Source organism: Oncorhynchus tshawytscha, linkage group LG22 (genome assembly GCF_018296145.1).
Source record: "Oncorhynchus tshawytscha isolate Ot180627B linkage group LG22, Otsh_v2.0, whole genome shotgun sequence".
In the NCBI taxonomy this organism is placed as follows: Eukaryota; Metazoa; Chordata; class Actinopteri; order Salmoniformes; family Salmonidae; genus Oncorhynchus; species Oncorhynchus tshawytscha.
In genome coordinates, this window is record NC_056450.1 from 4,244,384 (window position 1) to 4,300,282 (window position 55,899).

The following is a 55,899-nucleotide window of genomic DNA, read 5'->3' on the forward strand; positions in this document are numbered from 1 at the left end:
TTTATTATTCTTTGGTATTGTTGCAGGTAAAGCCTTTGGCTATGTAGGGTACATTGACAGTAGCACTCCTTCGCTGCAGGTTTCTTCTTCAGCACCTCACTGCCTCCAATGGTCCTGGCTGGGGCCCTGGTGTCTGTGAGGGTCCTGAGGAGCTCCGAGGGCCAGTTGCTACGCAGGGGAACAATCAAACCAGAGGAACGAGGCAGCTGCTCCTGGAGAAAGGACTGCCTGTGATCAAAGGTAAGAGATACTATAGCACTGCTACTACATCATTTATTATGTTGAGACAAGACACCATTGGATAGGTTGTGCAGAGCATTATGGGTACTGTGGCACATCATGCTCCAATAACTACTACCAAAGATGATGGATAAAAATGTCCTTACTCAGGCTGTTTACCATTGGAAACAATTGTCACACTTCCGGACTACTTAAGGGGTGGCTCTCCCATAGACACTAATGCAATAGAAGCTGGGTATTGTCTACTTAGTTAATTGACTGCATATGAACCAGAAAAATATTAGCCAGTGAGATGTCTCGCTTTCTCTTCCATCGCTGTTATACTACATCATCCCTATAAGGGTAATGCATTTTCTATTATAACTACAGCCTTAAGCAGTGGATATCCTATCTCTGTCAATGTCACCCCAGTCATGTGTCATTACTAAGGCCCTGCCTATTTCTCAACTTGTTGTTCAGTGGGGTAGTTTTTCCTCCTGCACCAAGAAATGTATTGTTTCTTCTCAAGCCACTTGTAAAAATACATTTTTAAATTGCCACATCTTGTTAGCTGAATCAAGAAAATCTATATCTTCGTACATGTAGATTGTCTGTGCACCTCTCATCTAACTGGGTCATTTATATGAGTTCTGTTGGAAAGCTTTTTTGACAATTAGACCCTAAAGGGGATGTTCATTTTCTAAAGATTGATTATCTGACTTAATTATCTGATGTGTTAATTACCTAATGATTAGGGGTTTGGGAGTGCCTGAAAAAGACTGCAGTGGCACCTTGATGTTGTAGTAGGCCAGGTAGTAGAGAAGAATGCAGGGCCCTAGTCATTACTACTGTGTGCAAGAGGCACTGTATCATGCCAGCTTTGTTATTCCACAAGTAGAAGCAGTGTCTGGGATAAGTGTATTCTGATTTGCTTTTTGTGATACGGAGTAACACAGCGTGTTAGTTTTTCAATTTAAGTAATCCGTTCATTCATTTAAAATAATATATTTTGTAAATAATTCAACAAAGTAATTTATTAACACTACCAGTAAAATAATACAATTTAAAATCTGCTAATTCAGTTCTTTTGAAATACATGTTCTTATTCCCATAATGTTTCTTAACACCTGCATCATGCATCTGTTTTTAGTAACGCAAAAGTAAACACAGTAAATAACGTTGTAACGTAACAAGTTACTTTTAAAACTAACGTTACCAACATGGGTATAAAACTTACTGGTATAACTACCCCAGAAACAACATGGCATATCAAAGGATTTGACCACCCAGTGCCAGCCTGTTGACTATATGCTCTCTTGCCAACCCCTTATGGAATTCCATAATGAGTTGGCAAGAGAGCAGAAACAGACTGGCAGCCAGGCTGATCATTGTCTACATGATAATGTTATGTAAGGACGTATGATAGACTCACTGAATATGTGTGTGTGTTGGTAACGCGGAGCTCAACTCCAAAGGTGTGACATCTTGCTTAGAGACACATCTACGTCCAGGCCATCAACTACCGGACCATTGCCTAGGGTGAGAAGCTACTGCGTCTGGCACCCTCCCCTCTTCATAATCCTGAAATGATGGGGTACTTTGTGTGTGTGAGTGACCAAGCCATCTGCTGCTACTGCTCTAACAGGGTTTACAATAGATCTGTGCCTATGTCCAAAAAATATCTCAAAACGTAGGAGTGCTGATTTCGGATGATTGACAGAGGCTTGTTTAGGTATGGCAAGAGGTGGGGCTGCTTCTTAACGGGCCAACAACTGTCTCCTGCACCTTCTGTGAACGCCCACTGCTCTTTGACCTGATTAAGTGGGAGAATTCCTACTTTGGCAACATGGAGCCTCATGTTACATACATAAATCAAAAGTAACAGCCAGTATCTAGTGTGGCCACCTGCTGCATTAAGTACTGCAGTGCATCTCCTCCTCATGGACTGTACCAGATTTGCCAGTTCTTGCTGTGAGATGTTTACCCCACTCTTCCACCAAGGCACCTGCAAGTTCCAGGACATTTCTCAGGGGGAATGGCCCTAAGCGCTCACCCTCTGATCCAACAGGTCCCAGACGTGCTCAATGGAATTGAGATCCAGGCTCTTCGCTGGCCATGGCAGAACACTGACATTCCTGTCTTGCAGGAAATCACGCATAGAACGAGCAGTAATGGCTGGTTGCAATTATCATGCTGGAGGGTCATGTCAGGATGGTCAGGATGGGTAATGGTGTCTTCCCTGTAACGCACAACATTGAGATTGCCTGCAATGACAAGCTCAGTCCGATGATACTAAGACACACCGCCCCAGACCATAACGGACCCACCTCCTCCAAATCGTGTAACACCTCGGTGTAACACTCATTCCTTCGACGATAAATGCGAATCCGACCATCACCCTTGGTGAGACAAAACCTCGACTCGTCAGTGAAGAGCACTTTTTGCCAGTCTTGTCTGGTCCAGCGACAGTGGGTTTGTGCTCATAGGCGATGTTGTTGCAGGTGATCTCTGGTGTGAACCTGCCTTACAAACAGGTCTACAAAGCCCTCAGTCCAGCATCTCTCTCTCTCTCTCAGCCTATTGCGGACAGTCTCAAATAACATAAAATACAATTTTATTTGTCACATACACATGGTTAGCAGATGTTAATGCGAGTGTAGCGAAATGCTTGTGCTATTGTTCCAACAGCATTAATAACCAACGAGTAATCTAACATAACAATTCCACACAGTACGAACTACCTTATACACACAAGGGTAAAAGGATAAAGAGTATGTACATAAACAGATATGAACCAGCTTTTAGCGACAACGCGGAGTGGACTTTACTACTCGGTTGAACGCAAACTACTTGTACAGAATGGCATAGGCCAGATGCAGCAGATTGTATCGAGTACAGTATATGCATATGAGATGAGTAATTGTAGGGGTATGCAAACATTATTTTAAGTGGCATAGTTTAAAGTGGCTAATGATACATTTTTTACAACAATTTCCATTATTAAAGTGGTTGAAGTCGAGTATGTCGGCAGCAGCCATTCAATGTTAGTGGTGGCTGTTTAACTGTCTGATGGCCTTGAGATAGAAGCTGTTTTTCAGTCTCTCGGTCCTGTACTGACCTGTACTGACCTCGCCTTCTGGATGATAACGGGGTGAACAGGCAGTGGCTCGGGTGGCTGTTGTCCTTGATGATCTTTATGGCCTTTCGGTGACATCAGGTGGTGTAGGTGTCCTCACACAACGTCAACAAAACAAAGGAGATGATCGTGGACTTTAGGAAACAGCAGAGGGAGCACCCCTATCCACATCGATGGGACAGTAGTGGAGAGGGCAGTAAAAGTTTTAAGTTCCTCGGCATACACATCACGGACAAACTGAATTGGTCCACCTACACAGACAGGGTTGTGTGAAGAAGGCGCAGCAACAACACCTCTTCAACCTCAGGAGGCTGAAGAAATTCGGCTTGTCACCAAGAGCACTCACAAACTTTTACAGATGCACAATCGAGAGCCTCCTGTCGGGCTGAGCACTGATGGAGGGATTGTGCATTCCTTGGTGTAACTTGGGCAGTTGTTGTTGCCATCCTGTACCTGTCCCGCAGCTGTGATGTTCGGATGTACCGATCCTGTGCAGGTGTTGTTACACGTGGTCTGCCACTACGAGGACGATCAGCTGTCCGTCCTGTCTCCATGTTGTGCTGTCTTAGAGGCATCTCACAGTACGGACATTGCAATGTGTATTAACCCTGGCCACATCTCCTTGCAGCATGCCTGAGGCACATTCACGCAGATTTAGCAAGGGACCCTGGGCATCCCTCTTTTGGTCTTTTTCAGAGTCAGTAGAAAGGCCTCTTTTAGTGTCCTAAGTTTTGGTGACCTTAATTGCCTGCCGTCTGTAAAGCTGTTAGTGTCGACCTTTCCACAGGTGAATGTTCATTAACTGTTTATTGTTCATCGTACAAGGATAGGAAACAGTGTTTCCATTACGTTGAAGATCTGTGAAGGTATTTTTACGAATTATCTTTGAAAGACAGGGTCCTGAAAAAGGCCAGATTCATGAAGTCTCTTCTGAGCAGTTGATGTTGAGATGTGTCTGTTACTTGAACTCTGTGAAGCATTTATTTGTGCTGCAATTTCTGAGGTTGGTATTAAAATCTCTAATGAACTTGTCCTCTGCAGCAGAGGTAACTCTGGCTCTTCCTTACCTGTAGCGGTCCTCGTGAGAACCAGTTTCATCATAGCGCTTGATGATGTTTTTTTTTCTATTGCACTTGAAGAAACTTTCAATGTTCTTGAAATTTTCATGATTCACTGACCATGTCTTAAAGTAATGATGGACTGTCATTTCTCTTTTGCTTATTTGAGCTGTTCTTGCCATAATATGGACTTGGTCTTTACCAAATAGGGCTATCTTCTGTATACCACCCCTACCTTGTTACAACACAACTGATTTGCTCAAACGCAGTAAGAAGGAAAGAAATTCCACAAATTAACTTTTAACTAGGCACGCCTGTTCGTCCTTCAATTTATTCTAAATCACGCTGTGCTTTGGTCTCCCCTTTACGACGATTGTGACATTAATACATGATTCCATATGTTATCTCATCATTTTGATGTCTTTACTAGTATTCTACCATGTAGAAAATAGTAAAAATAACGAAAAACCTGGAATGATTAGGTGTTTCCAAACTTTTGATGTAGCAACTTGCAGATTTCCCCCTTAACATAGTCTCTATCTGTCTTAGCTTGTCTCCCTCATCACAAACAGGTTTGCTTGAGCCAAGATCATATCATTGGAAGAAGCCAGATAACCAATTATTTTCTGGTCATGTACTTTGTAACTGTATGTAACTGATACATTCATATTGCTGACATTACAGCATTGATTTTGATCATGCCATGATGCTGGTTAATCAAAGGCACAATAGAAGCTAGGCGTTATCACAGGAAGCAGGGGACATAATGGTATCAGCTGTGGAGATGCTCCCACACACCCAGTCTGGCCATACTGATAACAGTCCCTCTTGGACTGTGACTAGCTCAAAGAAGAAGTTGCCTTTATGCCCAGATTTAGGACCAGCTTACCTTCTCTCCAACCTAACATTCACCATTTGATGGTAGAACTTACTATTGTTTCAGATCAGTGCTTATACAAGCTAAGATGACAAAGGGGGTATTAGACAAGTCTAGTCATAGGCCTTACTTGCTTCCGAGTAAAGTGGTTGTCAATCTAGCTAGTCACATTGGGTCACATTCAACCTTGATACACTATTTGAACTTTCTTAAAAATACTCCTTTGCTTCCAAAATCCAGTAATATTGTACACTAACTCACATAAGAGTAATGTCTCATTGGATTATAGTAGCAGGCCTTGTATTTACACAAAGTATTCCATTTGGTAATTATTTATTATTCTTTGGTATTGTTGCAGGTAAAGCCTTTGGCTGTGTAGGGTACATTGACAGTAGCACGGTACGCTCCTTCGCTGCAGGTTTCTTCTTCAGCACCTCACTGCCTCCAATGGTCCTGGCTGGGGCCCTGGTGTCTGTGAGGGTCCTGAGGAGCTCCGAGGGCCAGTTGCTACGCAGGGGAACAATCAAACCAGAGGAACGAGGCAGCTGCTCCTGGAGAAAGGACTGCCTGTGATCAAAGGTAAGAGATACTATAGCACTGCTACTACATCATTTATTATGTTGAGACAAGACACCATTGGATAGGTTGTGCAGAGCATTATGGGTACTGTGGCACATCATGCTCCAATAACTACTACCAAAGATGATGGATAAATGAAAATGTCCTTACTCAGGCTGTTTACCATTGGAAAAAATTGTCACACTTCCGGACTACTTAAGGGGTGGCTCTCCATAGACACTAATGCAATAGAAGCTGGGTATTGTCTACTTAGTTAATTGACTGCATATGAACCAGAAAAATATTAGCCAGTGAGATGTCTCGCTTTCTCTTCCATTGCTGTTATACTACATCATCCCTATAAGGGTAATGCATTTTCTATTATAACTACAGCCTTAAGCAGTGGATATCCTATCTGTGTCAATGTCACCCCAGTCATGTGTCATTACTAAGGCCCTGCCTATTTCTCAACTTGTTGTTCAGTGGGGTAGTTTTTCCTCCTGCACCAAGAAATGTATTGTTTCTTCTCAAGCCACTTGTAAAAATACATTTTTTTAAATTGCCACATCTTGTTAGCTGAATCAAGAAAATCTATATCTTCGTACCACAAATTAAGCTTCTATAAGCATGTAGATTGTCTGTGCACCTCTCATCTAACTGGGTCATTTATATGAGTTCTGTTGGAAAGCTTTTTTTGACAATTAGACCCTAAAGGGGATGTTCATTTTCTAAAGATTGATTATCTGACTTAATTATCTGATGTGTTAATTACCTAATGATTAGGGGGGTTTGGGAGTGCCTGAAAAAGACTGCAGTGACACCTTGATGTTGTAGTAGGCCAGGTAGTAGAGAAGAATGCAGGGCCCTAAGTCATTACTACTGTGTGCAAGAGGCACTGTATCATGCCAGCTTTGTTATTCCACAAGTAGAAGCAGTGTCTGGGATAAGTGTATTCTGATTTGCTTTTTGTGATACGGAGTAACATAGCGTGTTAGTTTTTCAATTTAAGTAATCCGTTCATTCATTTAAAATAATATATTTTGTAAATAATTCAACAAAGTAATTTATTAACACTACCAGTAAAATAATACAATTTAAAATCTGCTAATTCAGTTCTTTTGAAATACATGTTCTTATTCCCATAATGTTTCTTAACACCTGCATCATGCATCTGTTTTTAGTAACGCAAAAGTAAACACAGTAAATAACGTTGTAACGTAACAAGTTACTTTTAAAACTAACGTTACCAACATGGGTATAAAACTTACTGGTATAACTACCCCAGAAACAACATGGCATATCAAAGGATTTGACCACCCAGTGCCAGCCTGTTGACTATATGCTCTCTTGCGGAATTCCATAATGCTATAAGCACTGATCTTGGTGGAATTCCATAATGAGTTGGCAAGAGAGCAGAAACAGACTGGCAGCCAGGCTGATCATTGTCTACATGATAATGTTATGTAAGGACGTATGATAGACTCACTGAATATGTGTGTGTGTTGGTAACGCGGAGCTCAACTCCAAAGGGTGTGTGACATCTTGCTTAGAGACACATCTACGTCCAGGCCATCAACTACCGGACCATTGCCTAGGGTGAGAAGCTACTGCGTCTGGCACCCTCCCCTCTTCATAACCCTGAAATGATGGGGTACTTTGTGTGTGTGAGTGACCAAGCCATCTGCTGCTACTGTTCTAACAGGGTTTACAATAGATCTGTGCCTATGTCCAAAAAATATCTCAAAACGTAGGAGTGCTGATTTCGGATGATTGACAGAGGCTTGTCACATTTAGGCAGCCTTTTTTTCCACTGGGTTTTTGTGGGATCTTGTATGGCAAGAGGTGGGGCTGCTTCTTAACGGGCCAACAACTGTCTCCTGCACCTTCTGTGAACGCCTGATGATTAAGTGGGAGAAATCCTACTTTGGCAACATGGAGCCTCAATACATAACTGTCTCTGCATAGTAAAAACCAGAGAATGATTTACATTAAGATTTACATTCCCATATGTATCTTCATTTATTAATTTTGCATCATTATCATTACATTATCCCTCTTATTCCATACCAGGTTTCTTTCGAACAACATACGTATTAATACAGACTACACATTCTAATCTTGTTATCTCATTCAGTATTTATTTTCTGTATTTGGTGTTTCTAAAGTAACCTGCCTTCCCCAAAATGGATATGAAAACATCTACAGTGGGGAGAACAAGTATTTGATACACTGCCGATTTTGCAGGTTTTCCTACTTACAAAGCATGTAGAGGTCTGTAATTTTTATCATAGGTACACTTCAACTGTGAGAGACGGAATCTAAAACAAGAATCCAGAAAATCACATTGTATGATTTTTAAGTAATTCATTTGCATTTTATTGCCGTGGCTACGATCCACGGTCCGGAGCTTCCGGTGACGTTTAAATGAGGCCAGAGTCCGCTTCTTTGGGGAGGGCTACTGTCACGCCCTGACCATAGAGATCCTTTTATTCTCTATGGTGGTTAGGTCGGGGTGTGACTAGGGTGGGTTATCTAGGTTATTATTTGTCTATGTTGGCCTGGTATGGTTCCCAATCAGCAGCAGCAGTTTATCGTTGTCTCTGATTGGGGATCACATTTAGGCAGCCTTTTTTTCCACTGGGTTTTTGTGGGATCTTGTTTGTTTGTGTGTAGTTGCCAGTGTGCACTGCATTTGACTTCACATTTCGTTTTTGTTCTGTATTGTTTTGGTGAGTTTCTTTAATTAAACATGTGGAACTCTACGCACGCTGCGCCTTGGTCCGTTAATTATACAAACGACCGTGACACCCAAGCTTAAGTTCAATGTCAGAGCACTCATTAGAGAGAAAAGTTTGCATGTCTCAGGTCTGAATTTGCCGCTTAGAAAGTAAAACCTGCACATGGGCACTTTCTAAAATAACAATTTAACCTCACGGTGATATTTTGGTTGTATAGATTTCTGTATCAATTCTCACATGCTGTGCTCTGGTATTCCGCAATTGTAAATGACAAATTATGATTTGTCTCAATGACATTGAAGCTGAATGAACTAAACACAATCAGTCTTTAACTTGAATGTAACAAATTGAATATAAAAAAAAAAGTAATTGCTGTCGAAGACATTTGGTTTATTACACGAATTCAAAAATACACAAAAATAAAACAAAAGTTGTTGTGTGTAGTTGCATCTTTACAGTCTTACTAGTTATGTAGTAGAATAGTCCAACGTAATTACACAGAAATAACCTGTGTTACTTGTTTGTTCCTTTGGGATTCTTTCAACCACCACAAGGCACCATATAGGCCAGGTATCAAGTATATTTAATTGAAGTAAGCACCAGGGAATATCCATTGTTTCCACGCCATTTCCTATTAAATGTCAGGAATGTGATTGCAAAATACTCACATATTACAAATAAATTCTATGACTTTTCCATGTTTACAAAAATACTACCCAAGGGAAATGCTCATTATCCTCATTCTGAATAAGATGCAGCTTTCCCTTTGACATTCTAAATATTTTCACGGTAAGCAATCAACTGAGGTTTAGTGTACATAAAAACAAATTGTCATAGGGTTACTTTAAGTGAGCTTTACTTGGAAGGGTTTCTTCCAAAGTACAGTACAATGGTATCTCAAGGGACAAAGGCACTACAAAGGTACACTAATCTAGTGTACAATGCAGGGGCTGCAGTGCTCCCGCTTGACCCTGGCCCTGAGCCTGCGCAGCTCCATGTGCTCACTGTCCACCAACAGGCCGCTCTCGGTCAACCTCCAGGCCTTACTGAGCTGCTGCTCTCCGTAGTGCTGCAGGGCCATACGCAGGAAGCACTCGGCCAGGCGGGACCTCCCCAGCCCGGCCTCCACACACTGCAAAGCCTGGCCCCGGTGGAGCTCCAGGGCCCGGCTGAAGTCGTCCAGGGCGGGCCCCTCGTGGGAGCACAGCACCAGGCTGCGGCCTCGCTGACACAGGTCATCTGCCCAGACGTGAGGCTCTTCTGGGGCTCCGGAGACTGTAGCGTCGGAGGGGTCACCGTGGCTCTGGATGACCCGGTCCAGGTCGGCCACAGCCCGTTCATGCAGGTCGAGCTGGGCGAGGCAAGCGGCCCGTTGGCGCAGGAACTGCGGTTGAAGCTCTGCCACGGCTTGCACAGCCACAGTCAGAAGGGCCAAGGCTTGCTCCCAATGGCCACTCGCTGAGACACTGCCTGCTTCATGAGCTGCTGCCTATGGTAACATAGACATAATTGTGTGAGTACATATTATGATGAGTTGACTGTTACATCTCGTAAGAGATGGCTAGCAGCATACCACCCTGCATACCACTGCTGGCTTGCTTCTGAAGCTAAGCAGGGTTGGTCCTGGTCAGTCCTTGGATGGGAGACCAGATGCTGCTGGAAGTGGTGTTGGAGGGCCAGTAGGAGGCACTCTTTCCACTGGTCTAAAAAATATCCCAATGCCCCAGGGCAGTGATTGGGGACACTGCCCTGTGTAGGGTGCCGTCTCTCGGATGGGACGTTAACGGGTGTCCTGACTCTCTGAGGTCATTAAAGATCCCATGGCACTTATCGTAAGAGTAGGGGTGTTAACCCTGGTGTCCTGGCTAAATTCCCAATCTGACCCTCAAACCATCATGGTCACCTAATAATCCCCAGTTTACAATTGGCTCATTCATCCCCCTCCTCTCCCCTGTAACTATTCCCCAGGTTGTTGCTTGTAAATGAGAATGTGTTCTCAGTCAACTTACCTGGTAAAATAATGGATAAATAAATAAATAAATAAAAAGAGTTGATTGTTTTGTCTTGTAATAAGAGTTGATTGGTTTTTCTTGTAAGAAGAGTTGCTTTGTCTTGCGTGGGGGGAAAAAGTGATATATAAAACAGTTAGCAATCTGATTTGTCTATAGGTGTTTGTTGTCTTTGTTTTTACTTGTGCCATGCGTTTCCTGTGAATCGGGGGAATGAGGGTCAGCAGGAAGTCCAGAGTAGAGGGTTCCTTTTCGGTCAGCTTGCTCAGCCTGGCGCCGCCTCCGCAGTAATTCTGCTGCCAGGCCTCCACCACGCCCACCCTGGCCTGAGCTGCAGCCTCCCGGGGATCCTGGCCAAACACCTGAGCCAGGTGAGCTCCTGCTGATTTCACCTCACCTGGATCACAGGGGCAGATATTTCAAAACAGCTACATGTACTAATTGTGCACAGCTTAGCACTTCCAGTTTACTTTCAGATGCTACCATTCTTCTGCTGTACTTTTAAGTATGGTCAATCTACAAATGAATCTGATCCGGTATCATATAACAGCATCATCAAGAAAAGCAACTTTACAAAAATATACTTAAACTAAAACCTTCCTAAAAGTAGGCCTGCTTAGACACTGTCCATACTGTGTCATCTCTAGGGAAGAACAGGACAAAGGCTAAATCCCAAGTGGACCCATAAAACCTACGTCCTATGCACTTGTGAAAATCTGAGATTACTTCATAGGTGTAATCATAGGGCATATGGTCTAGGCTGGGATAGGCAAAAGTTATCCAAAAAGAGCACTCACTGATGATAGATAAGTGAGAGTCTGTCAGCCAAGTGCCAATCTCACCTTTGGCCAATAGTATATCTACGTAGAGGAGATGACATCTGGTGTCTCGGCAGTCAGTCCTCATCAGGACTCCTCCAATTAGAAAGGCCTCTCGAAGCTCTTCTTCCTGGCAGGGGACGGACTTAGCCGCCAGGATCTCCGACAGATTGGTCCGGCAGTACTGCTGCAGCCAATCACAGACCAGTTTCCTTGCCTTATCTTTGAGCGATAGGATGTCTTTGGTGACGGCGTCCATGCTTATTTGAAGTGCTGCCAGTATATCCTGAGTGCATTCCTGGAAAACAAAGACATTTTTATAATCGTCTTGAGGTTATCTGTCAATCAGAAGCTGTCAATGTGGATGTAGAGCCCTTAAAACAATTGCTTTAATGCTGATGCAAAAAGCAATATTAGCACTGCATGTACAGCAGGATAAGTATCCCCCATTTTTGTGTCCTAGTACCTTCTGTTGGTTTAGCATGAGATAGGTGAAGCCTCTTCCACAGAGGGCCTGTACATGGTCAGGGTGCTCTTTCAAGATGGAACTGAAATCAAAGATGGCTGTCTTGCGTTGGCCCAACAAGACATAGCACCTGGCCCTTTCCATCAATGAGTTTGCTGCCTCACATCCTGCAAGTAGTAGACCTTACATTAGTTGTATTGCCTGTAATGTCATGAATGTTAGTATATGTAAAATATACACTGAGTGTACAAAGAATTAGGTACACCTGCTCTTTCCGTGACAGAGACTGACCAGGTGAAAGCTATGATCCCTTATTGATGTCACCTGTTGAATCCACTCAATCAGTCTAGATGAAGGGGAGGAGACATGTTAAAGAAGGATTTTTAAGGCTTGAGACATGGATTGTGTATGTGTGCCATTCAGAGGGTGAATTATTTAAGTGCCTTTGAATGGGGTATGGTAGTAGGTGCCAGGCACAACGGTTTGAGTGTGTCAAGAACTGCAACACTGCAGGGTTTTTCTCGCTCAACAGTTTCCCGTGGGTATCAAGTATGGTCCACCATTACCCAAAGGACATTTAGCCAACTTGACACAACTGTGGGAAGCATTGGAGTCAACATGGGCCAGCATCCCTGTGGGACGCTTTTAACACCTTGTAGAGTCCATGCCCCGACGAATTGAGGCTGTTCTGAGGGCAAAAGGGGGTGCAACTCAATATTAGGAAGATGCACCTAATATTTTGTACCCTTAGTGTACATTGTACTATTATGACCTATTCGAAACATAACGACGAAGCTACACTAAAAAAGAGACCCTTTATCAAGTGTTTATGATTCAGAGATGCATCTACCGCAAACAAAATACAGTATAACCCTAATTTTAATCTGGCAGCATTACTTAATTTGAAACTTAATTTGGAAAATCTGAATTTTGTCAAGGGGGAGGTAAGTTTCTATTACAAAAGAGAATGGAGGATAAATGTCACAAAAGCAGGAATTCCTAACTATCATGGAGGAGCTTCCTAAACAACAAAACATGTATCCAGAATTATGACCTATGCTTGACCAAATGACAAGAGCCAATCACCAGAGGCCATGATGGCGATGGACAGATAGGCCACGGCCTGCCTCAGGGTGCACTCGCCTTGCAGGCCCTCCAGGATGCGTTTGGAGGCAGAGTGGCAGTAGCCCTGCAGCAGCAACCGGTCCTTTTTAGACGCCACGGCCAGCAGGGGGCGCAAGCAGCTCGTATCACCACACTGGATCAGCTTCTTCAGCAGCTGAAAGAAGAACAGACAAAGCATGAGCACAGAGTTAGTTGATAGCAGTCATTAGCTCTTTAGTTTATCATGGCAAATTTGGGAACATTTGTCCACAATTTCAAAATGTGCATATAATTCTGGATAGCTGTAACAGCATTTGTAAAGTGTGAATTTATACACATTTAAAAAGTATAATTTGAACACAATGTTACTTAGGGCCAAGTCAAGTGTATTGCTGGTGCATAATAACAAGTGACTTTCAGTATAAAAAGGTATTTTTGTAGTCATATTGGGGTCTCCTGACAAATGTTCTAAAGACATCTTATACTGTAGGTAATATATTTTTTTAAATGTTAGGACGATTAGAATGACTGTTTATGTTGGAAACACCAAACATAATAGTTTGCCCTTTCACATAAAGCAATGTTTACATAATGATGGACCTGGTTGGCATCATTATGGAAGCCCCGGTGCAGTTGTAGCAGGGTGAGGCGCACCAGGATGGGTGCACGTGGGCTATTGGGCCCAATGGCCAACAGCAAGCGATACGCTTCCTCCATCCGGCCCAGCAGGTACAGGGCATCAGCCACCAGGATCTGAGGAGCGTCAGCACTGGGCTGTAACTCCATCAGCAAAACAGCCAGAGAGTGGACTCCAACTGGTGTCCTGCCAAAGAGAGAGATTCAATTACGGTTCAATCAGGGTATCAGCCGATACTGAAATGACATTCATTAATTAAAAAACCCTCACTGAAAGTCATGAAGATCTAATTGAATTCTAATTCAATAAAAATTATTCAAATTGATACAAACTCTCTGACAGACAGGGTTTAAGAATGAAAAACGAATATAAGATCATTCAAGCACTGTCTAAAGAATAGCCAACTTGTGGGTTGTAGCCTAATTCACGATGCAGCCTATTTTATGAGATCTTTCACATTAAAGTACCCCATGTGTGACATGCAGAAACACCAGTGTTAGGGAGTAGGGAACTACATGTAGTTCAACTAGTAATTAAACTACATTTTGCAGTAGCTTGGTGGAATTTGAAATAAATTCCAATTTTGGTAGTGTTTTCAGGAGTTAATTACTTTTTTGCCATGTAACGGTGTAGCTAACTACTGGAACTACACACAATTGTTTTTGCAAAAATAAGAAAATACGGGGGAAATATAGGCAATAAAGGTTTTTGCGTTTAATAGTCTAAATTACACATTCTGTTAATACCTGACCCTAGAGTGAACTTTTTCTTGCAATTTGTAGTCTGAAATTTCATATTAAGATTTGATCATTTTTCCCCAAGTAGCTTGGATGTCGAGAACTACTTTTTCTAAGTAGCTTTAGTTTAGTGAACTATATTTTTATTGTATCTTAACTTCTTCTAGTGTGAAGTAATTGGTAGTTTGGTAAACAATGATAACAGAGTAGCTTCCTCAACACTGAGAAACACATGCGCTAGCTACCCTTCTTTGTAGCCATCTTTTGTCTGTGTAGGCTGTAGCTGTTTGGTCTGCTGGTGCTCTTGCTGTTCCAAGGGACTGAGGCTGGAGCTGTGATCTACGGTCCACTCCTCCAGCATGACCCTGGCCTGCTCCAACAGCACGGTGAGCAGCAGCCCGCGGCAGTTCCAGGGAACCAAGCAGCGTACGGTCAGCGCAGTGTCCTGGGGCTGCAACCTGCTCGCCGTCACATAGTCCAGGGCTGTGAGGTAGTGCAGGCCCCCCATCATGCGCAGGACGCCTCTGCCGCACAGCGCCCGCACACAGCTGGAAGGGTGGGGTGCCTTGTGCTCGATCACCGTTTGAAAGTCCTCAAGGGCCCCCTTGTGGTCATCTGAGAGAAGACGGGAGTAGCCGCGCAGCACCTGCACTGTGTTCTGGTAGCTATGCTGGGTGTGGGAGTTGGTGTGGGTCGCCAGCTGGCTGCAGATGGAGAGGGCCTCTCGGAACTCGCCCCGCAGGAGGAGGCACTCGGCCAGCCGCACCCGCAACTCTCTGCTGCCCCCGTCGGACTCCAGGTGGCACAGCGCCCAGAGCTGGGCGATCACTGGGTCCAGCAGCTCCACGCCCTCAGAGGAACGCAGGTCAAGACGGACCAGGACTGTCTCCCTGTACCCCAACAGTCCTCTCTCTGCCTGCTGACGCAGTTGCATGCGGGCTGCCGCTCCTGTCCCCTGGTCCACGAAGAGCCTTTGGAACTGCAGTCGTGCTGTGGCAGGGTGGACTCCAAAAGCCTCACCAAGGTCCCGGCTTGACTCCGTGGCTCGCCCCCCTGTGGAGAAATGGGCGGCCGCTCTACAGGTCAAGAGACTGGCTCTTCTTTCTGCTGGCATCCCCTTAACCACCTTGCCTGTACCTGACTTTGGTTGTGATTGTGAATGATCCTGCAAGGCAACAGAATAAACATCTGCGCTCTCTTCGAACTTGCCTAATGAAAATAAGAAGGTTGCTTGCAGCTCTTGCACATCTGTGTCACCTGGCGAAACAGCCATTAAGAACTCAAGGAATTCAGAGGCAGCTTCTGCTACAATGTCGATGACCTCACTCGCTCTCTCCCTAGACTTAATTTCAGTATTTTTTGGCAAAATCTGCTCAGAGAAGGCCTTCACTATCTTGGGCAGGTGCTGAGCTTGTCTACCCTTGACCAGTCTTACAGTCTCCGATTTATTGTCTTGGAAAGCCTTGAGATAAAGCCTAGGGCCTTTGGGACTGTAGGGGTCTGAGAGCAAGCAGGTGAGGGCTCTAGTTAACTCCAAAACCACACAAGTGGAACCCTCTCGACATGGGTTTTGCTTTCCTTCGAGCAAAGCTGAGCAGCGTACAACAATCTCGTCACAGCCCTGACCGGCACCCTGAAGTATGGACTCCATTTTGAAAAGAGAGGCAGACACATTGTTTGGGCTCAGTGTTGATAGGAACACAGCTGCCAGGCCTTTGTTGAGGCCCTCCATGGAGGCCTGGATCTCCCCATGACCATTGAGCCAGGTCTCCAGAGTGGAGATCACCCTAGCCAACCTGGAACCCCCCAGGCCTCGCATGTGACCCATGGTGGATCCAGCATGGCTCTTGAAGGCAGATATGTACAGAGCAGTGGCCTTCCCCAACTCTCCAGTCTCTAAGAGTTTGTCTCCTTCTTGGCACAGGTCCGCCACTCCTATCCCAGCAGGTCCCAGGGCTGTCATGATCACGCCCCCCTGCTCTCCAGTGATTAACACTAGTGTTCATATGACTGTCCACAATTGGGGGGAAAAACACATGTTATATAGAATCATAGTTTAAAATTAGAGATTATTTTTTATTAAAATACCACAACAAAATTGACCAGAATAACCAATGTGAACTTGAAATATGAGAAGTCAAACTTAGCATAAGTAGCCTAGCTCTTAGGGCAATAACACAAAGAGCTGTACCGCAACTATAGTAACACTATAGTGGCTCTAGTTCCGCTAATACAGTAACACAATTGATTGAGCCTGTCAAATTATCTCTAAAATATTTCAAAGCTATATGTTAAAGTTGAAATGAATGATAAAGCACACTCTTAAAAGGGCAATCAGCAGTAAAAAATGTTTTACTTATTAATTAATTATATGTACGCATTCATTAATGAAGAATATAACTTGCCTCATGAGCTTAGCTAGTTCAAATGTCATCCCCCATCAGAACCCAGAATATAAGCTTGTTTTATTTCAATGTTTGTAAACAAAGTAAATGTAAACAAACACTATATAGCTTCAAAACATGGTTAAAACTATAGTTTTGATATCATGCATGGATGGTCAGTCCTGCATCCATAGCTCTGTCTATGAATTTGAGAGTGGTTACATTTCTCCAGCCCCATCCCTCATCTTTTTACAGAAAAAAGGTCAGGGATCTGCTGTTGTTTACCACTGCTGATTGCTTCTTTAAAGTTGGATGACTGAGAAATATACATTTGGCTTACCTTTACCTTTAATCATTTTGTGAGCTCAACTGAATAAGGTACATTTTCCCCAGAGAAAAATGTGTGCCAAGGCAAGCTTGCTCAGTCCTCTATGTTTGTTACAACCCCCACTGTCCTCCTAGGTTTTCAGCCAGTTCACTTTGTTTATTTGTTACTTGTTGCTAGAGAACTTATAGCTGCTGTCTCTGCAAGCTACTAAAGTTATATACCAAAAAAGGAACTCTAGCATTAGCTAGCTATTCTTTATAGTAACTGATATATAGTTTGACCTACATTTCTTCAGTGTGTTAGCTAACCAATTTGTTGGCTATTAAAATTCAATAGGCAAGAGACTCTCAAGAACACAATACACATTGCTGTGCACTGGCCCCATTTTTGTAATTCAATACAGCGCAGCCAACTACTGGTATCAAGTAAACTACTGTCACTAGTTTTGAGAAAGTCTTACAAATTTACTTCTAAAGCATAGTGCATGCTAATACAGGCTAATATTAGGATGATTATGTCTGTAATAAACGCGCGAGCCAGTACTACCTTTTGTTCGTGGCAGCGTGTTTCCGTAGTTACTATGGAAACCAAACGCTCTGACTGCTGCACATTTCCAGCATAGATGAGGTTGAGGAGCTGCTGTACAAAGATTTAATCCATTGATTTGAACGCCTCCGTCGTCCGTTCAAATGTGTAAGGTTTCTCATTTACGATTGCCCTGTTTTTGATGTAGATAAGGCGTATTTTGCCATTGAGATCTGGAAAGTAATTGCGTGGGCTGCTTGCTTCTTTCTCACTGCTAGCATCTGAGATGATTTGCATCTGTCTGTTCAGCCATGCTTTGTGTGTTTCTGTTCTTTCTTCTTTCTGCCCATAAAGTCGTGCGATCGCCTTCTGTTATAACCAACAGACACAGCCAGGGTTGCCAGGTCTAGCTAAATGTCTAAGCCAATGAACACACAAAACCCGCCCACAAGGCTTGAAAACGTTTTTATTTTTTTCATTGTAGCAAAAGAGGAGTTGCCACATTTATCCAATAGGTGTCTCCATAATGACAATCTACACTGATTGCAAAAAACATTAAAGGACTACTTTAATATTGAGTTGCACCCCCCCCCCTTGCCCTTTGAACAGCCCCAACTCATCTAGACATGGTGACTGGACTGCACAGAGCTCTGACCTGAAAAACAGCCACAGACCATTATTCCTCCTACACCGAACGTTAGAGTTGGCACTGTGCACTGGGGCAGGTAGTGTTCTCCTAGCATCTGCCAGTCCCAGATTTTACTGTCTGACTGACAGATGGTGAAGTGTAATTCATTACTACAGAGAATGCGTTTCCACTGCTCCAGAGGCCAACACTTTACATGTGGTTTTTATATTTTTGTTCAGTATAGTATGATATGTTACCTTTGATATGGTTACATAAGACAGAAGGTTACCTAAAGGTGTAATATGCAGAAATCGCTTCGCCATTTCCTGGTTGGTTGCTAAAATTCAAAATGGTTTGCCTAATTTCAGTTTATGTGAAAAAACAAGCACTCATTCTGTAGAGAATCATTGTACCATCTAAACCGCTAAGAAAATTATTTTTCAAAACCCCAAATATAGTATTTTCAGCTGTATGAAGCTGAAATAGTGCACATAGAACAGATCTACCGCTTCTTAGATTTGCTTTCAATGTGAATGGCAGATCTATAACTCAACATTTCTATGTGAATTTGGTCAGGTTGCCCAAAAAAGTTACATATTGCAGCGTTAAAGCAAAAACATATTGTTCATTTAGCAAATTTCTAACATATCATACGAATTGTAATTCGTAACATATAAGAAACATTACTCTCATGGACATGTATGTGTCAGTTGTTTTGCTCTAGGACGCCCACAGGCGTCACAGGACTCGTCTGAAGGTTTCCTGGTGCCAGTTGAAAAAATGAATTGAAGTACAGTACCAGTCAAAAGTTTGAACACGCCTACTCATTCTAGGGTTTTTCTTTATTTTTACTATTTTCTATATTGTAGAATAATAGTGAAGATGTCAAACCTATGAAATAACACATGGAATCACGTAGTAACCCAAAAAATGTTAAACAAATCCAAATATATTTTATATTTGAGATTCTTCAAAGTAACCACCCTTTGCCTTGATGACAGTTTTGCATTTTCTCAACCAGTTTCATGAGGTAGTCACCTGGAATGCTTTTCCAACAGTCTTGAAGGAGTTCCCACATATGCTGAGCACTTGTTGACTGCTTTTCCTTCACTCTGCGGTCCAACTCATCCCAAACCATCTCAAGTGGGTTGAGGTTGAGTGATTGTGGAGGCCAGGTCATCTGATGCAGCACCCCATCACTCTCCTTCTTGGTCAAATAGCCCCTACGCAGCCTGGAGGTGTGTTGGGTCATTGTCCTGTTGAAAAACAATTGATAGTCCCACTAAGCGCAAACCAGATGGGATGCAATATTGCTGCAAAATGCTGTGGTAGCCATGCTGGTTAATTGTGCCTTGAATTGTAAATAAATCACAGACAGTGTCACCAGCAAAGTACCCCCACACCATCACACCTCATCCTCCATGCATCCTCCACGGTGGGAACCACACATGCGGAGATAATCCGTTCACCTACTCTGCATCTCACAAAGACATTGCGGTTAGAACCAAAAATTTCAAATTTGAACCGATCAGACCAAAGGACAGATTTCCACCGGTCTAATGTCCATTGCTCATGTTTCTTGGCACAAGCAAGTCTCTTATTATTATTTTTGTCCTTTAGTAGTAGTGGTTTCTTTGCAGCAATTTGACCATGAAGGCCTGATTCACACAGTCTCCTCTGAACAGTTAATGTTGAGATGTGTCTGTTACTTGAACTCTGAGGTGCAATCTGAGGTGCAATTAATTGCCGATTTCTGAGGTTGGTTACTCTAATGAACATATCCTCTGCAGCAGAGGTAACTCTGGGTCTTCCTTTCCTGTGGTGGTCATCATGAGAGACAGTTTCATCATACCGCTTGATCGTTTTTGCGACTGCACTTGAAGAAACTTTTAGTTTCTTGACATTTTTCGCATTGACTGGTCAAATAGCTTGTAAGCTTAAAGTAATAATGGACTGTCATTTCTCTTTGCTTATTTGAGCTGTTCTTACCATAATACCTTTTTGGTTACTACATGATTCCATGTGTTATTTCATAGTTTTGTTGTCTTTACCATTATTCTACAATGTAGAAAATAGTAAAGATAAAGACAAACTCTTGAATGAGTAGGTGTTTCCAAACTTTTGACTGGTACATTCAGTCAATAAGAATTTGAGAATCATTCATTGAAACCATGAGCTGTATTACCTGCTCGGCTCTAGTGGGAGTCACAGTTTCGCTTTGCATTGGCAAAATATGTGTTTCATGATTGCTGCTGCTTGTTCCACTCCGAGAACATTTCTTTGTGCTTGATAAGCATATGATTTGTCACAGAGATTGTTGTAATCTCTGCTCGGCATCAGACTAATTTTGTGCTTCAGTTGCTCTTCTCTATTTCGATAAGAATTCACGAACTGGCATTCATTCTACCAGCAGGCAGCGCTCTGACTTTTCTCCGTAAAATGCAAGATTAACTACAAGCAAACCATTATTAGGAAATGTAGCTGGTTACATTCTTTATATGATAAAGATTGGAAATATGATGGCCATGCATCATTTTTGGAGAAAAAAAAGATTGTTTTTATATTGTAAGCTCATTTACTTGTGTGCAATGTTCCCTTCTATTTTTTCAGCACTGAGCAAATTTCAGGTCTGCTTAGCACAAACTTGAAAGTTGTGAAAATTCTGTGCAACCTCCAGCTTACTGTGAACACCGAGGCTGTACTCGCTTTAAGTTAACATTTTAACATTGGCCAAGTAGGCTACTGTGGCTATTTGATCATAATGTGGGCCTAATGTGGCATACCACCAAAAACAATGAAGAAAATGCATCCCATTACATTTTAACTTGGAAATAGCTGTTCTATCATTCAACCTACAATAGCAGCCAATGTACGGTGTTCAATGTAGGCCTACATTCCATTAGACTTTTTGGAGAAAAAAAACATGCAGGGCTTGACAGTAACCTGTTTATCCACTTGTCCTTTAGATAAGGTGACTGAAAATGTTGTGTTTGATGCAAGAAACTACTATACAAAATAAAATTCATTATTATTTCCATACCATTATTATAAAGAATCAGACAAATAATGCTACCCTCTGCCTATTGGTTATTTAGCTTATTCAAGCCTGTCTCAAAATACAACACTGCCTCTGTAAAACAAAAAAAAGCTCTTTGCCTGACTCGCTTTTCAAAGATGTCTAGAAATGTCTACATGGCTTTTGCTCTTCTAGGAAGCAATCACTCCCCTTTTGCTAACTACAAATGCTATATAACTGGGCTAATAATTCACTAACTAGAAAAGGATAGGAACATAATGTGCACAAGTGGCTACATGCAGCTCTCACTTTTATCTCAAAACAAGTGCATCTACTCACAACTGCTCATGCTGTAAACACAGTCCAGTTCAAAGTAAATGGCACAGATCCATATATGGTCTATTTGCATATAGGTCTACTGCAACTCTGATTGGTTATGCCACACCGGTCTGAGTAGAGTACGGGCTGAGTCGTGTGAGCCAATGCAATGGAATCCTACTCCGATGCGTTCTGCCTAAAACCAAAACTCTTGCATAGTTTGTTTTGTTTCGATATGTTGCATTGAAAGTGACTAATATTGCGTTGATTCGATCACAATCGACAGAGTAAAGGAAATAGTGTTAGTGGGAATAGTGAATAGTGGGAATAGTGTTAACAGAAAACTCTAGAACAGTGGTCACCAACCTTTTCTGAGTCAAGATCAGTTTGAGTCAAAATGCAAGCCGAGATCTACTGCTCATATTTGTTTTTTAACACAACTTAAAAACATAAGCCTATGTAACATTAACCAATTAATAACAGGACTGTAGCAATGAGGTTTGTGCAGTAAACTATAGGCCCAATAAATTATCATCGCAAAAATGGTAGGCTATATCAACATAATCTCACACTCAATTCGTGCAAATATGTACAAAAAGTACTTCAGCATATTTTGTGTGTTTTTCTTCATTTTTGTGTGTCTTAATTTGTTTGAAAAGACACATTTTTGTGCCACTCAATTCGTAGGAAAATACAAAAAAATTGTGCAACTTCACAAAATTTTTGTATTTCGGAATAAACTTCAGATTAATCTTTTGAAAGTTATTAGAGCAATGCATGATGGGCAATGATGTTCTAAACTAACTTTTGTGTTCCACATTTATTTACAGTGCATTCGGAAAGTATTCAGACCCTTTGACGTTTTCCACATTTTGTTACGTTACAGCCTTATTCTGAAATTGATTAAAATGTTGTTGTTTTTCTCATCAATCTACACACAATACCCCATAATGACAAAGCAAAAACAGATTTAAAAAAAAATATTAGCAAATGTATGAAAAAAAAAAAAAAATGGAATACTTTATTGACATAAGATTTCAAACCCTTTGCTATGAGACTCGAAATTGAGCTCAGGTTCATCCTGTTTCTATTGATCATCCTTGAGATGTTTCTACAACTTGATTGGAGTCCACCTGTGGAAAATTCAATTGATTTTGACATGATTTGGAAAGGCATTGTAAAATAAGAATTTGTTCTTAACTGACTTGCCTAGTTAAATAAAGGTTAAATAAAAAATGCAAAATAAGGTCCCACCGTTGACAGTGCATGTCAGAGTAAAAACCAAGCCATGGGGTTGAAGGAATTGTGCGTAGAGTCCCGCGACAGGATTGTGTTGAGGCACAGATCTGGGGAAGGGTACCAAAATATTTCTGCAGCAATTGAAGGTCCCCAAAAACACAGTGGCCTCCATCATTATTAAATGGAAGAAGTTTGGAACCGCCAAGACTCTTCCTAGAGCTGGCCGCTCGGCCAAACTGAGCAATCGGGAGAGAAGGGCCTTGGTCAGGCAGGTGAACAAGAACCTGATGGTCACTCCACAGAGCTCCAGAGTTCCTCTGTGGAGATGGGCGAACCTTCCAGAAGGACAACCATCTCTGCAGCATTCCACCTATCAGGCCTTTAAAAAAAAAAAATTAACCTTTAACTAGGCAAGTCAGTTAAGAACAAATTCTTATTTTCAATGACGGCCTAGGAACAGTGGGTTAACTGCCTGTTCTGGAGGAAACCTGGCACCATCGCTACGGTGAAGAATGGTGGTGGCAGCATCATGCTGTGGGGATGTTTTTGAGTGGCAGGGACAGGGAGACTAGTCAGGGTTGAGGGTGAGATGAACAGAGCAAAGTACAGAGTGATCCTTGATAAAAACCTGCTCCAGAGCGCTCAGGGCCTCAGACTGGGGCGAAGGTTGACCTTCCAACAGGACAACAACCCTAAGCACACAGCAAAGACAACACAGAAATGGCTTGTCCTTGAGTGGCCCAGCCAGAGCCCAGACTTGAACTTGATCGAACATCTCTGAAGAGACCTGAAAATAGCTGTGCAGCGACGCTCCCCATCGATCCTGACAGGGCTTGAGAGGATCTGCAGAGAAGAATTGGAGAAACTCTTAAATTACAGGTGTGCCAAGCTTGTAGCGTCAAGCATCAGATTTTTTTGCAGGTCTCTGTTTCCCCGCATTTATTGATTAATTAATTTCCAATCATGAAATGTATCCCCGTTCCCCTATCAAATACCTTAATCGATACCACAAAAAAAGACAAAAACAGAGTTTTACTCCAATTTGGCAACCATCATAAAATCTGACATAGCACCAGTATCCCAAAGAATTGTGCAAAAGAAGTATTTCGGTGACAACTTGGTTGATTAACAATATTGGGTTAACACGTTTGTTTTTTATATAAATACATATACGACGTAAAAAAAAGTAAGTCCATTGCCCAAAATGCATTGCTCCAATACTTGTGTGTATTTTCACAGGAATTAAGCCACACATAAACACACAAAATCTGTTGAAATACTTTTTGTACATATTTCCACGAATTGAGTATGAGATTGTGTTGGATATATGATCACACTTGTAATAGTTTCTGTTGTTGTATTACTTGTGAGGCACAGCTGAGTGAGCATACATTTAAATAATGTGCTTTTTATTTTACTGGGCTGATGATGCCTGTATCTGATGGAAGGAGAGAGCAGCAAACTGAGTCAGTCTCTCAACATCCCGCCGCTCTCCCTTTCCTCCACTGACACTGACCAAAGACACTTGAGTCGCACTGCATTATTTCTGCCTCATGCACAAATTCATGCTGTTACTCCTATGAACAGAAGACCCAAGTCGCTAACAATAACAACAACGCAAAGATACACTTTCCTACTCATTCATTACTGCCGCAGTGCTTGTTGTAGCGCTGAGTGGAAATAGGAAAAGCGCCGCATTTTATGGCTTATAAGTGAACTCACTCATTAAAACAGCTCTGTGCTGTATTTGTCTTTACACAGAAATCTCACAGTGTCACACCCTGACCATAGTTTACTTTGTATATTTCTATGTTTTGGTTGGTCAGGGTGTGAGCTGAGTGGGCATTCTATGTTTCATGTCTAGTTTGTCTATTTCTATGTCTGGCCTGATATGGTTCTCAATCAGAGGCAGGTGTTAGTCATTGTCTCTGATTGGGAACCATATTTAGGTAGCCTGGGTTTCACTGTGTGTTTGTGGGTGATTGTTCCTGTCTCTGTGTTTTCACCAGATAGGGCTGTTTCGGTTTTCGTTACGTTTCTACGTTTATTGTTTTGTAGTTTTTGTATTGATTCGTGTTTTACGTTTGTTGATTAAACATGGATAGCAATCTACACGCCGCATTTTGGTCCGACTCTCCTTCACCAAAAGAGAACCGTTACACACAGTATCAATTTTGCTGTAGTTCTTTTATGTAGTTCTTTTATTCTTTTATGCCTACGATCTGCAGACATCCCGAGACAAATTTTAAACAATAGGCACACATGGCTTTATCAATGCTTTTTTTTTACAGAAATGTTTGGCGATTGACTCAAGCATGCACTTTCACACAATCGTGACAAGACTGAGAGACCAGACATATGCTCCAAATAAAGGACAATGACACAATTGACATAAAACTGGTAAATATACTGAACAAAAATATAAACGCAACAGATGTTGGTCCCATGTTTCATGAGCTGAATTAAAAGATCCAAGAAATGTTCCATATGCACAAAAAGCTTATTGCTCTCAAATTGTGTGCACAAATTTGTTTACATCCCTGTTAATAAGCATTTCTCCGTTGCCAAGTTAAACACAAGAAGCTGATTGAACAGCATGATCATTACACGAGTGCTCCTTGTGTTGGGGACAATAAAAGGCAACTCTAAAATGTGCAGTTTTGTCACACAACACAATTCCACAGATGTCTCAAGTTTTGAGGGAGCATGCAATTGGCATTCTGACTGTTGCCAGAGAATTTGAATGTTATTTATCTACTATAAACCTCCTCCAACGTCGTTTTAGAGAATTTGGCAGAACCTCCAACCGGCCTAACAACCACAGACCACGTGTAACCACACCAGCCCAGGACCTCCACATCTGGCTTCTTCACCTGCGGGATAGTCTGAGACCAGCCTCCCAGGCAGCTGATGAAACTGTGGGTTTGCGCAACCAAAGAATTTCTGCATAAATGGTCAGAAACCATCTCAGGGAACCTCAGGTGCATGCTCGTCGTCCTCACGAGGGTTGTAACCGACTTCAGTGGGCAAATGCTCACTTTGTGCACAATTTGAATGCACAGAGATACCGTGACGAGATCCTGAGGCCCTTTCTCGTGCCATTCATCCGTCGCCATCACCTCATGTTTCAGCATGGCCCCATGTCACAGGATCTTTACAGAATTCCTGGAAGCTGAAAATGTCTCAGCTCTTCCATGGCCTGCATACTCACCAGACATGTTACTCGTTGAGCATGTTTGGGTTGCTTTGGATCAACGTGTACGACAGCGTGTTCCAGTTCCCGCCAATATCCAGCAACTTCTCACAGCCATTGAAGAGGAGTGGGACAACATTCCACAGGCCACAATCAACAGCCTGATCAACTCTATGCTAAGGAGATGTATAGATGCCCAACAGATGCATATCTGTATTCCCAGTCATGTGAAATCCTTAAATTAGGGCCTAATGAATTTATTTCAATTGACTGATTTCCTTATATGAACTGTAACAGCAAAATCTTTGAAATTGTTGCATGTTGCATTTATATTTTTGTATAATTAAATAAACCACAACTTCATTATCACAGCGCAGTTTGTGAGCTCTCCAAACGAGTACACTACCAGAATGAGAACGGTATGCAGTATTAATATATTGAATAAACAGAAAAGACCATAACCAAACATTCTAGATTAATGGGGAAGTGGCAATGAATAACGGTAGCCTACATTTAGTACTGCTGATACTTTTGATACATTGTGGGGAATTCATTAACATTGACAAACCGAGAGAGTGAGCATGGAAAGCGCTTTGTTGCAACACAGTATTTGAAAACAATGTGATCTCTGGTTAAGACCGATTTTTGACGTCTGTTCGAATACTCATGTCCATCCCTACTCAGTTGTCCTATGAAACTGTGGTGATGTCATTGGATGTGGCTCTCCACTGCAGCTGCTCCAGACAACCCTGCAGCTGGTAGGCACAGCCAGCCAGGTCCATGTAGAGCAGGGCTGAGTATAGGTCCTCCAGACTTGCAGTCGGGCCCTGGCTCCACAGTCGCAGCATCTGGTACTGCCTCTCAATAGAGCCCAGGCCTGGCTCCAGCTCCACACGCTCCAGCTGCCGGTCGGTCAGGGAGAGCACGCGCAGGAATTCCTTCCATCGCCGCAGAGGCACCTCCTTGATGATGGCATATAACACCGTCGCGGGCCAGTGCTCCTCCTGGGTGTCCTGGCGAGGGACTGAGGAAGAGAGGGGGAAGGGAGGAAATCAGGGCCAATATTCACAAAGCGTCTCATAGTAGGAGTGCTGATCTAGGAATAGGGTTCCTGTGTCCATGAAATTGTATTCATTATTATCTAAAAGGTAAAACTGATCCTAGATCTGTGTTCCTACTCTGAGAAGCTTATAATACGGGCCCAAAATGGTAACCGGTCGGAGAGATTCTTGTAAAGTGCTTAAAGGAAAACTATACCTAAAAACAAAATGTTTTTCTTGTCAGCAATCAAGTTTTCAAGATATGTAATGTTCAAAATAAATAACATGATGCTAAATGCATCATACAGGGATTATTTGTGTATTTTGAAAGTTACATATCTTGAAAACTTGATTGCTGAAAAGAAAAACATTTTGGGACAATGGACTAATGTGGACTAATGAAACGGATATCAAAAGATAGTTTTTAGGTGGAATTTTCCTTTAAGTGAGCAAAGAAGTAATAGAGAGTTTGGGCAAGATTCAATCAATGTAATCAGGTCATGTGTGGGGTATGAGGAAACCTCTTTGTGCTGTGAGGGTGCGTTTTAGGAGTGAGAAAGTGCTTTAACTTGTCTTGCTTGTGTAAATTATGAGACCTGATAAGTGTGATGCTCATAGTTTATTTCTAACAAGCATTTTATTATTTCGATTTGCACACTATGCACACTCCTAGTCCAGTAGATTTGTTTTTGAGGGGGAAGTCGCAGTCTGGACCCCAGTCAACTGTAAAGGAACTGACACGCAAGCTGAACTATACCACGCACCATAACCTTACAACAACAACACAGGAGACTCTGAAGTTGACAAGCATGTGGAATTTTCATGTAAACTAGAAGTGGCCATACTATTTAATCTTAAAGATAAAAAAAAACAACTTAAAAACGTGACCTTAAATTTGAGGTTAGAAGATCAAAAACAGGATGTAAAGTCTCAGGACAAACCTTTACATGTATCATATTTTGTCACTGAAACTACTGTAACCAACAAGCTTTGATGCTTGGTGTAGATACTTCTGTGCATATTTTCAGTGGAACGGATGTTGGAATCAGGGTGTAATTTGCAAGAAGGATAAGGCAACAACCTTAAATGTTAAAGGCCGATCAGTTGAAGGCTGCTTTTTGCTATTTGATTTGCCAATTAATCTGAACCTCAGATTCTTTCTGATTCATATCACCAAAGTTTTGCAGTTTCCACCTACACATGCACCCACATTTCCACGTGACTGACAAGTGACTCACTTAATTTATCACCTGATTTACTTAACCCTTTACACTCGTACCCATATACGGGTTGAAAATGGCAGATTTAGGCACTAATAAGCACCTAAATTGGAACAAAGTGACTGTACAGTAGCATACTATACATGATGTCAGAGGTCTGGGCTCTGCACTTCACAGCTCTGTTTTCACTGAAAGCTGTTCTGATCTTGAGCACCGCACTCAACAAGGCGTTGCCCCCATACCTGAATTGCCTTGTAAAAGCCTAACACTGTAAGATCATATTTTCTGACCGCTAGTCATGTTGGTAATAGAATAAGATTTCAAATCATGCCGACCTGATCATTGTGTGATGGTGGGGATGCAGGGTTGTATTTCAAAACAAAACATCTACAAGTGTGCCTGCTCTAGTTCCTCAACAGCACAGCTAGGAGAGCTAAAAAAAAAAAAGTACCTTATACTTCAAGACTTTTCTTTGAGTCATAAAAGTGCATTGAAATTGCTTAGGAACTGTGCACACTTTAGAGAGGTGTGTGGCCACTTGGAGACACCAGTTACTCCTCTCATTCAAACCCTTATTTGCACCTACCCCACATTTTCCAGGAATAGTCTTATTTTGTTACTGAATGTATCTAGAGTATTTTCAGATTCCGCTGTCTACAAATGTGGCAAAGTACACTAAATGTAAAATGCACATAAAATAAACAGCGTGATGTTTGGATTCAGTTGTTAGGTTCTTATTTTTCAGAGTAAATTACTCACGGACACTAGAGAAGTTTTAACCATGCTTGAATTCTTCCCAAAGGTTCTGTACAGCTGTAATTCAGACAACCCAACATTTTTCCCATCCAGATACAGTGGGGCAAAAAAGTATTTAGTCAGCCACCAATTGTCCAAGTTCTCCCACTTAAAAAGATGAGAGAGGCCTGTAATTTTCATCATAAGTACACTTCAACTATGACAGACCAAATGAGGAAAAGAAATCCAGAAAATCACATTGTAGGATTTTTAATGAATTTATTTGCAAATTGTCATGGAAAATACGTTTTTGGTCACCTACAAACAAGCAAGATTTCTGGCTCTCACAGACCTGTAACTTCTTCTTTAAGAGGCTCCTCTGTCCTCCACTCGTATTAATGGCACCTGTTTGAACTTGTTATCAGTATAAAAGACACCATAGTATAAAAAATCATAGTTGAAGTGAACCTATGATGAAAATGACAGGCCTCTCATCTTTTAAGTGGGAGAACTTGCACAATTTGTGGCTGACTAAATACTTTTTTGCCCCGCTGTATATTATTTAGTATATCTAAAGACATGATTAAATCAAGAATAGGTGACAATATTAGCCTATCACTTGTGAATTATATTGAATCATAGTCGCACACCTCATGTAGCCTAGACCATAGGCCTATATGATTTAATAAAGTGGGCAAATAACTTGTCAAAATTAAGCACATTAATCCACTTTACAAGGGGTGTAAGAGCCTAACTGGCATATATAAGCAGTGTGTGAGTTTCAAGTTTGGGGAAGATAATTTTCGCCACATAAATGTCACTTTTGATAATGGTGTTTTTCGCCAATGGAACATCCACGCTTATAGCCTACTACCATGTGCGCATTGCTGCACTTATAATGGGAAGAAAGCCTTTTGTTTATCAACACCTTAAGCTACAGTAAACTTTCTGATCTGTTGCGTCAGCCACATTGCATAAAAACGTTTTTGTTGATGCTAGTGGTTGCATTAATTTGGGATCTATCGCATCCCACAACTGTCCCAGATTATGTTTTGAATATTTTTTTATTGCGCAGAATAGGTCAGATTTTGTACTATGGGGGATAGCAGATTGACATAGGCTAGTGCTCTTGCTGTTCTTTAGGCATACTCATCTTGTTGGCTGACGAAAAGTAAATGTGGACAGTTCTTCCAATATCTTCAATATGCACCTCGGGAATTGGATAAGGACACGCAGTTACATTCCCAAAGTGTCTGTCTTAACTTGTAGCCTGTGAGAAAGATCTGATCACATGACAGAGAGCCAGTGCGTGAGAGATGCTTCAGATTGTGCAGCACTCAGAGAGAAGGGCACAACACAGCACTCTGGGCTGCAAACGGCATGGATTTGTTTAGGGTGCATTATGGCCACAAAGGGGATGCCCTCGTGAAATTTGAGGCATTATCAAGTGCTTGTCAAATTGTGAATTAGAGACTTTTGGAGTGTGTACAGCCTGTGCACAAAAAAAAAACAAAGCAGAGCTCATGCCTTTCAAGCAACTTTTTTCAAATCATCATTAGAGTCTCATCATGCAGCCTTACAATAAATTTAAAAAATCTAAACATATAGCCCAATGTTTGTAGAACAACTAAAGTTACATTAATAACTCAAAATTAAGCACATATAGGAGTATCTATTTCTTTGTTTACCGCTCAAGACAGAATAGCCGAATGTACGCACTCCCTCAAATCGTTTGGAGAAAATATTTGTGCAATTATATTTTTCATACTATAAAATAATTCCATGGAATTACAAGCAAATCTTGTCTGCTAAATGAACTAGTGTAGCCCAACGCCATTTGGCATAGCCACATCAGGACCTAACATAAGGACAACTCAGAGTGTGCTATTCTTCTCTACTTCATATCATGCTTCTTTAGACCTGTCTAAAATAAATAATGGATTTATTGAGAAGGTGTAGGTTATATTACATGGGGTTTACATGTGTGGAAGCCAGGAGATGCTAAATATATTTATGTTAATTAACGGTCAATTACCGTGAGGCAGACAGTTATTTGCTTGACAATCCCCGACGAAATTTTGTGACCGCCACAGCCCTAGTCACATCCCTCCAATAGAGTTCCAGGCACTAGTATAATCTATGCCACGGTGTTTGTTGGTGTTTCCTTGATTTTGTCAGTTACCTCTACATTGAAGATAGACAAACTACATCAAATACTTACCTCTGGGCTCTCTGTCTGGCAGCAGGGGTGTGACAAAGGGGTCAAACTCAGTCTTGGCAGCACTGTGAGCGAGTGTCATCATGGGAATCCCTTCAGTAATGTTCAGCGTCTTGGAAGGGACAGCAGACAGACAAAACTCCTTAGGATCTGTCCGGCTAAGCTGAGCAGCAAAGTGTCCATACACACATACAGTATAGGTATAGTAACATATCAAAAGAGATACTGATCATTTGCGGAACTAGATTATTCCTTACAGGTTTAAAATCAGACAAAGACAAATTATATCTATTGATGCAAACATAGCCATGCTGTACATTCCAACTCTAAATGTAATGTAGGTTTTGCACCTGCTAGTCAGGACTGGCCTACAGGTGAATAACATATTTTTTCTCATGTTCATTATAGTTTGTATCATCTGCTTCCTTTCTAACACTATCGCTGATCATTATCCAAATGTAATGTAAGAAACTGATACTAACCAGTGAAGTTGGGTAGTTTGGCTGATGATGAAGCTGATCTGTTTGAGTTAAAGACAGATATTATCAGTTTCCTGCACCAACTGTTGCAGTGAATAACTTGTGTATTCACACAAGAGCTCTTTAAGATTAAACATCAGTTTTTTTTAAAGAAAAACAACAAAATTGGAGGTTTTAAGTCCATAACAATGCTTAAACAGCATTAGGAGACCGCTTTTGAGGTCTGGGAAAAATCTAAGAAATGTATATTTTTGAGTGTAGTTACCCTTTAATTCATGTGGGCAGGCACCTAGCACTGTTGTTTGGTTAGCAGTGTTTCTGTAGCACGAGATGGAGTTTTCAAAACAAATGACCACTGGATTGATGAAAATAATAAAGATATTATTCGGCAAGGTAGGCTAATTTGAAGCTAGATAACATTTCATTGAAACAGTTTTTGGGAAACCTTTCCATCTACCACAAGATGGTTAGGCCCATCACTAGCATCACTATATTTTTCCTGTTCCTTAATTGTTTGAAACCTGGACGTTTTACCTCATTATGAGGCATGTCTTACCTTGCTTCAAAGTATCCTATAGCCAAAATCCTACCATAGAAACATGGAGGCAATTATTTTCTAAAGACTTCCTCATATGCATAAGAGGGGCAATCTAAAGATGCAACAACTCTCATGGGTTGCTAATATGACTAGGATAAGGACTTTGGCTGCTAGACAATAAAAGAAAGTTTAAAGAAAATATATACTTAATTTATCACCTGATTTACTTAACCCTTTACACTCGTACCCATATACGGGTTGAAAATGGCAGATTTAGGCACTAATAAGCACCTAAATTGGAACAAAGTGACTGTACAGTAGCATACTATACATGATGTCAGAGGTCTGGGCTCTGCACTTCACAGCTCTGTTTTCACTGAAAGCTGTTCTGATCTTGAGCACCGCACTCAACAAGGCGTTGCCCCCATACCTGAATTGCCTTGTAAAAGCCTAACACTGTAAGATCATATTTTCTGACCGCTAGTCATGTTGGTAATAGAATAAGATTTCAAATCATGCCGACCTGATCATTGTGTGATGGTGGGGATGCAGGGTTGTATTTCAAAACAAAACATCTACAAGTGTGCCTGCTCTAGTTCCTCAACAGCACAGCTAGGAGAGCTAAAAAAAAAAGTACCTTAAACTTCAAGACTTTTCTTTGAGTCATAAAAGTGCATTGAAATTGCTTAGGAACTGTGCACACTTTAGAGAGGTGTGTGGCCACTTGGAGACACCAGTTACTCCTCTCATTCAAACCCTTATTTGCACCTACCCCACATTTTCCAGGAATAGTCTTATTTTGTTACTGAATGTATCTAGAGTATTTTCAGATTCCGCTGTCTACAAATGTGGCAAAGTACACTAAATGTAAAATGCACATAAAATAAACAGCGTGATGTTTGGATTCAGTTGTTAGGTTCTTATTTTTCAGAGTAAATTACTCACGGACACTAGAGAAGTTTTAACCATGCTTGAATTCTTCCCAAAGGTTCTGTACAGCTGTAATTCAGACAACCCAACATTTTTCCCATCCAGATACAGTGGGGCAAAAAGTATTTAGTCAGCCACCAATTGTCCAAGTTCTCCCACTTAAAAAGATGAGAGAGGCCTGTAATTTTCATCATAAGTACACTTCAACTATGACAGACCAAATGAGGAAAAAAAAATCCAGAAAATCACATTGTAGGATTTTTAATGAATTTATTTGCAAATTGTCGTGGAAAATAAGTTTTTGGTCACCTACAAACAAGCAAGATTTCTGGCTCTCACAGACCTGTAACTTCTTCTTTAAGAGGCTCCTCTGTCCTCCACTCGTATTAATGGCACCTGTTTGAACTTGTTATCAGTATAAAAGACACCATAGTATAAAAAATCATAGTTGAAGTGAACCTATGATGAAAATGACAGGCCTCTCATCTTTTAAGTGGGAGAACTTGCACAATTTGTGGCTGACTAAATACTTTTTGCCCCGCTGTATATTATTTAGTATATCTAAAGACATGATTAAATCAAGAATAGGTGACAATATTAGCCTATCACTTGTGAATTATATTGAATCATAGTCGCACACCTCATGTAGCCTAGACCATAGGCCTATATGATTTAATAAAGTGGGCAAATAACTTGTCAAAATTAAGCACATTAATCCACTTTACAAGGGGTGTAAGAGCCTAACTGGCATATATAAGCAGTGTGTGAGTTTCAAGTTTGGGGAAGATAATTTTCGCCACATAAATGTCACTTTTGATAATGGTGTTTTTCGCCAATGGAACATCCACGCTTATAGCCTACTACCATGTGCGCATTGCTGCACTTATAATGGGAAGAAAGCCTTTTGTTTATCAACACCTTAAGCTACAGTAAACTTTCTGATCTGTTGCGTCAGCCACATTGCATAAAAACGTTTTTGTTGATGCTAGTGGTTGCATTAATTTGGGATCTATCGCATCCCACAACTGTCCCAGATTATGTTTTGAATATTTTTTTATTGCGCAGAATAGGTCAGATTTTGTACTATGGGGGATAGCAGATTGACATAGGCTAGTGCTCTTGCTGTTCTTTAGGCATACTCATCTTGTTGGCTGACGAAAAGTAAATGTGGACAGTTCTTCCAATATCTTCAATATGCACCTCGGGAATTGGATAAGGACACGCAGTTACATTCCCAAAGTGTCTGTCTTAACTTGTAGCCTGTGAGAAAGATCTGATCACATGACAGAGAGCCAGTGCGTGAGAGATGCTTCAGATTGTGCAGCACTCAGAGAGAAGGGCACAACACAGCACTCTGGGCTGCAAACGGCATGGATTTGTTTAGGGTGCATTATGGCCACAAAGGGGATGCCCTCGTGAAATTTGAGGCATTATCAAGTGCTTGTCAAATTGTGAATTAGAGACTTTTGGAGTGTGTACAGCCTGTGCACAAAAAAAAAAAAACAAAGCAGAGCTCATGCCTTTCAAGCAACTTTTTTTCAAATCATCATTCATCATGCAGCCTTACAATAAATTTAAAAAATCTAAACATATAGCCCAATGTTTGTAGAACAACTAAAGTTACATTAATAACTCAAAATTAAGCACATATAGGAGTATCTATTTCTTTGTTTACCGCTCAAGACAGAATAGCCGAATGTACGCACTCCCTCAAATCGTTTGGAGAAAATATTTGTGCAATTATATTTTTCATACTATAAAATAATTCCATGGAATTACAAGCAAATCTTGTCTGCTAAATGAACTAGTGTAGCCCAAAGTATATTTTTAAGTATATTTTCTTTAAACTTTCTTTTATTGTCTAGCAGCCAAAGTCCTTATCCTAGTCATATTAGCAACCCATGAGAGTTGTTGCATCTTTAGATTGCCCCTCTTTCTAAATGTCTAACAGATATTTCCATCTATGTCCATGAAACCGCTTGCAGGTACAGTACGCATTTAGAATGGTGTTTTCCGCAAATTGCATTTTAGAACATTCGCTGTGTGCACATATTTGCGGCTAAAATGTGAAGAAATAATAGTTGATCAATATTTTAAGCTAAACATTCTGATCTATTCCATCAGCCTTATTAATTGATATGGCGTATACCTCCACTACACTACTACACTACACTACGATACGCATCGTGGGGATTAAGAAGTGAGTATACACAATGGAAACTGAAAAATAAGTGGGTATACAGCATATATATACCCTCCACTACACCACTGCTGCTAATAACATTATTAAAGTTGGAGTGCTAAGAATTACGCAGTCAAACACAAACGCAGTCAAACACAACTAACAACACACAAATAATTATACATTTTCATGTCTTTATTGAACACACCGTGTAAACATTCACAGTGCAGGGTGAGAAAAGCATGTGAACCCTTGGATTTAATAACTGGTTGACCCTCCTTTGGCAGCAATTACCTCATCCAAACGTTTTCTGTAGTTGTGTATCAGACCTGCACAACGGTCAGGAGGAATTCTGGACCATTCCTCTTTACAAAACTGTTTCAGTTCAGCAAAACTCTCGGGATGTCCGGTGTGAACCGCTCTCGAAATCATTCCGCACCATCTCAATCGGGGTTTAGGTCAGGACTCTGACTGGGCCACTCCAGAAGGTGTGTTTTCTTCTGTTGAAGCCATTCTGTGATTTGATTTATTTCTGTATTTTGGGTCGTTGTCCTGTTGCATCACCCAACTTCTGTTGAGCTTCAATTGGCAGACAGATAGCATTACATTCTCCTGCAAAATGTCTTGATAAACATGGGAATTCATTTTTTCCATCAATGATAGCACGCTGTCCAGGCCCTGAGGTAGCAAAGCAATTGGGATGAGGTTTTGATGTTGGTGTGCTGTTAGTGTTGTGTTCCTTCCAAAAAAAATCTACTTTATTTTAATCTGTCCACAGAGTATTGCACTGTGGAACATCCAGGTGCTCTTTTGCGAACTTCAGAAGTGCAACAATGTTTTTTTAGACAGCAGTGGCTTCTTACGTGGTGTCCTCCCATGAACACCATTCTTGTTTAGTGTTTAACGTATCGTAGACTCGTCAACAGAGATGTTAGCATGATCCAGAGATTTCTGTAAGACTTTAGCTGATACTCTAGGATTCTTCTTAACCTCATTGAGCATTCTGCTCTCTGCTCTTGCAGTCATCTTTACAGGACGGCCACTCCTAGGGAGAGTAGCAACAGTGCTGAACTTTCTCCCTTTATAGACAATTTGTCTTACCGTGGACTGATGAACATCAAGGCTTTTAGAGATACTTTTGTAATGCAAGTCAACAATCCTTAATCTCAGGTCTTTTGATGCAAGTCAACAATCCTTAATCTTAGGTCTTCTGAGATCTCTTTTGTTCGAGGCATGGTTCACATCAGGCAATGCTTTATGTGAATAGCAAACTCACATTTTGTGAGTCTTTTTTTATATTGCAGTCCAACATCTCCAATCTTGTCTCATTGATTGGACTCCAGGTTAGCAGAGTCCTGACTTCAATTAGCTTTTGAAAAAGTCATTAGCCTAGGGGTTCACATACTTTATCCAACCTACACTGTGGATGTTTAAAATAAGTAATCAATATAGACAAGAAAAATACAATAATTTGTGTGTTATTAGTTTAAGCATACTCTGTATGTCTATTGTTGTGACTTGTGATCAGATCAGATTTTTTTTCGTGCAACTGTATATGTATTACTGTATATATCATTTGTATCAATGTACCACCCTAAGGAATCCAATCTCATTAGGCCATTGGTTACAGTGTTGAATTCACAAGCAAGTCAACAGGGTTACTGACTGCCTGAATATTTTATCATTACCGTTGGCTGAGGTGTCTCTTGTAGGCAACTGGAGTTCCTTTTCAGGGTTTGCGCAACAGACATGTTCCCTCCATCCTCCCTTAGTCAGTACCAGGAGACTGGCCATTAACAGAGTGGTGACCAGGAAAACCACAAGGACATACGTCATGGTGTAGAGGAGATGAGCTGTTGAGGATACATATAAGCATTAATTGGCATTTATTTCATACCACAAAAATAACTCTACTATCTGACTATGTTTAAGAGGGATCAGAAGAATGTAGGGTAGAGAGCTAAAAGATTAAACTACAGCAAATTGTTGGCATGGAGGAGAAATTATACTTACTGGAGAGAATTTTACATCATAGTAATCGCCAATATGATGCACTAATGCTGTATTATGATTAATGCTATCAAGTAACACCTGCAATAGTTACCATTTGAGTTGACTTACATTGTTATGTCAGTTACCATAAGTGTATTATAATTGTAAAAAGGTAAGTGTTTTAAACTACTTGGTTCTGCTTGTTGTGTCTCAAGGCTGTCTGAGTGTTAACAATAGGTGCTATGTAAGGATTATGAAAGCTTATGAAGGCTTCATGAAGTCACTGAAAGAACTGAAAGATCTGTGGAAGCAAAGGTATTGGTGGAACTCACAAGTGTCTGTATTTTTGATGATGGCGGGGTTGGTTTTTGGATTTGGGAGATTGGGGGTTGAAGTAGCCGTGCACTCTTTCCTGAAATATGACGACAGAAAAACACAAGGTCACTCACATTAAAACCAGAAGGGATTTCCCAGACAACTATTTCACATTGACATTCATAACTATTTGTTTAATATGACACCAATAACATTTTTAAGTGAACATTTAAAGAAGGGACAAAGAAAATGACATATGGATCAAATGTTTACAAACTGTTAATGAAAGGTTTGCATACAGATGTTTTTTATATGTTGAGCTTTTGCGTTGAACAAAATCCTTTCTATAAATATATAGTGCCTTGCGAAAGTATTTCATCCCCCTTGACATTTGACCTATTTTGTTGCCCCAACCTGAATTAAAATAGATTTTTATTTGGATTTCATGTAATGGACATGCACAAAATAGACCAAATTGGTGAAGTGAAAGAAATAACTTGTTTAAAAAAAAATTAAAAACGGAAAAGTGGTGCGTGGATATCTATTCACCCCTTTGCTATGAAGCCCCCAAATAAGATCTGGTGCAACCAATTACCTTCATAAGTCACATAATTAGTGAAATAATGTCCACCTGTGTGCAATCTCAGTGTCACATGATCTGTCACATGATCTCAGAATATACACTGCTCAAAAAAATAAAGGGAACACTAAAATAACACATCCTAGATCTGAATGAATGAAAAATTCTTATTAAATACTTTTTTATTTACATAGTTGAATGTGCTGACACCAAAATCACACAAAAATTAACAATGGAAATCAAATTTATCAACCCATGGAGGTCTGGATTTGGAGTCACACTCAAAATTAAAGTGGAAAACCACACTACAGGCTGATCCAACTTTGATGTAATGTCCTTAAAACAAGTCAAAAGGAGGCTCAGTAGTGTGTGTGGCCTCCACGTGCCTGTATGACCTCCCCACAACGCCTGGGCATCCTCCTGATGAGGTGGCGGATGGTCTCCTGAGGGATCTCCTCCCAGACCTGAACTAAAGCATCCGCCAATCCTGGACAGTCTGTGGTGCAACTTGGCGTTGGTGGATGGAGTGAGACATGATGTCCCAGATGTGCTCAATTGGATTCAGGTCTGGGGAACGGGCGGGCCAGTCCATAGCATCAATGCCTTCCTCTTGCAGGAACTGCTGACAGACTCCAGCCACATGAGGTCTAGCATTGTCTTGCATTAGGAGGAACCCAGGGCCAACCGCACCAGCATATGGTCTCACAAGGGGTCTGAGGATCTCATCTCGGTACCTAATGGCAGTCAGGCTACCTCTGGCGAGCACATGGAGGGCTGTGCATCCCCCAAAAGAAATGCCACCCCACACCATGACTGACCCACCGCCAAACCGGTCATGCTGGAGGATGTTGCAGGCAGCAGAACATTCTCCACGGCGTCTCCAGACTCTGTCACGTCTGTCACATGTGCTAAGTGTGAACCTGCTTTCTTCTGTGAAGAGCACAGGGCGCCAGTGGCGAGTTTGTCAATCTTGGTGTTCTCTGGCAAATGCCAAACGTCCTGCACGGTGTTGGGCTGTAAGCACAACCCCCACCTGTGGACGTCGGGCCCTCATACCACCCTCATGGAGTCTGTTTCTGACCGTTTGAGCAGACACATGCACATTTGTGGCCTGCTGGAGGTCATTTTGCAGGACTCTTGCAGTGCTCCTCCTGCTCCTCCTTGCACAAAGGCAGAGGTAACGGTCCTGCTGCTGGGTTGTTGCCCTCCTACGGCCTCCTCCACGTCTCCTGATGTACTGGCCTGTCTCCTGGTAGCGCCTCCATGCTCTGGACACTACGCTGACAGACACAGCAAACCTTCTTGCCACAGCTCGCATTGATGTGCAAACCTGGATGAGCTGCACTACCTGAGCCACTTGTGTGGGTTGTAGACTCCGTCTCATGCTACCACTAGAGTGAAAGCACCGCCAGCATTCAAAAGTGACCAAAACATCAGCCAGGAAGCATAGGAACTGAGAAGTGGTCTGTGGTCACCACCTGGAGAACCACTCCTTTATTGGGGGGGGTCTTGCTAATTGCCTATAATTTCCACCTGTTGTCTATTCCATTTGCACAACAGCATGTGAAATTTATTGTCAATCAGTGTTGCTTCCTAAGTGGACAGTTTGATTTCACAGAAGTGTGATTGACTTGGAGTTACATTGTGTTGTTTAAGTGTTCCTTTTATTTTTTTGAGCAGTGTATATACAGTTGAAGTCGGAAGATTAAATACACTTAGGTTGGAGTTATTAAAACTCGTTTTTCAACCATTCCACAAATTTCTTGTTAACAAACTAAAGTTTTGGCAAGTCGGTTAGGACATCTACTTTGTGCATGACACAAGTAATTTTTGCAACAATTGTTTACAGACAGATTATTTCACTTACAATTCACTGTATCACAATTCCAGTGGGTCAGAAGTTTACATACACTAAGTTCACTGTGCCTTTAAACAGCTTGGAAAATTAATTCCAGAAAATTATGTCATGGCTTTAGAAGCTTCTGATAGGCTAATTGACATAATTTGAGTCAATTGGAGGTGTACCTGTGGATGTGTTTCAAGGCCTACCTTCAAACTCAGTGCCTCTTTGATTGACATCATGAGAAAATCAAAAGAAATCAGCTAAGACCTCAGAAAAATAATTGTAGACCTCCACAAGTCTGGTTCATCCTTGGGAACAATTTCCAAACGCCTGAAGGTACCATGTTAATCTGTACAAACAATAGCACACATGTATAAACACCATGGGACCATGCAGCCGTCATACCGCTCAGGAAGGAGACGCCTTCTGTCTCCTAGAGATGAACGTACAAAATTGCAAATCAATCCCAGAACAACAGCAAAGGACCTTGTGAAGATGCTGGAGGAAACAGGTACAAAAGTATCTATATCCATAGTAAAACGAGTACTATATCGACACAACCTGAAAGGCCGCTCAGCAAGGAAAAATCCACTGCTCCAAAGCCGCCATAAAAAGCCAGACTACGGTTTGCAACTGCACATGGGGACAAAGATCGTACTTTTTGGAGAAATGTCCTCTTGGCTGATGAAACAAAAATAGAACTGTTTGGCCATAATGACAATCGTTATGTTTGGAGGAAAAGGGGGAGGCTTGCAAGCCGAAGAACACCATCCCAACCATGACGCACGGGGGTGGCAGCATCATGTTGTGGGTTGCTTTGATGCAGGAGGGGCTGGGGCACATCACAAAATAGATGGCATCATGAGGAGGACAATTATGAAGATATATTGAAGCAACATCTCAAGACATCAGTCAGGAAGTTAAAGCTTGGTCGCAAATGGACAATGACCCCAAGCATACTTCCAAAGTTGTGGCAAAATGGCTTAAGGACAACAAAGTCAAGATATTGGAGTGGCCATCACAAAGCCCTGACCTCAATCCTATAGAAAATGTGTGGGCAAAATTGAAAAAGCATGTGCGAGCAAGGAGGCCTTACAAACCTGACTCAGTTACACCTCCTGTCAGGAGGAATGAGCCAAAATTCCCCCAACTGATTGCGCGACGCTTGTGGAAGGCTCCACGAAACGTTTGACCCAAGTTAAACAATTTAAAGGCAATGCTACCAAATACTAATTGAGTGTATGTAAACTTCTGACCCACTGGGAATGTGATGAAAGAAATAAAAGCTGAAATAAATACTATTACTCTGACATTTCACATTCTTAAAATAAAGTGGTGATCCTAACTGACCTAAAACAGGGATTTTTTACTAGGATTAAATGTCAGGAATTGTGAAAAACTGAGTTTAAATGTATTTGGCTAAGGTGTATGTAAGCTTCCAACTTCAACTGTATATAAACACACACCTGTTCTGAAAGGCTGCAACACCACTAAGCAAGGGGCACCACCAAGCAAGCGGCACCATGAAGACCAAGGAGCTCTCCAAACAGGTCAGGGACAAAGTTGTGGAGAAGTACAGATTGGGGTTGGGTTATAAAAAAATATCAGAAACTTTGAACATCCCACGGAGTACCAATAAATTCATTGTTTAAAAAAATGAAAGAATATGGCACCACAAAAAAACTGACAAGAGAGGGCTGTCCACCAAAACTCACAGACCAGGCAAGAAGGCAATTAATCAGAGAACCAACAAAGAGACCAACGATAACCCTAAAGGAGCTGCAAAAAGCTCCACAGTGGAGATGGGAGTATCTGTCCATATGACCACTTTAAGCCGTGCACTCCACAGAGTTGGGCTTTACGGAAGAGTTGGCAGCCATTGCTTAGAGAAAAAAATAAGCAAACACGTTTTGTGTTCGCCAAAAGGCCTGTGGGACACTCCCCAAATATATGGAAGAAGGTACTTGGGTCAGATGAGACTAAAATTGAGCATTTTGGAAAATCAAGGAGAATGCTATGTCTGGCGCAAACCCAACACCTCTCACCACCCTGAGAACACCATCCCCCCATTGAAGCAAGGTGGTGGCAGCATCATGCTGTGGGGATGTTTTTCATCGTCAGGGACTGGGAAACTGGTCAGAATTGAAGGAATGATGGATGGCGCTAAATACAAGGAAATTCTCGAGGGAAACCTGTTTCAGTCTTCCAAAGATTTGAGACTGGGTTGGAGGTTGCCCTTCCAGTGGGACAATAACACTAAGCATACTGCTAAAGCAACACTCGAGTGGTTTAAGGTCAAACATTTAAATGTCTTGGAATGGCCTAGTCAAAGCCCAGACCTCATCCTTGAATAGGCAAAAATCCAGTGGCGAGCTGTGCCAAGCTCATAGGGACTTGCACCTATAATTTCTGCAAAAGGTGGCTCTACAAAGTATTGACTTTGGGGGATGAATAGTTATGCACGCTCAAGGTTTTTGTTTTTTTGTCTTATTTCTTGTTTGTTTCACAATAAAACATATTTTGCATCTTCAAAGTTATGGCATGTTATGTAAATCAAATGACACAAACCCCCCCCCAAAAATCTATTTTAATTCCAGGTTGTAAGGAAACAAAATAGGAAAAATGCAAAGGGGGGTGAATACTTTCGCAAGCCACTGTACACCCACCCCCTCAAATCCACCTCAGTGTCAAATCTATGACTACCGGTAGTTATGATTTTTACTGAAATCCAAAGGGTTGAAAATGTATCTTGTATCTGTGATACGTGGGTGTGCCTTTAGAACATTGATTCTCAGAAACCCAAGAGTACCTCACAAACATAGGATGTTCAGGAACTTCAGATCTTATAAAGCTCCGCTTTGAGGGAAAGTCCTCAACCCACTGACCTCAACGCATGCCATTACAAGATCTGATTGATCTTTCAGCAGCATCCAACAAATTACTGTGCTTCCTTGGTGTGTCAACAACAGAACACGTTCATTCTCTAGTACACTGCAATAACACCCATGGCTGAGTCATTTCAGGGATATCAAGTCTACATCAAAATAACTATGGGTTTTGAGGGGTTTTGCTAAATAGTAGGCATGCATCCCAAATGGCAACTTGTTCCCTATATATTGCACTACTTTTGACCAGGGCCCATATCAAAAGTTGTGCACTATATAGGGAATAGGGTGCTATTTGGGACACAGAAAGGTCTCAATGTGAAACAATGTAAATGTGTCTGAGGTGATTTGAAAAAAAATCTATGATGTTCTATGGTCATTGCCAGTGTCAAAATGTTATGGTTTGGTGAGATTGTAAAGTATGTGAGCATTACTCCTTGTTACTACAGAACATTGTATTTTCAGAGCTAAACAAAAACGGTGGTGCATATGTTCAGTTTACTAAATGTATAAATATTGTAGAAGCTGGAATCTGGTGGTCGTACGTTTGGCATGGTTGGCATCGCTTCAACTCGTCTTTGTTAAAGTCTGACTTACACACGGAACCTGAAGGGAAAATACAGGGACAATTCTGAGAATAGACAGTATCATGAACACATTTATCGTGAACACATATTTGTTCATTCAAAAACATTGTTTCTCTTATTCCTTCCAGTTTTGACATTTTAACATGTTATTTTAAAACATTCAATGAATGTCATGGAGAAAACTAAATGAGGCCTTTGGTCAAGGACATGAAAGCAGTGCACATACAGTAAACCTGACCATTTCAATAATCTGTCACTCTTTGAGAGGTGAGGGGATAAAATTAACATACATTCTATACACTGAATATACAAAACACTAAGAACACTTGCTCTTTCCATGACTAGGTGGATCTAGGTGAAAGCTATAATCCCTTATTGATGTCACTTGTTAAATCCACTTCAATCAATTTAGATGAATGGGGAGGAGACAGGTTAAAGAAGGATTTTTAAGCAATTAAGACATTGATTATGTATGTGTGTCTTTCAGAGGGTGAATCGGCAAGACAAAAGGTGTAAGTGCCTTTGAACAGGGTATGGTAGTTGGTGTCAGGCATAGGGCTGTTGCAGTGGCCGTAATTACTAACACACCGGCGGTCATGAATCATGAAGGCAGTCAAAAAGTCCACGTGACCATTTAGTCACGGTAATTAGGTTTCTCCAAGCTCTGATGCTGCTGATGGTCATTAGTAGCCTACCAAACTTGCTAACTGGACTCAGCACTCTATTGTCCCTTTAATCACGCTGACATCAATGCATTTGAAAATCTAATCAAACACTTCAATAGGCTATGCAATTGCGTCATAAAACAGAGTGATGGCCTCTACTGAAAAGAGGAGGATCTATAGGCTAGGCCTACTATATTTATTTTTCAACTTTCCTAATATTAAGCACATTGCATATATTTACAACAGGAGTACAGCCTACCTGGCTGGCATGAAAATAAACCACGGGGAAAACGTCCTCCATTCGCTATAGGTGACATCAGTGGTGATTTTAGCATGTAAATCTTGGTGTGTTAAAAATATACAGTGGGGAGAACAAGTATTTGATACACTGCCGATTTTGCAGGTTTTCCTACTTACAAAGCATGTAGAGGTCTGTAATTTTTTTATCATAGGTACACTTCAACTGTGAGAGACGGAATCTAAAACAAAAATCCAGAAAATCACATTGTATGATTTTTAAGTAATTCATTTGCATTTTATTGCATGACATTAGTATTTGATACATCAGAAAAGCAGAACTTAATATTTGGTACAGAAACCTTTGTTTGCAATTACAGAGATCATACGTTTCCTGTAGTTCTCGACCAGGTTTGCACACACTGCAGCAGGGATTTTGGCTCACTCCTCCATACAGACCTTCTCCAGATCCTTCAGGTTTCGGGGCTGTCGCTGGGCAATACGGACTTTCAGCTCCCTCCAAAAAATGTCTATTGGGTTCAGGTCTGGAGACTGGCTAGGCCACTCCAGAACCTTGAGATGGTTCTTACGGAGCCACTCCTTAGTTGCCCTGGCTGTGTGTTTCGGGTCGTTGTCATGCTGGAAGACCCAGCCACGACCAATCTTCAATGCTCTTACTGAGGGAAGGAGGTTGTTGGCCAAGATCTCACGATACATGGCCCCATCCATCCTCCCCTCAATGTGTTGCAGTCGTCCTGTCCCCTTTGCAGAAAAGCATCCCCAAAGAATGATGTTTCCACCTCCATGCTTCACGGATGGGAAAGTGTTCTTGGGGTTGTACTCATCCTTCTTCTTCCTCCAAAGACGGCGAGTGAAGTTTTGACCAAAATGCTCTATTTTTGTCTCATCAGACCACATGACCTTCTCCCATTCCTCCTCTGGATCATCCAGATGGTCATTGGCAAACTTCAGACGGGCCTGGACATGCGCTGGCTTGAGCAGGGGGACCTTGCCTGTGCTGCAGGATTTTAATCCATGACGGCATAGTGTGTTACTAATGGTTTTCTTTGAGACTGTGGTCCCAGCTCTCTTCAGGTCATTGACCAGGTCCTGCTGTGTAGTTCTGGGCTGATCCCTCACCTTCCTCATGATCATTGATGCCCCACGAGGTGAGATATTGCATGGAGCCCCAGACCGAGGGTGATTGACTGTCATCTTGAACTTCTTCCATTTTCTAATAATTGCGGCAACAGTTGTTGCCTTCTCACCAAGCTGCTTGCCTATTGTCCTGTAGCCCATCCCAGCCTTGTACAGGTCTACAATTTTATCCCTGATGTCCTTACACAGCTGTCTGGTCTTGGCCATTGTGGAGAGGTTGGAGTCTGTTTGATTGAGTGTGTGGACAGGTGTCTTTTATACAGGTAATGAGTTCAAACAGGTGCAGTTAATACAGGTAATGAGTGGAGAACAGGAGTGCTTCTTAAAGAAAAACTAACAGGTCTGTGAGAGCCGGAATTCTTACTGGTTGGTAGGTGATCAAATACTTATGTCATGCAATAAAATGCAAATTAATTACTTAAAAATCATACAATGTGATTTTCTGATTATTTTTTTTAGATTCCATCTCTCACAGTTGAAGTGTACCCATGATAAAAATTGCAGACCTCTACATGCTTTGTAAGTAGGAAAACCTGCAAAATCGGCAGTGTTTCAAATACTTGTTCTCCCCACTGTATATAATTGTGGGATGCCTGCCAGAAAAGCCACTATACAACACTAAACAATACATTAATTGCACTATAACGGTGACAAACTGTGCCCACAAACTGTTCGGGCCTACATAAATCTGTTCCAACAGCAGAGCCCCAACAGCAGTCCCAACACCTTACCACTGCTACACCTGGCTATCAGCTGAGCCTTGTCGGGCAGCGAAACAGTTCATTCAGCCTCATTTACTGCCTTTAAAAAAACATAGCTGATGTGGCTGACTTGCTTATTGAGATGTGCAATCTATGGCATTAGGGGACGAAAAGTGGATAAGAGGCAATCCGTAATTTCGATTAAGATATTAATGAGCGAGCTAGGACGGATGTAGTCAATAACTATTTGTTCAGCACTTTTTAAATGTACAGTGACAGAATTCAGATCATGGGCCGGTTCTTACAGTATTCTCCCTGTACATCAAGTCAGAACCGTAGGATAAATAAAGGGGGCATATAAGCAGGCAATGAAAGCTCTTACAATATTCAATGATTACATTTCTCTAAAACAGATTGTAGGCTACATGTACACCACCAAGTCAGAACAATGGGATAAGTTATGAGGGGGAAAGGGAACAAATTATTAGGGTGAGGCACATTGGCTACTAACAGCTTACAACACAATATGCACTTAGTATTACTTTCTTAGCTACAGTATACATATCTCCCTGGCATATTACATAATTTATGCAGCAGCATACAAGACATTTTTGGACTCACCAAAGCACTGCTGTGCTCACTTGAACAGGAAGGTGGCACGGCAGTCCTTCATGGGCAAATTTTGTCATCAAACTTTGTCATCAAAGTCTGGCATTCTCTGGATATATGGTGCATTCAAGACAATTGGGAACTCAGAAAAAAACAAGGTAGAATCATGATGACGTCAGTGATCTTCAGGTCGAAGCTCTAGAAAGAAGCCCAAGTTCCCGATTTACAATTCTGAGTTGGATGACCTGTCAGAAAGTATCTTCCCAGTTGGAGCTCATTTTTCCAGAGTTCCCAATTATCTTGAACTCACTGAAGTCAGATTTGGTTCCGAGTCAACAATTGTTTAGAGTGCCACAGAAATCATGCTTCATTGACAGCATGACCGATGTTGAATGTTCATCATTTTAAGCTTGGAAAAGAGACTTGCTTGCTAGTGCTTGCTTTGCAATGCTTGCAGTTAGCCACTGATTCCTTCCGAACCACTCATTGTTGAATTTGCAATTTCCAACTTGTGTAATGTTTATGTCCAATGCCTGATGAGCACCAATGCGTTTGATCTAAAACTTCTCTTCATATGGCAAGGATTAAAAAGTAGATTGCCGATTCATGATGATGACTGCTAACTAAGATTTTGAAAGAATGATGTTTGCATGATCAGTCAAATCAAAGCTGTACAGTGTTTCCTCTGACACATTGGTGCGGCTGGCTTCCAGGTTAAGTGGGCATTGTGTCAAGAAGCAGTGCGGCTTGGCTGGGTTGTGTTTCAGAGGATGCACGGCTCTCGGTCTTTGCCTCTCCCGAGTCCATATGAAAAACTCAGCGATGAGACAAGACCGTAACTACCAATTGGATACCACGAAATTGGAGAGAAAAGGGAGATTTAAAAAATAAATAAAAATAAAAAACTACTGTAGATAGAACATGATTTGACGTCATTGTATTTGTGGCCAATGACCTTCAGCCTTCTTGGATGGGCACTTCTAATGTAACTCTATGGCAACACCCAAGGGGCTTGAATTTTCGAACTCTACCCCCAGACATTACCAACACCTACGCTCCGTATTTTTCACTGGCTGCCCCACCAACGCAGAAAGCACTGAGCTTGGCTGAAGCATCTGCATTTTGGAGCTACCTTACGCATAAAGCAAAAAAGAGACCATGCAGCTTTATTTACTCAATGTATTATTAGAATTTTTGGGGACATTGTTTGCAAAGTGATATGTGAAATGTACAGTATTAATTCCAAAATATCATGCATAACAGTAAAAGCCCCCCTGCCCTGAATGGCAGGTCGCCACTGGATGACATGTATTTTTTTCCCGCTGCCCCTGTTTTGATACAGGTGCATGATAATGTTCCATTCTTACTCAAAACAAATGTACAGTACAGACAAGATTAAAACAATAATGTACAGTACAGACAAGATTAAAACAATAATAGTCTGATGGATAACAATATTAGCCTATCACATGTGAATTATATATTATCACTGATGCCCAGCATAAGAAACAATGCCTTTTTTTGAGACTTTTTCGAATCATAGTTGCACACTTCATGTAACCTAGCCCAATGGCCTATTAAAGTGGCCAAATAACTTCTTAAAATTAAGCACATTAATCCGCTTTACAAGAGGTATAGAGCCTAACTGGTATATATAAGCAGCGCGTCAGTTTCAAGTTTGGGGAAGATAATTTTCACCATAAAGATGTACTTTTATAATAAAACATTACATGCATAATCACATTTTTTTGTCACTTTTGATAATGGTGTTTTTCCGCTAATTAAACATTAGCGCTTAAATCCTACTGCCGTGTGCGCATTTGTGCTGCACTTATAATGTGAAGAAATAGCCGAATAGTTTATCAACATTAAAAGCTAAACATTCTGATCTGTTGCATCAGCCTCATTGCGTAAAACACTTTTTTTTTAATGCTAGTGGTTATATTAATTTGGGATCTATCGCATCCCAGAACTGTCCCAGACTATGTTTGGAATATTTATTTCTAGTCTAGTATAGGTCAACTTTTGCACTATGGGGGATAGTAGATTGACATAGGCTAGTGTTCGTTAGGCCTACTCATCTTGTTGGCTGATGAAAAGTAAATGTGGACAGTTCTTCCAATATCTTCAACATGCACCTCGGAATTGGATAAGGACATGCGCAGTTGCATCCTCAATGTGTCTGCCTTCACTTGTAGCCTGTGAGAAAGACCCAATCACGTGATGGAGAGCCTTGTGAGTGAGATGAGAGATGCTTTCGAGCAGGCAGCATTTAGGGAGAAGGGCCACAAAAGGCATGGATTTTTTTAGGGTGCATTATGGCTACACAAAGGGGATGCTGCCAGGAAATTCGAGGCATTTTCAAGTGCTTCTCAAATTGTGAATGAGAGACTAATGAAGTGTGCACAGGCTGCGCAAAAAAACCTAATCGGAGCTCATGCCTTTCAAACTACTTTTTTCAAATCATATTAGAGTTGTATCATGAAGCCTTATAATGTAGTAAAAATCTAAACATATATCCCAACGTTTGTAGAACAACTAAAGTTACATTAATAACTCTAAGCATATAGGAGTACCTATTTCTTTGTTAACCCCTCAACACAGAATAGCCGCATGTGTGTACTCCCTCAAATTGTTTGGAGAAAATATCCTTTCTATCTTACTCAGCTTTGTTCAATTGTATTCTTCTTACTATAAGATAATATAACAATGCCATGAAATTCTAAGCAAATCTTGTCTGCTAAATGAACTAGTGTTGCCCAGAGCCAATTGGCATAGCCAGTTTAGGACAACTCAGAGTATGCTAGTCTGTTCTTCTGAAATAGACAACATTTTCTTCATATCATGCTTCCTTAGACCTGTCTAAAATAAATCATGGATTTATTGTGAAGGTGTAGGCTATATTACACAGATTTATTAGACTTTTTAAAATGTAGATGTTCCAAAGGTCAGTATCAGTGGCTTATGGTGTGGAAGCCAGGAGATGCTAAATGTGTTTATGTTAATTAACGGCTTTTAAGAACTGCAACGCTGCTGGGTTTTTCACGCTCAACAGTTTCCCATGTGTATCAAGAATGGTCAACCACCCAAAAGACGTCCTGCCAACTTGACACAAATGATGGAAGCATTGGAGTCGACATGGGACATCCCTGTGGAACGCTTTCAACACCTTGTAGAGTCCATGCCCCGATGACTTGAGGCTGAGGGGCGGTGCAAGACAATATTAGGAAGGTGTTCCTAATGTTTGGTATACTCAGTGTATATATACAGTATATACACTGAGTGTATAAAACATTCGGAACACCCCAATCCCGTCAATTCGTCTGAGCATGGACTCTACAAGTTGCCGAAGGCGTAACACAGGGATGCTGGCCTATGTTGACTCCAACCTGTCTCCTCCCCTTCATCTATACTGATTGAAGTGGATTTAACAAGTGACATCAATAAGGGTGCAGTGAAATGTGTTGCTTTACATGGTCAGCCACAGTAGTGCGGCATGCCTGGATCAAACTAGGGTTAAGAGCTTTGCTTAAGGGCACAGCGGCAGATTTTTTTACCTTGTCGGCGTGGGTATTCGAACCAGCAACCTTTCAGTTTACTGGCCCAACACGAACCACAAGGTTACCTGCCACACTATTATTGAGGCATTATTGAGGCTGCAGGGAATGCAGCAGGACTATATCCAGTTTGCAGAACATTTTGAATGTTATCAGGTCATAAAAGAGTTATACTTACAGAGACTACAGTTTTTGCATTTGGAGCATGATTCACAGTACAAGTCCTTGTTGAGGTTCGTTGGGTAGAATCCCTCCTTGCATCCACATACAATGTCACTCTTGGGCTCACAACCTTTCTTCTCCTCTTGAGATACTAGGACAAAAAAACACAGAAGATACTGTCTGTCTCACTCCCATCGCAAAACATAAACACCCAAGGGGAAAAATATACACTTTCTTCTTACACGTATGCATGCACACACACACGCGTGTATGAACAATCATTATTACACTGCGGTTCAGAAATGGACACTTGAATATGAGTGAAGAATGCATACCTCCTATATCACATTTTCTACAGCGATGACAAGTTGACAGGTCATTTACTATCGCTGTGAATGTCTGGCCGATACATTTTCTGCATTTGGAGGTATTCGTTTCTCTGTGAAAGCCTGAAAGACATGTTGAAATACGGTACAATGTATATGTATCTTCACCACTGTAATTTAACGCCTAAAATTATCCACTGTTTAACATCAAGATTGTAAACATAGTTACAGCAAAATACAATATACTGTAGTTTGGAACTAACGAGCTCCACTTCTGTTCATGCTCAGATTCTAATTGTATTACTCAGTGTTGCTTACCTGCTGGACATTTGTTGCAGCTACTTTCCGGGTCATTTTTTAGCACCTCCTCTGTGCAACTCTGTGTAGAGTCGAGACAGGCTAGAGTCAAAACCTGGCAGACAAAGGCGAGACAGAGGTTTGATGGTGGCACATGTTAGTGGCTCTTACCGTTATACTCATATTCCTTTACATAAATGTGTACATTATGAAATTACCGTACCAATACTCTGATTTCAACATCAGATAGGTTTTTAAAGATCTGATGTCAAACCTCCAAACATGTAGGATACTTTGATCATTGGGAACACTTCATAAGTGGCCAGTCAGAATGCCTACATTGTAATTGTAACAGTGTAAAAACACTGTCATGGAAATATTGCCTTCCACGTCACTGCCTTGCTAATTATGTCATTATAAAAAAATTATCTGCTACGATATCACTTTACGTATTGGTATTGGTATATAAGCGTTATGACAGGCCAATAACAATTCATACATTTTTCAAAAAAACATTTTTTCTTAAATAATGTATAGGAATTTTTAACAATGAAACTCTAATATACATTAAAAACAAGATTTTTATGATTACAATAATACTTACCAACACACAGAACCACATTTTGAAAATAAGTGAAATGATTAAGTGTTTGCAGTCATTTGCTTCTCTCATTTGAAATCAAATGAACGTTCTTATCTCAATCATAAAACATAACTTAAAGATAAATATTAAAAAGCCTGTGACGTCCAAAAAGTACAAAGTGAATCAACACAGAATGTTTGCGGCATTGTAGCTAGCCATCTGCCAATTTCCTAGATAGAATTCAACCAAAAAAACTAAGCTGGCTCTTGATACTCTAAAAGGAGTTAGAAGTAGGTCAAAGGAAGTCTATAGTGTCAGCTCTTTCAAGACTTCGGAGAACTGGTGAGGCGACAGGAAACCCTGTCAAATAAAATGCCTATTTCCATTGGTGGTACAACCATACGTAAGCAAGCAGTTCTACTTAATTTCGTAAAGCTGCCATTTACTGTACATTCGAAAAATACAAAAAAAAGATACTTATTCACAATAATCTGCTGTGTGATGACACACTGTAACTTAATTTGTATGAATGGAATGACCCTTGCCTAGGTAGACTTGTTGCCAAGTTAGGCCAAGTGGGAAACCCAGGTCCAAGACCTGAAAGAGGGAGTTGCACTGTCACGATTTGCTACACTGGTGTCAGAGCGGAACGGTGCACATGACGCCATCGGAGAAAGATGAAGGGGGATACTAGTCAGTTGTACAACTGAATGCATTCAACTGAAATGTGTCTTCCGCTGAATCAGAGATGTGTGGAGGGCTGCCTTAATAGACATCCACGTCTTCGGGACCCAGGGAACAGTGGGTTAACTTTTATCTCCCTCACCAACTTTAAACATCTGCTATCTGAGCAGCTAACCGGTCGCTGCAGCTGTACATAGTCCATCGGTAAATAGCCCACCCAATTTACCTACCTCATCCCCATACTGTTTTTATTTATTTACTTTTCTGCTCTTTTGCATACCAGTATCTCTACTTGCACATGACCATCTGATCATTTATCACTCCAGTGTTAATCTGCTAAATTGTAATTATTCGCCTACCTCCTCATGCCTTTTGCACACAATGTATATAGACTCTTTTTTTTCTACTGTGTTATTGACTTGTTTATTGTTTACTCCATGTGTAACTCTGTGTTGTTGTCTGTTCACACTGCTATGCTTTATCTTGGCCAGGTCGCAGTTGTAAATGAGAACTTGTTCTCAACTAGCCTACCTGGTTAAATAAAGGTGAAATTTAAAAAAAATATTTAAAAAAAATTAAACTGCCTTGCTCAGGGGCAAGAGTGACAGACCTTGTCAGCTCAGTGATTCAATCCAGCAACCTTTTAGTTACTGGCCCAACGCTATTATACGCTACACTGCCGCCCCAAAGCTTGTGCACATTACGGCCTTTAAAAAAAAAAAATATTCTTTCATTTATTGAACTGCATTGTTGGTTAAGCACTTCTAAGTAAGCATTTCACAGTAAGGTATGTTGTATTTGGCACATGTGACAAATACAATTTGATTTGATAGTGAAGCATACAATCTCTCCCAACTGAGATAACCCTATTTGAGCAATGGTTAGTGAGTGTGCCTACAGGTTAGGAGACCCAGGTTCAAGACCTGCAAGTGGAGTTGCCCTGTCACCATTTCCTATGTCACTCACTTCTGACACCAGCGTAGCAAACAGTGATAGTGCAACTCCCATTGCTTGGTGTTCCAGCCTGTGTGTCAAGCCAGACATGATTCAGGAGTCAATTCTCCACTGATAAACTTGCATATTACAGGGATACTGTGTGCAATACTAGACTAAATAATTTCATTACTGTCCTTGGACTGTATGCTATCCAACATTTTAATGATCAAACAATTCTATAATAAACAATAGTCACTAGGCTATATTTACTAGTGGAACAGATAGTATGGAAAAAGTCAAGTGGCAGTGTAAACAGTTTTGATAAGCTCAAGAAGTCATTAATGTATGTATCAAAAAAAAGCTTGACACATTCTCTGATGCTCACTTTTTTAGTGCGGTTTAGGTGGCTTTATATTAAAGATTTGGACTTTGCTAGTCAATACCTCTTCAACGGAACATGTCAAGGTGATATAAATGTCATATACTAAACCAGCTGACGATGGAGAACAAGTTACACCCACTGTTTTTGCTGTTCCGTTCCGTTTTCAAAAAAGGATTTTATGTTAGTTTTCTATGGCTGATTCTCCCTGTAGTCTAAGCTAAGGGACCATCTTAAAAGGGAAATTGAAACTTATTGTTAATGGAAAAACTTCAATTGTAACCACATGACATTGAAATCTCAAACCAACTATGTTACGTCCAGGGACCTCTCCAATCCGTGGCAATTAGTTTTTTAATTTTTTTAAAACTTTGGCTGTTTTCAATTAATTCAATTTTGTAGTTAAAAAAAAAACTTCCTAAAAACCTCAATAGCTTCAACCCCATATCACTTGCATGAATACAACCAACTGTTATTGCTTCAGGGACCTTGTCTGTACAATCTCTGGCAATAACTTGTTTATTCTTTGACATTGGCTGTTTAAAATAAACGTTATATCATTATGTAAAAAAGAATACTTGTTTAAAACTTCAATAGCTTCCACCACATGTTACTTGCATGAATTAAAAAAAACTGTTATTGGTTCATGGACCTCATCAATACAATGAAAGACAATTACTTTTATATTTTTGGACTTTGGCTATATCCTATGGATATAATTTAATTATATGTTAAAAAAAATACTTATTTAAAACTTCAACAGCTTCCACCCCGAAGGACATTCATGAATAAAACCAACTGTTACTAGTTCAGGTACTTTGTTTGTACAATCTACGGCAAATACTTTTGTATTTTTTCTATTTTGATATTTTCTATGATCTTGGACGGACTTTAAATTAAAAACACTTCCTTAAAGTGTCAATAGCTTTCACCCCACATGACTTTCATGAATACTAACAACTGTTATTGGTTCAGGGTCGCTGAACAATGTCAAATTGATTTGAGAGCAATATGTAATGTGTTTGAGAAGCTATATTGACATTTTTCAATAAACTGCGGCTAATGGGCAGAAGTAACTATGACCCTCTTTAGATAGCCAAATGGTGACACGCTGCTCTGAAACGGCCAGTGGAGCGAAAGCTGGACTCATTCATACAAGTCATATAGGGGGGAAATAATTGAAGTTAAGGAAGTACTTGTCATGTACATAAAATTAACATTAATAAAAAATTGACATGGTCAAAAAGCCCCAAAAGTAATTGCAGTGGATTGGAGGGAAGAGGTCCCTCAACCAATAACAGTTGTATTCATATGCAAGTCATATTGGGTTGAAGCTAAGTTGTATGGAAGTATTTTTCATGTAAATTCATAAAAAACAGCAAAGTCAAAAAGTACAAAAGTAATTACTGTGGATTGGACAGACGAGGAACCAATAACAGATAGTCATATGGGGTGAAAGCTATTGATGTTTGAAGGAAGTGTTTTTAATTTAAGTGATATGGGGTAGAAGCTATTAAAGTTAACTATTATTTGGCATATAATGAGACAAATTTCATTTCAATTGCCAAAGTAAAAAAATACAAAAGTAATTGCAATAGATTGTACAGACAAGGTCCCTAACCAATAGCAGTTGGTTGTATTCATAAAATTCATCTGGGGTTGAAGCTATTAAAGTTAAGAAAGTATTTTTGAAGTAAATTAAATGTATTGAAAATAGCCAAAGTAAAAACAGAACAGCAATTGCCGTAGATTGTACAGACAAAGTCCCTGAACCAATAATAGTTGGTTATATTCATGTAAGTCATATGGGGTGGAACCTATTGAAGTTTTATGCAAGTATTTTCTTTTTACATATAATGATAAATATTTCATTTAAAATAGCCAAAGTCAAAAAATACAAAGGTAATTGCAGTAGAAAGGTCCCTGAACTAATAACAGTTGTTTTTATTCATGAAAATGCTTAGGGGTAGAAGCTACTGAAGTTTAAAGCAAATATTTTATTTTTGACATAATTAAATTAAATTAATTGAAAAGTCATAAAATACTAAAGTAATTGCCGTTAAGCAATGATTC

General features: G+C 40.9%; 2 protein-coding genes across 3 annotated transcripts; both read right to left on the bottom strand.

Annotated features, from left to right (window-relative positions):
• Positions 1 to 8,961: 8,961 nt before the first annotated feature.
• Positions 8,962 to 17,984, bottom strand: ttc34 (tetratricopeptide repeat domain 34). Of its 2 annotated transcripts, none has more exons than XM_024383777.2 (8): positions 17,616 to 17,984; positions 14,603 to 16,367; positions 13,638 to 13,806; positions 12,966 to 13,158; positions 11,880 to 12,046; positions 11,438 to 11,711; positions 10,778 to 10,992; positions 8,962 to 10,075 (listed from the first exon to the last, which is right to left on the bottom strand). In XM_024383777.2, exons 2-8 carry the CDS (start codon positions 16,318 to 16,320, stop codon positions 9,518 to 9,520), a joined length of 3,294 nt encoding a protein of 1,097 aa, XP_024239545.1. In that variant the 5' UTR covers positions 16,321 to 16,367; positions 17,616 to 17,984; the 3' UTR covers positions 8,962 to 9,517. The 2 variants fall into 2 exon arrangements, with proteins under 2 accessions (XP_024239545.1, XP_024239544.1); XM_024383776.2 differs by having other exon boundaries at positions 13,584 to 13,806.
• An 8,224-nt stretch (positions 17,985 to 26,208) lies between these two features.
• On the bottom strand, positions 26,209 to 52,145 carry LOC112221389 (tumor necrosis factor receptor superfamily member 1A). Its single transcript, XM_024383539.2, has 10 exons — positions 51,849 to 52,145; positions 51,266 to 51,359; positions 50,957 to 51,070; positions 50,638 to 50,772; positions 43,491 to 43,551; positions 37,655 to 37,734; positions 37,019 to 37,183; positions 31,684 to 31,721; positions 31,205 to 31,313; positions 26,209 to 27,012 (listed from the first exon to the last, which is right to left on the bottom strand). The coding sequence occupies exons 1-10, from the start codon at positions 51,915 to 51,917 to the stop codon at positions 26,678 to 26,680; spliced, it is 1,200 nt and encodes a 399-aa protein (XP_024239307.1). The 5' UTR covers positions 51,918 to 52,145; the 3' UTR covers positions 26,209 to 26,677.
• Positions 52,146 to 55,899: the final 3,754 nt, after the last annotated feature.

Coding starts and splice junctions, on each gene's coding strand:
- LOC112221389 (XM_024383539.2), bottom strand. CDS start 51,917: ATGAGAGAAGCAAATGACTGCAAACACTTAATCATTTCACTTATTTTC. Junction 51,360..51,848: donor AAATGTGGTTCTGTGTGTTG/GTAAGTATTATT, acceptor TTTGTCTGCCAG/GTTTTGACTCTAGCCTGTCT. Junction 50,773..50,956: donor TAGAAAATGTGATATAGGAG/GTATGCATTCTT, acceptor TTTTTGTCCTAG/TATCTCAAGAGGAGAAGAAA.
- ttc34 (XM_024383776.2), bottom strand. CDS start 16,320: ATGACAGCCCTGGGACCTGCTGGGATAGGAGTGGCGGACCTGTGCCAA. Junction 13,159..13,583: donor TCCATAATGATGCCAACCAG/GTCCATCATTAT, acceptor TTCTTCTTTCAG/CTGCTGAAGAAGCTGATCCA. Junction 10,993..11,437: donor AGATATACTATTGGCCAAAG/GTGAGATTGGCA, acceptor CCTGTGATCCAG/GTGAGGTGAAATCAGCAGGA.